The 56,322-nt window shown below is 44.1% G+C and overlaps 5 protein-coding genes, 3 long non-coding RNA genes and 2 other non-coding genes across 12 annotated transcripts; 8 read left to right on the top strand and 2 right to left on the bottom strand.

Annotated features, from left to right (window-relative positions):
• Positions 1-1,382: 1,382 nt before the first annotated feature.
• On the top strand, positions 1,383-16,365 carry NIPSNAP2 (nipsnap homolog 2). Its single transcript, XM_086762883.1, has 10 exons — positions 1,383-1,538; positions 5,890-6,029; positions 6,108-6,153; positions 8,977-9,071; positions 10,959-11,029; positions 11,432-11,572; positions 12,024-12,055; positions 13,326-13,420; positions 14,285-14,368; positions 15,160-16,365. Exons 1-10 carry the CDS (start codon positions 1,453-1,455, stop codon positions 15,222-15,224), a joined length of 855 nt encoding a protein of 284 aa, XP_086619009.1. The 5' UTR covers positions 1,383-1,452; the 3' UTR covers positions 15,225-16,365.
• A 4,041-nt stretch (positions 16,366-20,406) lies between these two features.
• On the bottom strand, positions 20,407-31,688 carry PSPH (phosphoserine phosphatase). Of its 2 annotated transcripts, XM_010120789.2 has the most exons (6): positions 31,539-31,688; positions 25,392-25,550; positions 24,575-24,709; positions 22,844-22,989; positions 21,913-22,061; positions 20,407-20,594 (listed from the first exon to the last, which is right to left on the bottom strand). In XM_010120789.2, the coding sequence occupies exons 2-6, from the start codon at positions 25,529-25,531 to the stop codon at positions 20,484-20,486; spliced, it is 681 nt and encodes a 226-aa protein (XP_010119091.1). In that variant the 5' UTR covers positions 25,532-25,550; positions 31,539-31,688; the 3' UTR covers positions 20,407-20,483. The 2 variants fall into 2 exon arrangements, with proteins under 2 accessions (XP_010119091.1, XP_010119075.1); XM_010120773.2 differs by lacking the exon at positions 31,539-31,688 and having other exon boundaries at positions 25,392-25,616.
• Positions 22,902-25,507, top strand: LOC147598360 (uncharacterized). Its single transcript, XR_015260663.1, has 3 exons — positions 22,902-23,015; positions 23,488-23,548; positions 25,372-25,507. It is a non-coding gene; the product is annotated as an uncharacterized LOC147598360 (long non-coding RNA).
• On the top strand, positions 25,844-31,078 carry LOC147598359 (uncharacterized). Its single transcript, XR_015260662.1, has 2 exons — positions 25,844-26,909; positions 29,768-31,078. It is a non-coding gene; the product is annotated as an uncharacterized LOC147598359 (long non-coding RNA).
• Positions 31,689-34,525: 2,837 nt separating the features above from the next.
• Positions 34,526-35,244, top strand: LOC147598358 (uncharacterized). Its single transcript, XR_015260673.1, has 2 exons — positions 34,526-34,906; positions 35,030-35,244. It is a non-coding gene; the product is annotated as an uncharacterized LOC147598358 (long non-coding RNA).
• Positions 35,245-35,677: 433 nt separating this feature from the next.
• On the top strand, positions 35,678-43,269 carry CCT6A (chaperonin containing TCP1 subunit 6A). The gene is made up of 14 exons (XM_086763162.1): positions 35,678-35,878; positions 36,178-36,241; positions 37,604-37,738; positions 38,358-38,531; positions 38,719-38,822; positions 39,515-39,625; positions 40,148-40,307; positions 40,560-40,642; positions 41,050-41,146; positions 41,547-41,694; positions 42,014-42,147; positions 42,261-42,363; positions 42,689-42,761; positions 42,945-43,269. The coding sequence occupies exons 1-14, from the start codon at positions 35,745-35,747 to the stop codon at positions 43,015-43,017; spliced, it is 1,593 nt and encodes a 530-aa protein (XP_086619288.1). The 5' UTR covers positions 35,678-35,744; the 3' UTR covers positions 43,018-43,269.
• LOC147598357 (small nucleolar RNA SNORA22) lies at positions 38,095-38,225 on the top strand. Its single transcript, XR_015260685.1, has one exon. It is a non-coding gene; the product is annotated as a small nucleolar RNA SNORA22 (small nucleolar RNA).
• Positions 39,255-39,386, top strand: LOC147598356 (small nucleolar RNA SNORA15). Its single transcript, XR_015260686.1, has one exon. It is a non-coding gene; the product is annotated as a small nucleolar RNA SNORA15 (small nucleolar RNA).
• Positions 43,270-43,795: 526 nt separating the features above from the next.
• Positions 43,796-48,878, top strand: SUMF2 (sulfatase modifying factor 2). 2 transcript variants are annotated; one of them, XM_086763163.1, is made up of 9 exons: positions 43,796-43,857; positions 44,216-44,372; positions 45,403-45,517; positions 46,101-46,145; positions 46,357-46,507; positions 47,069-47,124; positions 47,533-47,617; positions 48,159-48,324; positions 48,652-48,878. In XM_086763163.1, exons 1-9 carry the CDS (start codon positions 43,806-43,808, stop codon positions 48,755-48,757), a joined length of 933 nt encoding a protein of 310 aa, XP_086619289.1. In that variant the 5' UTR covers positions 43,796-43,805; the 3' UTR covers positions 48,758-48,878. The 2 variants fall into 2 exon arrangements, with proteins under 2 accessions (XP_086619289.1, XP_086619290.1); XM_086763164.1 differs by lacking the exon at positions 43,796-43,857 and adding an exon at positions 43,889-44,028.
• An 807-nt stretch (positions 48,879-49,685) lies between these two features.
• Positions 49,686-54,445, bottom strand: PHKG1 (phosphorylase kinase catalytic subunit gamma 1). Its single transcript, XM_010129139.2, has 9 exons — positions 54,291-54,445; positions 53,827-54,002; positions 53,494-53,548; positions 52,841-52,906; positions 52,520-52,683; positions 51,821-51,911; positions 50,824-50,977; positions 50,609-50,734; positions 49,686-50,000 (listed from the first exon to the last, which is right to left on the bottom strand). Exons 1-9 carry the CDS (start codon positions 54,371-54,373, stop codon positions 49,749-49,751), a joined length of 1,167 nt encoding a protein of 388 aa, XP_010127441.2. The 5' UTR covers positions 54,374-54,445; the 3' UTR covers positions 49,686-49,748.
• Between the last annotated feature and the right edge of the window lie 1,877 nt (positions 54,446-56,322).

Below are 56,322 nucleotides of genomic sequence, written 5' to 3'. Positions count from 1 at the left end.
ACAAAGTCTGATTGAACTCAGCAAATTATTTGGGCCAGGAAGAATGAGAAACTTAAATTTTCTTCAGTCCTTCAAATAAAAAATACTGCTGTTTGAATGCCAGTCCTCAAGTACTGTCCTGTGTGTCAGATCAATAGATACCTTGATTCAAAAGTCTCTGTGTAAATCAGTAATATGAATGTGGTCTGACTGTGAGGAAGTGTCTTAAACACATGGCTAGAGGTTATTCATGTTGATATGTTTAAGTGGTTTAGGTTTATGTAAATAACTTGTAATGGTAGCTGCCTGATTACGGCTCTTATTGAAGTGGAAGGAAACCTGGGCTCTGACTCCTGCTCGAGTGAATGTAAAATGTGAAACTTCATCCCTAGCAGAGATTGAGAGAAATTCAAACCCGGGCTAGAACATGGCCCTGGTCTGTAGGAAATGCACTGAAGTTGTATCCAAGCAGGCAGTAGAGGAATTTCACCCTCAGTAGTTGGGATATGAGTATTCTCATAACTAGACATACAATATTTATAAGAATTAGAGGAAGTTAACTGTTTGGTTAGTGAATTGCATCTACATCTAATTGTGGGAGGAAATAATCTTTCCCCATATCTCCTGTGATTTTTCTTGAGTAACTGTGAAAATGTCCTATTTTTTTTTTTCTAAGATTGATTCATCACAATGTTAAATTTTTTCACTGTACAGGTTGGCTCTGGGAGGCTTGCTGAAGAACTCACGCAATCAGATCAAAGTGTGATTAAATGTACATAGTCTGTAGTGTAACATTTATAAAAATGATGGCAAATGTTGGTTAAACTGTTTTTTAACGAGGCACCACAAACATTGTACTTTACTGATGCTAAAGCACACTGCATTTGCAAGCCTCCAACTTACTCTGAGTGCCAATATAAAAATCATAAACTGGCAGCGGACATGATATAAAATGTGTATGTGCTATGTAGGAGGACAAGGTTTGCTTGTTAACTTGTTTTCTGTGTTTATTGGCTAGTTGTTTTTAGAACTGTCCTTTAACTGTTAGGCTAATTCTAAGTTTATTCTTAATTAAGGATTTGATGCTAGCACACACCACCAGTTTAGCCAAATTAGATGCTACTGTGGCTGGGCAGGGTGTGAAAAAAAAAAAATTCAGCTACAAGAGGGTGAAAAATGTACTTGGAGAATAAGAAACAAGATTTTACATATGATTTAAAGAACGCTTGGGCTATTTCTTAACGTTTTTCAAACCAGAGCCTAAACCAGGCCTGGCCTCGCCAGGAAGGCCGAGCAGCCGCGGTCGGGAGGGGGTCCTGGCTGGGGCACCCCGCGCATGCGCACCTCTGGCTGCCCCCGTCGTGGGGGGGGCGTGGCCGGAGTGCCACCGGCTGTGCGCCCCTCGCGTCCGCTGGCGGCGCTGCAGGGCTGAGCGCCCCCGCCCCGGCCCAGGAGGGAGGCGGCCGGAGCAAGATGGCGGCGCGAGTGCTGCTGCGGCGGAGCCTGGCGGGAGCCAGCGCCCTGCCGCGCCTCCCGCCCAGCGGCGGCCTGGCCCTCAGGTGAGCCCTGAGGGGGTGAGGCGGGCGGGAGAGGGCCGCCGAGGGAGGCTGCAGACGGACCTGACGCTGCCCGCGCCTCCCCTCGCCCCGCCGCTTAGATTTCCCCCCCGCTTCCCCTCTCCTGGCTGGAAATGGCGCCCCGCTCGTCGGGGCAGCTGACGGGCCGGGCCCGCGGCCCTCCCGTGGGGCGGGGAGTGCGATCCTCTCGGGGTGTCCTTCAAGGTCATGGGCCCCAAGGCCAGCCCCTTCCCCTCCCTCCCCCGAGGCTGCTTCTGGGTGGGGATGATGGCCGCGCTTCTGGCGCCGTGCCGCACCCCGGCTCTGTCCCGCCGCGGACGGGGTGCCCGCCTCCCCCTGCTCCTCTCCCCCGGGCTCTGGCTGCAGGGACACCCCGCCCCTTCGGGCAACAGGTGCGCAGGCCCCTCTCGGCCACTTCTCGCCGGGTTTCGGGGTGCACTGCCACCCTGCGCACATATATTCCTGGTGTTTGGGTATGTGGATGCTGTGCACCCAGATATCCCTCCAGGTTCAAGGTGTACAGCTGCTCCGCCTCCCAACTCCGCCGAGCAACAGGGCGCATGGCCATGCTGCCGCTCGTGTCCTCTGGTACTGGGGTGCATGTCTCCACACACACCACCCCCCCTTGGTGTCAGGACACAGCTGCTCCACACTCACGGTGCTGGGTTGCACCTCTGCCCAACAGCCATGGTGTGCATGACTGCGCACACCAGCACCTTCCTGCCTTCACGATGCACGGCTACACATGGACCCCAGCATGTGTGTGAACCCCTTGGGTGTCTGGGCACATGTATTCACACTTCCCTTATCAACTGGGATGCGTCTGCACTGCATACAACCCCCAGATGTCAGGGCACGCACGCAGACAACATCCATCAAGCTTTGGGGTGCAGACATTTGCGTGCCCAGACGTCTGATATGTCAAGGGTCAGACACATGCAAGGTGTCAAGGGTGCACACACACATATGCAGCTCTCATGACAGATGTGCACACATGTGTCTTGGGTATTGGAAGCAGACACATGTGCTCCCTGGGTGCTGGAGACACAGAAGCCGCCACGCTGGGATGGATCTGCAAACATTTTTGCCTTCCTTTCTTTGAAACAGGGAAAGCTGCTGTCTCAAGCCTCAGAATAGGCAGCAGCCCCTGCGCGAGACTAAAAGCATCGCTGCAAACAGCTGTTTAAAACAGGAACGGGGAGAGTTGTGGAGATGTGTTGTGAGATTTTATGTGCATGTTTTGGGTTTTTGGTTTCTTTTTTTTAGTTTCAAATAAACTTTGTTTAGACCACAGATCAGAAACTGTCAATTATAGACAAGTTGTTTTTTTTCTCTTCCAGGCTGACATGAGTTACTACAAAATCTAAATATTTGACCTGATACCTCCCACCCATTTTATATTTTGTGCTAAAGCAGAAGCTAAGTGGGATAAAAGTGTTTTCACCATAATTTTTAATATAATATGAGCAAGGTATTCAGTGTTATCCTTTTATGTTCACAGCCTGATCTTTGTAGGAAGAAAGTGAAGCCCATAGGTAACACTTGTAAGATAAGAACTTGCTAGCAAAGTCAAGCAGTGCTTTAAAAGATTGCATGAAAACTGTCTTTAATAAGTATTGTTCCCAGAAAATAAAAAATTGTGAAGGGTGATGGTAATTCCGTATAGTGTGTCTGTATTAATTCTGTGTATATATTCATGTTTTTATTAGTGGTATTTGGGTTTTGGATCAGTTTGGATCCGATATCTGTTTTGCTTGGAACAGATATTATTGTGGGGCATAATGTTAAGAAGTTAGTTAAAGGTAGATCTTTTGGATGGTGGGTTTGTTTTGAACTAATTTGTGGTTGCTGTTCACAACTGGCAGTCCAAAGACATGAGCTTATTCTGTACTCTTCTAGAAATAATCTTGTGTAGGTATTGCCCACACAAGTGAACCAGTAATCAGTTCAGGGCTTGCTGATTTGTGGGTGTCTAGAATGACACCAGTAGCGTAGGACTTCTCTAAGGACATGGATTAAAAATGAGGCCCTTGCATCTCAGATTGGGTGCACTGTCTGTTTTAATAAACTTCAGCTGTTACCATTCTTTATTATACGTAAAGTGTATATTTAGATGGATAGTACTGATTTGTTAGTCATTGTTCTTTACAATTTCAACTTTACAGTTGCTGGGTAAAAGATATTACATAAATGTAAAGTATTACTCATTTCATTGTATTGAAAATTAAATATACTTCCAGTTTTAGGTGCAGTTTAACATTCAAGTCACGAGACTCCTAATAGCAAAGAAATTTGTTTTTCAGTACTGTCTGCATAACTCCAGCTTACTCTTGCTGCTGATAACACTGGTTCACACAAAAAGCATCACTATTGTTTGTCTCTTTAATCTTCAAAGTTTGCTACTAACAATAATCCTCATAGAAGAGTGTTCTAAATATTAGTTTGCTAACTCTGTTTAATAAAGTAGAGGAAATGACAACAGTTTACAGAACTGAGCTGAAACAAATGAGCACTGCAGGACTAGAATTGAGTTCTGTCTCCCAGAACCCCAGCGAGCATTAATGCTTACTTTAAGGGAGTTTTTTAAACAACTTGGATTTATTAGGTGGGGTTTACCTCCTGTCATCTGGGATAGCTTGTGTTCCTGTGGCACCTGATGTAGATGTGACAACACAACTGCAGTCACCTGTGCCTTGCTTCCTCCAGCTGAGATGAGAAATAGGTCTGCTCCAGGCAGCTGCGTGCCCTCTACTCTAGCAACAGCCTTATTGTGGAATGCCTTTTTAAATGCTTGTATTCAAGAGCAGCTGCTTAGCTTTCAGCTCAGTAACATGTTTGTGTGTTTGCCAAGGGACAAAGAAGGCACCATTTTCAATAAACACCCCGGTAAGGTATTTGCCACTTACTTCTTAACATTAAAGGTCATCTCAGCTGCGGTTATTCTTCTGGTGGTTATTGTTTCTCTGCTATGAAATACTTTTCCTTTCCTCCATCCTGCTTCCACAGGGTAAACCGGTTCATTGTATTTTCAGACATTGTGGCTAACAGGTTGATTGTTGAAAAACTAGTAGTGTGAACTACTTCTGTGTAATATATTAATATATTTTTCCGAAAGGAAGTTGAAATTTTCTTTCCTTATTTTTTTTTCCTTGAATTATTGTCACAAACTTTTGATATCTGGAAGACAGCTGTATAGCTGAAGATTGATAACTATCTTTTGGATCTTCTGGTCAGTAATTAGGGGTGAAAAAGTGACTTCTGAGGTAGGAAAAGGTTTAAATTTCCAGCTGTAGTGCCACATTTTACTATGTGAGAGAAATATTTTAGTATTTCAGCAGAAACCCTATGCCAAAAAGAGGCAAATTGAAGGAAGTGCTTCTTATAAGAAAGAAGAAAAAACATTTGAGCTTGGCATCCCCTGTCATACATTGTAGAGAATCAGTTAAATAAATCCGCTTTCCTGTGCAATTTTTGGTGATTGAATGGTTTTCTGTCAGCTGGAAAAGAGAATAATAATTCCTTTAACACATCATTTTAAAAAAGCACAGTTAGCAATTGTGATATTTTGTGTGCTCTGTGGTGTAAAGGGGAGTGGCATTGTTTTGGAAGTGTACTTGCAGAAGCTGCATAAAAATTAGGTTTTGAAAGACAGTGAAATTCTTCTGTTTCAAAGAAAGGAAAATTATTAATGTTGTACAAAGAATGTGGATCTGTACCCCTACATGGTACAGTTGTCAGAATTTGGAATTGGAATATTTGCAGGCTGTTTGTTTCCTGCCACTCGTATTTTTTTTCCCAAATTAGACTTTCATTATGTTTTTTGATTGAAAGATGCGCTATTTAGCTTTTCCTTTTTTAGGGCTATGTTTAAGCAACGTAGGAACATATGGCAGTTACTTTCCTATTTACACTGTACAAATTTTTCCTTATACACACTATCTTTTTGCTCTTTTTCACTTTTGTCTGTGTGCATCAGGACAGACCTAGCCTTTTTGAGCCAAGACACTCGATTAAAAAGAAGATAAACAGGCAGCAAAAGCAGCCATCCGCCCATTCCCTGCAATATGCACGAAGCGTAGAAGTTGATAGTGTAGGGTGACCTGTTCAGCTCTGTATCTAGTAAAATAATTTGTCAGAGGGCAAATCTCTGTGGGGAAAGAACTGCCTTTACCGTGCTAGGAAGTGGCTCAGTGGAAGGTTTGAGTAACAGACATATATGTAACTGTATGTTATAATACTGTTTGCATTAAACTTGGTTGTGCCTATCTTCCCTGTGTTGTGGGCATTTTCAAGACCCACTCGGTGACAGTATGATGTACTTGTTAATACGTAGGGGGCTGGTATCTTCAGCTAGCAGACCTCGTGAAGACAGTTGGTTAAAATCGCTATTTGTTCGCAAAGTCGATCCAAGGAAAGATGCTCACTCCAACCTTCTAGCCAAAAGAGAGACCAGCAGTCTGTATAAACTACAGAGTGAGTGGTATTTTTATATTTAACATTACCATTTCTTTATTCTGTTCCTGCATTTCTCATGTAATGTTGTTGTTTCAGTTCACAATGTAAAACCAGAATGTCTAGAAGCCTACAACAAGCTTTGGTAAGTGTGCGTATTATGTTTTCACATTTTAGACATGTCGATTTGATCACAAGCTGTTCTGAAAATTGGCAAATATCATAATTATTTAGAGGGGAGGTGGGAAAATTCTGCTTGTACTTTCAGGGTATGGTGTTAAATAGCTCATATTCTTGGAGAGAGATGGCAAAAGATCCTTTACTCAGTTCACCCCCTGCCTTGCCTCTTGGAGGTGTAATTTTCCTAAGCTGCAATTTAGGATTATACCTTTTGTGAAAACATTGCTGACATCTGTTGGAACAGCTCTCCCCTTCCTTTAGTTGTCTTAAATTGCTAGTCCGTGTGGATAGATCCTGGTATGCTGGCATGTCCCGCTCCAGCTGCCATGTGGGAACTTGCTGAGGGTGGTTGTTGTTTGCATACAGGAAGGAAAGGGAGAGTCACCAGTAAGTAAAGCTACATGCAGTTTTAAATTGAAGTTTAGCTTTGAGGAGATTTTAAAAACCCAGGAGTTTACTCTTTCTCAGCTCATCTATATCTTTCTACAAAAGTAATGTTACTCAGATCTACGCTGAAAGCCATGCAAATCCTTGAATAGGATCTTTGCATTGGGATTAAATCCTCGAAAGGAGCAGTACTGTTAAGGGTTTTTAGAAAAAGTTACAGCTTTATAAAATGTATTAATCAGTAACATTTTAAATTTACTAATAAGGTCAAAATTGCAGCAATTTTAGTCCTGTTCTGCTTACATAATCACTGCTCCGGAGCCAGAACAACTGCCTTTTCAAGAACTGAATGTTTAAATTTGAAAACGTAGTGAGCCTCACACGTTTTGAAACAGCAGTGCTTTCTCACTGACAGCGATCATCTTGTCAGTTAGATAAAACATTCTTAGCATAATGATACCCTACTGCAGCCAGTTTTTAAAGTGTGGTGTGTTGGTGAGAACACCAGCTGGGCTGGAGGGTAGGGAAGAAGTTCACAACTTCCAGTTTACGTCCTCGACTCTGTTACTGGTTGGCTATACAGCCATGAGCAGGTCGTCTAACATCTCTGTGCCTTCTTGTGTTCAGCTTTGAAATGGGGCTAGATAACCCCAAACTGTTTTCTTTGCTATACAAACATAGAAATCCACTAGAATAACATTCACTCATAAGGTATTCTTAGCTTTTTGGTTTGGAAAAATAAATACCCAGTGAAGCACAATTAGCCTTCAGCCAGCTTAATATAAACATGTCCAATTATACAAGTCAGGGAACCACTTCTCCATGTTATCTCGTGAGTTACCTAAATGTTGAATGAAAACAGTCTTTTATTTTCAAGGGAGGAGACAATAGCAAAGAAAGAAACTGCTGAGAGCAATCAGATGAAGTATGTGTAGTTAGATTTATTCTTTCCAAACCAAAGCAAATTTAAGTATTCTAGGGAAGGAGAGAACTTAAGAATGGACTAATAAAAAAGCTAAGCCTCTCTGAACTTCCCTCCTTCTTCTCCCTAAATTAAAGATGAACAGGTTAATTCCTTATTCTGTATCGAATCAGAGTAAGGATTAGTCATAATGTATTAATAAAGAAATAAGATAATGAAAACAATTATGAGGGTACGTAATGAATCACTGTGGTTGATCTCTCCTGAAGAATTAGGAACAGCTATTTTTAAAAAAGAAAAAGATTATGTTCATAAGGTGTTCTGTGGGCACTTATTTCTAAAATTTGGAAAAAATATATTTTAGAGTTATTGTAATAATTTAACATTCCTATTTAAAGCTGCCTTCTAGGATCTCATTATGCTTTGCAAAAACGAACTGATGGTGAAACATCCTTGAAAACATCTTTGGAGAGTCATTCTGTCCTACTAGTTACACTACGCAGTGAGAAGTCTTGGGGTACAAACTGGTGATGAGATTTGCTCAAGGTTGTTTAGAAAGTCAGTGGCAGAATCAAGAGGAAAACGTATCTAATGACTCCAGGCCCAAGACCAGCTACTTCCTATTATTTGATATTGTGCAGAGATCCATTGCCTATGAGCCAAGCTGAGTAAGAGGAGTAACTATTAGGGAAAAAATATTAAAAGGCAAAGTTCAACCAGACTAATTGACTTATTCATCAAAGTACAGTGCAATGAAAGCTGTCTTAACCGGGTCAGCAATCGGTAAAACTTCATTTCCTAATGCTAATGTAGGCCACCTTTAAAGTTTGAAAAAATTTTAGAAATCCTGGAAATACTCAAATAGAGATTTTGTGTTGGAAGTATTTTTAAGGCGGTTTTACTGCATGCTTTAATAGGTAAGTTACCTGAAACTAAGACTGCTTTCTAAAATGGTAGAAAGCAATAAGGCTGCATAATATGAAGTAGAGTCATCGTTCGATCTATCAAAATACTTGTTTTTGTTCATTCAGCTCAACATAATTAATAGCGCTGCAACTGCTACAGAAGACTGTCCTTCCCTATTTTTGAGTATTCTCCTTCCCTTGATAAAGAAAAGCTTTTCCTAAAACAAGTCACCCATGTAGTTAGGCTGCATTTTCTGTAAGTGAGACATCCTGATGTTTATTTTCCTAATGTGTTGGATAACTTGCATCGAAATTCATTGCATCAAAAGAATTCTACCATGCCGTGTATTTGTCATACAGTCTAAGAAATGCTAACACTTACCTTAAGTGTTCGTAGTGTCGTAGCTATCTTTCCCCTTGTATAGCAGATTTTTGTATTTCAGCTTTCTCTTCTGAAAAGTAGAGCTTGTGAATTTTCATACCATAATGATAAACGTGTGGTGATTTGTTATACATATCAACTGTAGCCTCCCTGAGGAAATGCAACATAGTGTCTGTATTCCTTGTTTTCAAGTCAAGAGGTGCTGCCAAAGATTCATGAAGAAAAACACTACCCATGTGCACTGGTGGGGACTTGGAACACGTGGTACGGAGAGCAAGATCAGGCTGGTAGGAGATAGAAGTACAACAGAATGTAAAACCATACAAGTGAAACGTGTGCTTGGCAGGTTTCTTCTCTTTAAATCATCTTTGTTGACAGTAAACCTTTAGCAATGCGTACAGTGAGGGTGTGTGTGCATCAGTTATCAGTAGTCATATTAACATTTACAGTGCTTGCTTTTTGTCTTGTCGAGTTTGACAGTAAAGCATTAATTCCTAAAATTTGTCCTGTTGTTAATGCACTTTCATGTTTTCCAGGTAGTTTTGGGAAATGCTTGTAAAATGCGGTCCCGTAATATTTTACGGGCACAGATCCTGTTCCTGAATATTCAGGGTAAAGGCAAAGGCTTATAAAGCCTGGAAAAAGCTTATAAAAGCTTTATTCAGACTTCCGTACTGTAATTGCTGTATGATCATGAAATGCAAATTAGTCACACCATCTGAAAAAATGATTGCATTGTAAACACAACAGTAACCCAGGCCTTTACTGGAGGAAAGTAAAAATATTTCTGTTCATGTTCGTATAAGGATACTGCCTACCTGTGCAGATTGAAAATTTATTGGAACTAGAAATTACTGAAGAGCTGCTACAGAGGTAACTGCAAAGAGTGTAGTGTAGAGAGAAAACCTGAAAAATTTCCTAGAGTTTGAGAAATTGAAGGAATGGGAACCCACGAATACAGCGTGGTGTACTGATGTTCGTTAGGTAGTTTGTTCTGTAGCTCCATTATTAGAGCTATACTAGTATCAATGTAACTGCTTCGTTATTGAAAAATACATTCATGTACACATTAATTTTTCTGGCATTCACAGCATATTGCAATACTGACACTGAACAAATGTGAAGAAACAACAGTAGCTAAACCAAACGATGTCTGAGAAACAATTCTGAAAGTTGAAGGGAAATTGGGGAGTGAAGACAATTGAAATGAGAATATCTTAGCCAAGTCTCATTCATTGCTTTTGTAACGTATTAACACAGACTGTATTTGTAATTGCATCCGTTGCCTGCCTTGTAAATGTTATTGCAATGTTCTAGCAATGTAATAAAGTAGATTATGGGGTTTTGACTTGTTCAGTACTTGTGCTCAGGCTTTGTTAATATTAGGTGGATATATCAAGTATGCCCTGGAGATAGGACAGCAGAAGTTGGCACAGTGGATGAATCTGCTATCATAGTGAATTGCCTTGCCTTAGTCTCCGGTTCACTCTCCTGGAAAAAGCACAGGACTGCTTTAGAGGAGAGAAAATAGCTTTTGTGACTCCTTGAGGTGAAATATTGTTGCCTTGCTATATTGAGTGTTTGTAAATGAATCTTGTTATGATTTACTAAAGAAAGAATGCTTTGAAAAAATTCAAATGTAGATACCTGCTCTGAAATTGTTTTTATGGAGAAACCTAGCAAATGTAACAATTCTAGCATGTTCAGGTATCTTCTGCTTTTTTAAATACAATGTTTACCTCAAAAAAAAAAAAATTGCATCATTTTTCATGTCCTATGGAAAGTGTGTTGCTCTTTGTGCTTGAGTAACTTACTGAACTAAAAAGTCTCCCCTCTGTTGCTCTTGGATGAAATTGGTATAAAAGGCAATTTTGGAATTATCACATCTTACTAGCATGGCAACAAAAAGTCCTTTCAGAAATTTCACTGTTATCTTCAGAGTAGATTGCAAAGTTTTCCAAGAGAATCCTTGTCAAAAAGCAGATGATTCCATTATTCTTAAAATGCTCAAATATGTAGTGCTTTCTTTAATGAAAATCTATTTTTAAACTTGTTACCTGATTTCTGGTTTTGTATCATTCTGTAGTATGAAGAGCATTTTGTACTGTGATGCTCCATAAGATTTAGCACCGGTCTGTAACATCCCTGAGAAAGCTTCCTTTTTTCTGTTTCAGTTCATCTGTGGAGATATGAGGGAGGCTATCCAGCTCTCAATGAGGTCATGAGTAAACTCCGTCAAAATAAGGTAAAATGCATGGATTTTGTTAGAATTGGTTATTTTACTCAGAAGAGAACAAATAATAGAGCAAAAACCTGCAGATTTGGATACTCACTTTTACTTCAATATCTCGTAACTTCCTGTACAAACTTAGAAAACCCTTTGGAAAAGGGTTTATTCTCATATTCAGAAATACTGAGGTTTAGTACTGGAATACTCTATGTAACACACTTTGTGCTGTGTAAACATACCACTTCAAATTTTCACATATGCCAGGGGAATTTAGATGTCTTTACAATTTAAAGGATTTCAATGTCCCAAAACTCCAAGGTAGTATTAAAAAAAAAATGAAGCCACCATGGTATGATATATTGCTTTTTGTTCTTGAAACATGGTATGCAGTTTGACAGCGATCGCATTATTTCTTAGGAATTCACAGCATTTCGCAAAGAAAGAGGTAACATGCTTCTCTCACGCAAGAACCAGTTATTGTTGGAGTTCAGTTTCTGGAATGAACCTGTTCCCAGAGAGGGGCCTAATATTTATGAACTGAGATCCTATCAACTTAGAGTAAGTTTAATTTTTTTTTTCATTTTTTAAGCTCTGTACTGTCATAAAATGTTCAAAGCATGTTTATACAATGTAGATGAAAAACAGACCTCATGTTAAAAATCTGGTTCTTAATCAAAGCTGATGTCTGAGTCATTTTTACTCTCAAAGTGTGGGGTCCAAAATGATGGCAGGCTCCAACAAGATACTGATATCTGCAGGGCTGAAAACCCTGTGTTTTCATTTGAAGGAAACTTCAGGCAAATGACTAAGAAGTAATACAGTAAGTAAACAGAGTAATTACAGATTATTATAATACGCTTTTTACTTGAAGGAAATTATTTTGTTAATAAATAGTTTTCCATTTGTAATGGAAATTCACATTTTTTCACAACGTAAATGTTGTGAAAACTGTCCAAGTATTCTAACTTTCTTTAAACTACAGCTTTAACAGTCTGTTTTGTTTTTGTAGCCTGGAACAATGATTGAGTGGGGAAATTACTGGTAAGTGTTGCTTTAGCACTTCTGTTCTCCTGAGAGATGTATATTTAAAAGTCATGAAGTGGAGGTGGCAGAATGGTACGGTACCAAAGCACTTCAGTCACCTAGTTAATGGCCTGCTTCTGTACTTATGCAACTTGTAAGATAGTTCTTTGACCCCTAATTTATCCTTTGAGGAAGGAAAGAGGAATTCTGTGTGCAAAACAACTTTGTGGGCTCTGGTTTGGCTTAACATAACCCTTTTAGTTTGATGTAATACAGCAGAAACCATTTATTTTCAGAAGAGAACACTGCTCAGTGAAGGGTGGCAGTTAACTCCTTGGAACTATGCTGATCTTTTGCAACTTTTACAGCACCGCTAGAAGTTAACTTACTTTTAGTTCAAATGGGCTAAATCTTGTCTCTTTTAGTCTTTAAAAGTCAAGTTGCTTCTTGAAGACCTATAGAGCAGCACATTTGTATTTTAATATATAAATTTGAGAAAGTCTTCTCTTGAGTATATGCTTCTGATTTTGTCTTATTTGAAACCAATGTAAGTTTATTTTAATTTACGTTCACTAAGTCCTTGTAATTTTAATGGCTGATAGTTAAAAAAAACTGGAGTATTTTCAAGTATTTTGACAAAAGTGAGGGCTTGGATTTTTAGACGTGTAACTGTTATGATATAATTTATTTAATGACAGTAATTTGAATAAAGTAAATTGAATTTAGAATTTTTATAAAATATAAATGTCTATAGTGGTAGCCAATCTGTTTTAAAAGATGCAACAAATTTATAGTTAAAAGAAATACTGATCTTATTTACACAACAAATCATGGAGTGTTGCATAGGACAGCTGTATAGCAAAGGTCTATGTGAATAAAAAAGCATTCCACTACTACAAAATCTGTAGTGAGTGTGGTAAAGACAATATGACTGAAGCTGAAGGATTCCATTTTAGAAGAACCTGCTTATAAAAATGATCTGCCACTTTACGCTGTTCCAGCAAGTGTCATTATACTGAATGTAATGCTGAAGAATGATTAATGCAGTCTAGTGAAACTCTAGGCCTCCAATTTTAACTCATTTTATCGAGATATTATCGAGGTATATTTTAATAACTTAATGCTGAAAATCAGTGTATTGTGGGTTTTTTTCTTATTTTTAATTGCTGAAGTGTACTGCAGTTGCTGTTGAACATTTTGTCTTCCTTTCAACTCTGCTTTCCTTTAAGTTATCAATTGTTTCCTACTCAGATCTGCTGTTTTTAATTGTTACTTTGCTTTTTTGTAGGGCTCGTGCAATTCGTTTCCGACAGGATAGTAATGAAGCAGTTGGAGGCTTTTTCTCACAAATTGGACAGTTGTATATGGTTCATCACCTTTGGGGTAAATTTGTGTTCTCTGTTTTTTTTTTCTCGCTGAACCAGCTCGCTAACAGACTGTTGGCTTTGCCCAGGAGACAAGTTTTTTACAAAAGGCAAAGGAAGGTCTTAAAAGGGCTTTCTCGTTTTACATCAACAGTGTTGATATGCGTAATTTTTGTTTAGGTAACTATTCTTCAACCTAGCAAGCAGACATGAACATTTCATGTTTTTCTGTTTCCACTAACAGTTTCTCATGGCTGTTTCTTACTAGGGACTGCTTGTCTGCTTTCAGTAACATAAGCATGATAAGCCATGTCCTGCCACCTCTTTTCTCTGTCCCCATTCATGCTGAAGTCAGGTTTTGTAAAAACTAAACTGTAAGTTTAGTTTCAAGCACCACATATACCACACCTACAAAAAAAAAAAGTCAAACATTTATTCACATTGCTACATTATGAAGTTTTGGCTTTCTCTGTGTGTTAGTCTCCACAAGTGCTTAGCTGCTTTTCACATGTTAGGATTGTTTCACCGTGAAGAAACTCGTTGTCTAATATTTATTTTAGAAAGTATGCGGTGTTATCTTCCTGTCTTAACAATTCAGAATATTATATTCCAGAATTAGAAATCTGACACCACTCATGTAGAACTGTACTCTGGTGTTTTATCTGTCTTAGCTGGGTCTGAGACATTCTCTCTTTCCTCAGTTCCTTCTGTTTGCGTTGGTTTGGGAGCTTTTCCTTTTTGTGGAGAAGAATTTCTGACTTTTTTCTTTCCCAGTGTTTGCAGCCTTCTAATTATGCACTATAGTATTTTTAAGAGAGCTATTAATGTGTAGAAGGACAAGGAGTTACTTCTAAGCTTTGTGCTTGGTTTTTTCCCTCCCCAGCTTATAAAGATCTCCAAACCAGAGAAGATATAAGGAACGCTGCGTGGCATAAACCTGGCTGGGATGAACTAGTCTATTACACAGGTAACCTATTAACTTCGTTGGAATGCTGGAGGCAGACTTTTGGGAATGCCATCATTTGTGTTCTTGAATACATTGCACAATGATAAAAAGTTTTGCATCTCTGGCACGTGCATGTCTGTGTGTCAGTTTTTCTACTGTAAGGGAAAGGAGGGACATTTCACTAAGCTGTAAAGTGAATTTTGCAATTGATTGAACAAACTTGGAAAAGTTGCTTAACTGCTAAAAAGTTACTACATTAACAGTAAATTTTTACACAAGCATCTCTCCTGTACAAGAACAGATTTGTGTAAATGTTTAAGTTTGTGTCAAAAAATTTAGGGAGCTAATAGTAAAATTTATATTAAATTGTAACCTCTAATATTTCATGAAATATGGAAGCATTGTTAAATGCATTCCTTTGAAAAGGGAATTTAGATTTTGGAATTAGAAGCCAGGAGATCTTTGAGATCAAAGATAGCTTTCGTAACAAAACTCAACAAAGTATGCTAAGCATGTCAGATTTTGTTTCTATAGGGTACATTTCAAAGGAAGTATACTGGAAAAATGTAAGATAACTTTCATTATGGTGAAAAGGAATAGAAATCTTTGTCTTCAAAGAGGCAGATTATATTAAACAATCACTTGTTCTCAAAACTACTATGATTCAGTTACAGGAATGTCAGTGGTTACTGATGACTTGGCATGCACTAGCTAGGAGAGTAATTGGAAGACAATAGTATCTGTTCAAACAGTGTGCAGAATTGCTGGTGATCTCTGTTAGTGAAATTAAACCCTGTCTTAATTTTTTTCAGTGCCCCTCATTCAGGAAATGGAGTCCAGAATCATGATACCGTTGAAGATTTCTCCGCTTCAGTAAAGTCACTGATTTACTTGTGCCTACATAGTTAAAGTGACAAATATTTGTCTTAAATTAATTTATGGTATACATTGTATATCATAGTCTGAAGTATAAAAGTACTGTATTGAGCTTATAAAAGAGACCTCTTTTCTTCAGAACCTTTTGCTCTTAGGATTGTACCAGGGGAAAAAAAGAAATATAGGACTGTAATTAAAAGGTTGGTTAATTGAAAACAAGTACAAAGACATTTATCAGTTCCTCTGTGAGACAGCTCCTCAGGTTAAATGTGGTATACAATATTTAATATCTTCTGCTGCATAGACAATGCCCAGTGTCCAGTATCAGCAACAGAATGGAGCGTTACAGTTGCTGTGGCCTTTGTGTAGCATTATAATGACTGCAGATCTTAAGAACAAATGTGGGAGTTCTGAAATTAGAAGCTCTGAAGCCCTCAAGCAGCTCTGAAATGCACCTAGCTGTTCTAGCAGGCCTGATAGGGGTAAGTAGCTCCACATTTACAAATAGGCAGTCATTAATTGAGGATAATATTGTTTGTCAGGTGATAGCTTACAGATAGAGAATAGGGCATTCTGTTCTGTAAGGACTGAAGCCTGTTGAAGCTAATCGCACGTTTGTGTAGATATCTACACCTGAAATTAATTTTATGAGGCATGACCTATGGTTTTTAAAGGGATACTGACAAGACATGGTTGTCTGAACATTCTGCAGGGAATAAAGTTCAGTTAACTACATTTATCTCTACAAATAACTTGGAAGTCTAGGAAAAGGGGTTTAATTTAATAAGCAGTCATGACTTCAGACATACGCTTGGTCGGGTGTTTCACTAACTGTGCAGTAGGTACTTATGAGTTGATGTGTGAAACTGGCGCATGCTGAGTCAATAGGATTGGCATAAAGCGGTGTACCATTATGTCCAGTTCTATTTTGGTTTCACTTTTAGACTAGAGTGTATCAACACTTTTGGTGTCTGCAATGATGTGAACATCCTGTAAGTGAAAATAATATTCTCTCTTTAAAGTGGCTACAAGAATCAGTGTAACATACAGAATGTACAAATCAGTTACTGAATGTCCAGTTTGTACATTTCAATGAGTTTTCAGGAAGAACATATCAGTCAATAAAATACTTTTAATTTTCACATTTTACTGGCACCTTATGCGTATTATACCATCGGTATTTTCTCTCATCTTGCAGTGTTCATTATGGAAAATTTGAATTATTGCTTAGAATATTTCAGCTTGCTTAGGCAATATCACTTCTCTATGTCAAGGACAGCATTTCCCAGTATTATGCTCTCCTGCTCCAAAATGAATTTACAATATCTCCATTACATCCCATTTTGCTAAGTATTCTAGAGGTCATAAGTGCTGTGGTGATAAATACAAAGTATTTTTCCTTTCCATTTTTCTCCACAAATTACACTTAATTTTTCTGATTTCTTCTTTTCTTCCCATGTGAAATACACTGCACTCTTGCCTTCGCTTGAATTTCATCTCGAACAAAGTCAATATTTTATCTGATTCTCATCTGTTTTCATATTTTCCTCATCAACTGGTTATGGGATTTTACTGAGTAAAATTCTGTACTATATCAGCTTAAAGTTCTTAGCTTGGCTTACTCAGTGGGCCAAGTACATAATTTAAGCTGTTCCTTCTTGTAAATCAGTCATGAACAGTGCTATCATCTGGGGCTGTCATTTTTCCAGACTTTTGGGACTGCTGTTTAGCTGCAAAAGGAAAAAAAAAAAAAAAGGATGACAATAGCAGCTTCCAGTCCTTGTTATCTCTCCCAATATTCTCCCATGTTTCTTGTTCCTAGAGAATTGTCCAGATAACTTACCCCTCATAACCAGTAATCTGTCAGAGATAAAAGGCAAAAACCATCTTTTACCGTCTTTTGTGGGTTCTGATGTAATCCATGTTTCTTACCTTCAGCTGGGAGCACTAATAATTACATTCAGTCAGACAGAGCTCTTGTTTTTTAAGGACATAAAGTTTTGCGTGAATAAGAAATCTGAGGAATAAATGGATGCTCTGCAGGGTGACATCATATGGCACAAGTCTCTTCAGTGTTTATACACTACCTAAGATCTGAATTCCCACTCGTAGTGTTGTAATGTACTATGAATGTGCCTCCTGTCATTCTGAGCTTCAAATTCGCAGTCTGACTGTCATCAGAGAGAGGTTAGTTCCTGTTATTCTGGTTACAAATAACCGTGTAAACTCACCAAACAATCTTTTCTTGCTTCCCTTTGCCTGGGCCCTTTGTCAAGTTGTTTTTTGCTCTGTTGCAAACACTGTTGTGATTTTCCCTCTGAATTTTATGACCAAGTCTGCCTTCTTCCTTTGACTAGCAGTAGTTCAGCACTTCTTAGAGCAGAATTTGTAGAGCTGAGAACTGAAGTAACTTTCCCGCGGTTCGAAAGTGGGGGACAGTGCCTGGGAGGGTCTCTGATAATTACCAATTCTTGTTCCATTGTAATGAAGACACAATTAAACCTCAAGTTTAGTTGTCCTGTAGTCTTCCTAGAAAAGACTCCAGACTTTTATTTTAAGTCCCCTTGTGCAAATTGATCTGTAACTTAAAACAATTCTGCCTCACTGAATAATTGCATTAAAACAAAAGACCTTCTATGAAGCGGTGTGCCTCCCCATGCTCTTAGTCAGGAGACTCACCTGAAGACCAGGTACCACTTACCTGACGTGTGCTACTCTCCAGACTGCTCTACTGTGACGGGATATGTTCGGGTAAATGGGGAGTTTGGTTGTAACATTGAAACCTCCATCATGCTGCTTTATTCCTTCCTCTTTTTTTCTAGTATTTCACTGACAAAAGAGCTTAGCCACTCACTAAGCTAAGTAATCCTTTTGGTACCTCCAGGACTAGAGGTCAGGCTTCATAATTGCCCAGTGGAAGGGGGTGGTATTTTTCCTCAAACCAGTCAGACCTAAAGAGCTGTTGTGAAATCACTGGCACAGCGCCGTGTTTCCATAGCACTCAGACTGGCAGAAGATACTGCTGTGAATGTTAACATCTCTGCGGCACAGAGCCTCCTGCGTGGTCTTCTGACTGTGGCGTTAGTGAAATTACATATACTTGAAGTGAAGCATGTCACAGTGTTCGTAGGATCAGGGCCTGTAGCTATAGCTGATTAGCTGGATGTTAGATTTTTTTTTTTTTTTTTTTAAGTGGCTTTTCAGTTCAATAGGAAACTGCAGCCAACAGAAACACTTCTGCTTCATGACTGTAGAATTGCAGAGGAACACACTGAATAAGAGCTGAAAGAGTTTCTACTTGTTCTGCTCATGCAGTCTTGACTAAACAAAAGCATGATTGTACATGAGCTGCCCTTGGAGCTGGCTGGGATTTTTCTCAGGAAGAATTTAAAAGAGATCATGTTAATCTCCCAGAAGTGTTCTGGTGAGCAGCCTGCCAACTATTGTCTGTCCTGGCTTTTGTGAAGTTTTTTAAACTGTATACAGACATTCAGTCTAGCTGTTTATATGTCTGCCTTTCTCTAAAAAGCTATCAGAAGTTTGTTTCTGAATTTGTTTTCTTATAGCCCTTCTACTTCTCCAGTATTTAAATGCTGTTGTAACTTCAAGCAACTATTGCCTCAGTTGTTTTGCCAAAAACATCAGGTGGTATCACTGAGAGCTGCTATTCATCCCTTTCTGGGGCTTTGTTAACACCTCTTTCCCCTATATCCTTTCAGATGATGTTGCAGAATTAACAGAACCAGTGTTTGTTTTAATTGCTGGTGATGCTTAAATAATTGGACAGGAGCTCTCTCACTGCACCTTGATTTAATCTGATTAAATTCAGGAAATCTAGTGCAAGTTGTGAAAACCTATGATTATCTTGTGGAGACAGTGTGAGATTTTGGAAGGCACATCACTTGTTTCTTTTCCGATCTATGAAATAATGTGATGGCATAGAGGAGAATTAGCACACAGACTAATCTTCAGCTGTAAGCACCAGAAGGTAACAGCTTGTCCAGATTTTTTTTTTCCCCAGGACAAATCATGTCGTATCTCCTCATCTTTCTCCTGTGATGGTATTACATGGATGGAAGGAAGTGGAAGATGTGACATATATTTTAACATTAGTAAAGCTTTTCATATTATCAGAGGTGAGATTCTTACAAGTCAGGGAAATAAAAGTACCATGACGTGTCAGCAAAGCTGGTTAAAAAGACATACTCCGAAGAGTTGTCAGGAACTTGCTGACAAAAAGGCAGCACTTACCAAGATTTGTGAACTCAAGCTCAGAGAAGTACTTACTTAGAACAGGTTAGACTTCTAGCACAAACAGTTTAAGGGTGGTCGACCCACACTTGAGGCAGAGGAAGAGACTACTAGATAAGTTCCACAGTACTTTCTTTATCAGTAGACTTTTTTTTTAAAAAAAAAAAAAGATGAGCTTCCATCCAGTTATAGGTTGATGGGGGGACTTGTTAAATAAATAAAACAGTTAAGTAACTTTACAAAATTACCATTTTGGAGTTCAGTTTATAGTATTTTAATGAGGTCTGGGAACCACTGTGTCATTAGCCTTAAAATAACACTTCTTGGACACTGATGGATAGTGCATATATCTTGGTTTTGCATGTGTCTCATGTCTTTCAGACTACAGGTTGAGTAATAGTGATGTTGAGTAACAGTTGACATCTCAGGTTCTCCTGTAGCCATATTTTCATGAAATCAGGCATACTTAGTAATGTTTTCTACCTATCTGTTCACTGTTTAACCCAGTTCTGAGATTCTCTGGAATGGAAAGTACTTGCCATACCCTTTACGTTTTAGACTATATTATTGTTATTTTTATTATTATTATTATTGATTAGACAAACTTCTTGTTTGTGTCCCCCTTATTCTTCTTTTGCCACCCAAAATAAGTATAGGAATTAGCTTAAATGATTCTGAAACAATAGCTATGCAGTATTGACCAGGGGCCAATCCATTAAGGTATTTTTAACTTCTCGATAATTTCCTACCTTTGGTCTTCACTTGTGAGTAAATAATCAACTGACCTCTTCCACCTTGGAAAAGATGGTTAAAAAATCTTATCATTTTCATTACAAAATATATGACTAGAATGGTGCCATTTGCAACATGAGTTTCAGGCCAGAGATGAAGGTACCCAACACCCAGAATCATTAAAAAATCCAGAATGCAACTTTGCAAACAAATATATGTTTAATTGCATTGTATAATGGATTTATAGTTGTTAAATATATTATTTTTACTGTATAATTTATCGTTCTTCCAGTTCCTTTAGCAGTTCGTCAAAGTGAGTGATGTACCATTTAGCTTTCTCCTTCACTTGCTTTCTGACTACATTTCCTCCAAATCCAATGAAGCAGTCCTGGCAAAACAGAAAGAATGGGCACATGTATTATTGCAGTCTCATGTAAGGAATGGAGATTCTCAGCAATTAAATTTGGTTTTAAGATTGTTTTTTAAAATTACGATATTCCTCCCTGCCTCTTACCCTATTTTACTTTGCATGTTTGTTTTTCAAATCATTAACAAGAAGTTAATTAACATTTAATTTTGGCACCACTTCGGTTATTAAGAGTTTTGTTCCAATAGGAAAGTTGTGTCTCAGTGCCTCGTAACTTTAAGATTGTTCAGATCTGAGATTTTATGGAAAATCTGATGTAAATGTGATGCAACACAAAGCCTTACTATTCAAGAATGAGTTAACATCTGAACGTGCATGCAGCATCCCACAATTAGCCCTATACTGTTTATCTTAACTCTGTTTACCCCGTTTGATAGATACCAAAAGTAAACATTAACCATGCCTTCAATCATTAACCAGAAACAGTCCTCATTTCTACATCTTGGAGAACCATCTGCAGTGAAAGTGCAGTGTGTAAAATTTCCACTGCTTCTTTTTTCCCCTCAGGTAGAAAGCATTCAGCAAATACTAAGCTGCTTTGGTCATGCACATATTTAACAGTAAGGGACCTGCTGTCATAACTCGCACCAGCAGTAGCTCTTGGAGTTTGTTCTTGTGCGTTTCCATGCACTAGAATATCTGTCCTCCAGCACTGGCAAAGAAGAGGCATTGAGGCACTTTTATGTAGAGAAAGGCACTACAGGGGAGATAGAATTAAGATCTCTCCGTCTCTCCTCTGTGAAATGAGTATTTATAAAAGCTGTCTTTTTTTTTTTTTTTTTTTTTAATCATTTCACCCAGCCAGGGCTGGTACCTTCAAAGGTATCATCACTGTACAGTGAGGTGAACCCTCTTGCTAGGCCAATATCAGGTAAATGTGCACCAGATCTGTGCGGACCTGTATGCTAAGCACCGCTAATCTGTCCAGAACCGGTACTTCATGGGGTAAGACGTCTGCACAGAAGCAAGCACTTACTGTGGGGACATAGAGGGGAAAAGCAGATGGGATAATATCAGGTTGATTTGTGATGGGTCGCTAGGCTGTTACAGTGCTCATGGAGGCCTGGCTCAGAGGGTGAAACCCTTACAGAGATTGTCTGAACTGAGAGAAATCAACCATTGCATGGTGCACCCTTTCCACACAGATCTCTTTTAGGCTGTGGGATGTGCTAAAGGTCTTCCCTCAAGGCCTATAAAGAATTGAGACTGCACTTTTTTTTTTCTTCCCCCAAAGGATTTACTCAAAGGGAATTCAGAATTCCAATTCTTTAATACTTACAGCAGGGGGGCAAGCTTCCATGTCTGTAGCTCCATCTCCAATCATAACTACTTTCTTAAAGTGGAACTGTTCCTTCAGATGAGTAATAACCTTTCCTTTCCCCCCTGATTCAGCTGTTGGTTGTGTTTCATCAAATCCTGCATATTCTCCTAGAACACAGTGGAAGGACAAGTTTAGACACAGCATATTTTATTTTAAGTGAAGAAAGATACACACCTATGGTCTTTACTTCAGAAAACAGCTAATTACATGCAAGCCTCACAGTCTCAGCATCCCAAAGAAGTAATTGGAAGATAAGCATAAAAGCTAGGATTTCACCCAGGTCTTCAGTGGGGATATTTTCAAAGAGCTGAAATGCTAAGACAAAAGTAGAAACCCTGTATGGGTAGTGTGACAAATCCATTCTGAGTTACTCTGGTCCAGTCATTCTGCTGTAAACATTTCAAGAGCAGCATCCCATATGATGTATAAACAGTGTATGAAACACTGCCTAAGAAGCAACCTCAGCAACAATCAAGTTCCACTTGATGACACTACCTTAAACTCCAGAACAGGTCTACTGAAGTGCACTGGTCTCCATACATTCCTCAAAGTCACTGAAAGTGAATTTTTCCTCTGAAAGCAGGTAAGTGTAATAAACTCTTCTAACTTGAACGAGCAAGAGAAAATGAAACTCTGCTGTCAGCAACTGTAAGACATTTTACCTTTGGCACAGCTTGCAATTAAAAAGTAACTACAGCTCTATTTCATGTTTGGAAAATGACCTGAACTCATGTTTTTGGTAAGGTCTTGCAATTTTCATACTTGGAGGCAGCTGGATTGGTAACAAGGTCGTGTAGGCTGGACAGTATCTGTAACCCAATACCTGACAATTTGAACCAAAAAAAGTGGCATTAATTAGTAGAGAAAAGAGACTTTAAGGGAATCTCACCATTAAAGTAAAACTTCAGCCTGTTGGCAAAGACGTTTGCTGTCGGAATGTTCAGCTGCAAGGCCACATGCTCCACAATGCTTTGAAACCCCCCAGAGACCAAGAAGACCTGGACCCCTCGTTGATGAAGCCTGCTCACCAGCTCCCTGGGAAGAAAGAGCAGTCACCAAGTGTGAGTGCCTAGCAGCATCTAGGGATAGCAAGAAAGTTAAAATATGTCTTTCCTAAAAGAGGCTGCCCATACTTTGTGTTATTCCAGTTTAGTTAGAATGTGTGCTGCTTTCCAGCTCCATCCATCTCTGCTGCCCAAAGCTTTTCCTTCTTTCTTTTTTGTATGTTTGTACATACAGCTTGCATGAAAAGAGCTGAACAAAACCATCACATCTAGAGACAAAGAGGTATTCAGTTGTTCAGAAGCAAGCACTCCCTAGAAATGTTTTCCTTACTCTTTCATGTAGTTCATGTTAGTTCCCTTGAACAAATGAGAGCAGATCCAGTTCAGGTATTTTTCTGAAGTAAAGAAACAGCAAGAAAATAAATCTTGTTGGGAATGCGGGGAAGATAAAGCCACTACACCAAAATAGAAAAGTGGGCTGAAAGTGTGCAAAGTGCAAACATTTTCTAACTCAGAATTGGTTCCCCAGGCACTGGACATTGATACCACTTTAGAAGAGGGCACCAGCTACAGAAAAGGAATCAAAAAAGGTAAAAGTTCTCAGACTCAGTTAATGTCAATGGGGCTTGAAGGCAGTTAAAAGTTTTACGGGATTTGGCTCTAGAGGCAGGAACATCAGCATGCAGCAATGCTAAGCAGTAGACATGGGAGCAGTAACAGCAGAAATGCTAAATACTAAATAGCAAAGTGGAAGCTTAAAGCAGGCTACACAGAAAAGGAGGAAGGAATGAAAAGGAAAATCATGTGATTCTAAACAAGGAAACAACATTCTCTTTGTAGTTAAATCTAGCTATGCCTTCTACAGAAAAAGCTGAGCGTGTGCTTCATTTCAAGGAGAAAATACAAGCACAATATTGTCTGAAACTACTGTATATGCTAAATACATTTTAGACTTAGAGCTATGGCCAGATTTTTTGGTAAAGAAATTAATTTTAATTGTTTGAAACAATTTGAATAGGAAAAAAAAAAACAACAAACCTTCACAGTTTAACTAATATTTATACCAAACCCAAAGATGAATGAATACACACATATATATGTATTTCTCTTTAATGATTTTTAATACTTTTTTAGGGACTCCAGTACAGAATGGGTTGCTCTGAACAATGAATCCCCTAAGCTGAGTCCAGGAGTGTGACTGCACGCAGAAGTGTAAGAGAGAGGTAATACAGTTGCAGAATAGAGCAAGCCAGTAGTTCATACTGGGTATTAAATCTCCTCCCAGTTCCATCTATCTCCCATCAAAAACCAGATGTGATTGAACAGATTATTTTCCATGCCCACTTAATTCTTGAGTTAGAATTTGAGCTTGCCAGCCAAAATGCCAGTTAACACCTAAGACTGGTTTCTTTTTACATGGATGCTTAGCCACTTGACATGGACTCAGGCCATTCTAAGCTCCTGATATAAGCTTTGTACAGAAACAACATGGAAATGGAGTAGGGAGGCAATCTAAACCAGCTCTATGGTTTACAGCCTCAGTAATGTCACAGAATTTTGTTGATTTATGCCATGTGCAGAGGACTTTTCATTAGATCATCTGAAATTCTTCTTACCTTATTCCTGGTGTTAGCTGAGGTGGGTTGTCAGATATTAGTTTTTGCACTTGCTCATAGGAGGGACGTATGAGACCTAGTCGTGCCGTTAAAGCTGCTTTGAATGTCACAGTGCCACCCATAGCTCTGCGGGTCCTAAATTGTGATGCAAAGAAAACAATTCAGTGACACTTAACAAGTTGAGGCTTCTCCAAAGAACACTTACTTAAAGAAGAATGATGAGAAACAAGAGTCCATAGGTTCTATGTGGTAAAGAAGAAGATTGGTACACTGAGAAGATTCATAGCAACCTCTGGTAGAAGAGCTCCACAAATTGGAGCTCTTGTGAGAGCCAGTGAGGCAAAGGAAAATTGCTTCATTCCCTCTGTGAGTGCATCCCAGCTGCTGGGACCAGTATTCCTAAACTGCAGCCAGGTGCTGTTCTCTGAAAGTAACAACTTTTCCTACAAGTTCCAATGGAAGTATCAGCCTCAGAGGAGTGTTAAGAGTTGTCCCCTCTGCTCTGTCTCATAATAAGGTTTGCTAGTGCTTAGCCAAGTTTAATGATGAGGGCTGGTCTTAGTCTATTGAATAAATTTGCATTAGAGAATTTATGTAAGTACGGTTTTGTTGAGTGGCTTCACAGTTTCAAAAGAACACAGTTACTTCATTATGCATTAATTCCACTTATTATTCCTAAAATCCTTTTTAAACTGTAATAATCTCCTATGACAGAGTTGAATTAATCCCTATTATAAACTAATTGCCACAGATTAACCTTATTCATGCTTATTTTTTTTACTACTCTTCCTATGAAGTAAACAGCAAATATACATACATCTCTGCGACGGCATCTCCAACTCCACAGAACTTCGCAAGCTCATCAATGCCTTCTTCCCTGATGACTGTACTGTCCACATCAAAGCATACTGCATCAGCACTGCGGAAGATTTCTTTCATCTCCAAGAGGGACGCCATCCTTTTAGGAACCTTCTTACTGTGAGGGGACAAGATAAAGTCTTTCTCTGAGTGACAGTACTGCACTCCGTCTTGAGCCATTGGCGCGACTGCTCTGGTTCTTGCGGGTAGGAACGAGCACAGCCTGGTAGCTAGCTTTTATCAAAGAGCGTGAGCGGTGGTGGAGGTCTGGCTCGATTGCTGATTTGCTCTCCACTGTTGCTGCCTACTGATGTTCAATTTACGTTACAGGTGGGCCGTGGAGCCTTGGTCAATTGCTGATTTGCTCTCTGCAGGCTCGGCCCATTGATGTTCACATGGGGTTCAAGGTTGTCATACTTGGCGTTTGCTGAACCATCAGACTGCCAGCTGCTGTGTGGGACTTGCAATTCTCTGTCTCATCTTGCCCTCACCACTCAAACGGATCTTGACTTCTCATCAGACCCAGTCTAGTGTGTCAAATTAGTTGCTCCAGGAGATAATAAAGGACATCCAGCTGTTAGGGATTGGCTTGATCACAGTAGACACAAGTATCTTAAACCTATCAGTGAGTGGTTGTCCATAATCATGAAGGTTTGGAGCCTTTTCTATCTCCTGATCAATATAAACTTCATCATCTATGAATGCATAGAAGATTTGGCCATTAGCACTGGGAATTAGTCTTTTATAAAACCCAATAAACTATTGGGCTTTGGGAACTTCACTCAACACCTTAAGATATCACAACATCATGACACAACTTTTTCCATTACAATGCCTGACTAAGGTTTATTTTCTTCCCTTTTATACCTGTCCACTTAAAAGTGCTCTACTTCTCCAGCAGACCAGAAGCACAAGGTGTTAATTAGGTATTTTCTTCCTCTACCCGACTCACCTTGTGCTTCATAAGGGAATTCAACGTGGACTTCACTATTTGCCAATGTGTACATTTAGAGACAAATACAGCTTTCTATCTCTACCATTTCCCAGATTTTTGTAAAAGCTTTTGTTTGGTTGTTTATTCTGACCTCCTAGACTTCTCTCAGGACATGTCTTGTGTAATTGATCTGGGTAGCAGGTTCTCTTTTCTCTGGGATAGGGGGAAAAATACTGTCAAACAGCACATTATATACCTTCATTGTGTTATATACCTTCAACTTTTGTTTTCCTCTCACTAAGCTAATTTATTTTTCTCCTATATATCATGTGAATTTTGATGGTGAGAGGTCTTACACACACAAGTTCCCACAAAATATTTAATTTTTGCCCTTTTGGACAGACTTTGCACCCCCAGATACAAAAGACTTCCTGTGAAGATGGAGAAGATGATCACAATGTACCTTGCTGTGGAGAAGAACAGGAGCTGATCAGTACAGATGTAGCTCACTGCCAGGCAGGAGTCATCCAGGGATCACACATGGTAAGCACCAGTGCTGTTTCCTGAGGTGACTTCTGTGTGCTCACTGAGAGATCACAGCTTAACCGTTAACGGTCAAAGCAGGAACAGGAACCTTTGGTTTTATTCCCATGACTAGTAACCATATGGTGAATACTGGGATACAAAAGGCTTTATGAAAAGTTACCATAATCACTTAAAAAATTTATAGAACACACACACGCATCTTTTATCTGTTCATCGGTATAGAATAAAACAGAGTACTCCAGTTCTTCACTGAAATGTAAAAGTCTGTATAAATGAAGCCACCAAACCCAAGGGGTGAAGCTTGTTGTGACCAGCTAAGAACTGTATTTGTAAGACATAATCTCTGTTTAGCTGGTAGATATGAAACAGCAAGAAAAGAAACAGAGAGATCAAGTCACGTTAAAGGCAAAGCTATCTGAAGGCAGCCAAGAACAGGTACTGTTTGAGGGGGTTGTTCTAGCTATTCTTGAGTTTTTTGGTGTGAACACACTGCTATAGTAACCAAAGTGGGTTCATGGCTTCTGCGTAAGGCCGAGAAGGTGACACAGTAGCTTCCTCAGTGCTCATCTACCTGGCAGGTGTGAGCGAGAATGGTAGAGCAGGTATCATCCAGCCGTACGTCCCTCCTGTGCATTCGGTTTAGGTGTGGGGAAGTAGGACAGAGCCTGGGCTCAACCTCCCCCGTGTGCCAGAAAGCAAAGGTGAGCGGGTACGCAGTAAAGAGGAGATGTTCCAGAAAAGGGCTTTTACAAACTCCTCCTCTGGGAAAGGCAGAAATGAGGACTGAATAGTGTGACAGCTCTCTGCTCTTGGTGCATCAGAGCTGTTCCGTGCACGGACATGTTGTAAAACTCTGGAGTAGCTTTAAAAGCATCATTAAATAATTATTTGCTGCAGACAGCACATGTTTTGTTTTGTTTTTCTGTAAAGACTGCACTGCACATATAAGAAATACACTCATATACCATCAGCACAGCACATAAGAGAAACCTCTCTCTCTTAAGTGGCCATGGACATAAAAACTTCCCTCTGCCAGAGAGTGCTTCTGAGCTAAGACTTGGCACTGGGTGGGCAGGTAACACGTGAATTCCAAGTTTACTTTGTGTTAGCCTTGACTTGACCTTGGCTCCACAGCACCGTGTGTGTGTTTTCAGTGGAAGATTTTGATTTTCTGAGCAGGAGGGCTTTGACTTTAGGGCAGGCCTTGACAGCCATTTGCTAGAAATATCTGTGCAGTGGAATAAAAAAAAAATACATCTACTAACATTTTTTAAATGGCAGGGTGTAAACTTTTTCTAACCTACTGGAAATTATACAGTCCACCAAAAATTCAGCCATGGGTTTTGTGCCAATTTTAAGGATTTGCTCTACTGGATAAACTTGTTGCATCACTGTGGCGTGACATTTGCGTCACGGTGTTCCAACACCGATTCCTTATGCAAAGCTGTCACATTGCCTCATGCTAACCTGAGGCTGCACTGCAACGTTACCGCATTCTGATGCAATGTTACTGTGCAGGAACACCGCACTGTGATGGGATTTCTTGGTGAGAACCTGAAACATCTTTCTGGATATATGTCTTCAAAATTTTAATCTGAGAAAAATGTTATCACTAGAAACACACATTGGGAACAGGAAGGAAGAGATGTTAACTTTCCCTTTTCTCTGGTATCCACATTTCTCGTACTCCTTTCCCTTCTGGATACTCCCTACCTACAATGACGAGACCACTGCTGTGATGGACTTTGCGCTTTGATGGACAAGCCAGAGGAAAAATTATGGATACCAGTTGTGGAGCCATGGTTGGAATTAACCCTGTCCTCGATTCGTTCCATGCAATAACTCTTTTAAAAGAGTTTCAAGCTATGGTTTAGGCACTACAGTGCCTAAAAATGACAAGTTGGAAGGGAAAAAAAATTTGTTTTGAAATGCAGAATGCGTAAATAGTTCCTGATCTCCCTTGGCCAGTGACCTGCTAAAATCTTCCCATTTTCCACTACAGGTAGGCACTGAGTCCTGGAAAACACAGACCTGGGTTTGGCTAATGTATCATCACACGTGTGGGAGAACTTGTGATAAACTGTAAAGTAGGGAAGCTCATACAGGAGCAAAGGGGAGAACCTATGAAGGCAGCTTCAGCTATTGCAGGGAGTCTTGCTGGTGGGAAAAGCAAATTTCAGGAGTTAGAGGTTGTTCACCTGCCATGAAATAAGGTTCTTTTGCCCTTGTTGGCAGAGCTCCAGGGGTCACCATCAGCTCCAAAGGCTGACAAATGCCATCCAAATGGTGACATGCCAATTCCAGTAACTTGTGAAATTTTTTCCCAGCCCTAAATGTAGATTGGACCATAAGGCAAGGCTATTAGTGGTAACGGCAGAAGTAATGGGCAACAGAAGTGGGGGGAAATACAAGCAGGAGAAGAGGTTCTGCTCCCTCCTTTGTTTTCAAAATTGTCACTGGGCCATCCTGGAAGCTGCCTAGAATTCACCTCTGGGTAAGTGTGCATAGGAAATAAGGGCAGACACAGTAGCTTGCCCACAGGTGAGCAAAAGGAATTGAAGCTGTGTAAATCCTTTCTTTGGACAAATCTCTTAATAGCTGTAGTAAGGGAGCAGCAATTTTTTATTCCAGAATGGTACAGGCCTCTACAGTTGGGAGAGATTAATTACTCTGAAATACAGGGCATCTGATTGCTTAAATGTCTCAATGTTTTAATGAGATGGTAAGAAAAAATAAATTCCCACAACTAATGATAACGAGTCTTGTCTCCATATGAAAAACATGGATAGAAAATCTCTGATCCTTCTGCCATTGAATTTCAGACAGGTAATCTATTCCTATCCTATTATTTCCAGGCTGGAAAAGCATCCAAGCACCAAACATTTCTACAGGTCAGATAAAAAAATATTGTGGAGAAGAGGAGAAAATGGGGAAGAGAAGACACAAGGAGCAAAGAAGTGACTAGAGAAGATATAAGAAGAGTGACAGAGGGAGAGAGGTACAGTGAAACTTGAGATAAAGATGGAGAAAAAGGAAATCACAAGGGAAAAGTGGAATTCCCATGAGATCTCCTTGCCTCCAGACTATGAAGTACTTCATTAGGCCACTTGGAAAAAAACCTGGCATTTCCACAAGAAATAGTTCTGTTTCGTAACAGAGAGGGTGGAGTCACAGAGGCAGGCACAGGAATTATGTAAGACCACATGTCAAAGGAAAACAACTGAAATCTCTTCTGTTTGCTGACCCTTCGGAGAAGGGCACTTGCCACACCGTGAAAAACTGAAACATCTGCAGTATCTGCTACATGTCCTGAAAAGGAACAAGTAAATGGTACTGAGAACTCCAGGTGTTCTGGGGCTGCTATATTTTGATGAGATCTTGAGGAGATCTCTAAATCCTCATTGTGACTAAACTTCACTTGTTACTGCATTTCAGATTTCAGAGCTGCTGCCACGCTGCTACTTTGCATTATGTTCACAATTATTGCTGTGAAAAAAAATGAAGATTAAGTGAATCTTAATGAAGTATTACCTGAAATATCTTTTGAAACAGATCACTCGGGAATATGCTACAGTTGGTGACAGTTTCTGGTGTTTTTTATTCTGATTCACTTTCCCTTTTAACAAGGTGAGAGTGAGCACTTCACTGAGATACACTCTGAGATACATTCCCACAGCAGAATAACATTGCATTAAACATATGGCGAGATTAACAGAAATGTAAACACATTAAACTGTTGCATTGAAGGGAAACTGCTGCTTAGAGTATGGGATCTGGAGAAAATCGTTTTTTGAAACTTTTCGCGGGACCTGTTCCCACTACAGGAGTGGTTCTGCTCATAAGAATGTTCACAGGAGTGTTTCCACGGCATTAGTGCAAACAAACCAGTTAATCCTCATTGTTTCTAGTCCTACGTCTGTAAAATGTGAATAATATAGTAATACAGCTTTTCTATGTTGAGGTTTAATTCTCAGTATTAGCAAGATGTTTTGAAAGCTTAGGAGGAAAGGGGATATATTTAAGCAGATTAGTTATATTTAACCAAATTGTGACTGTTGTTTACATTCCTGCAAGTACTACTCTTTAAAAGTTCAACCCATCCATCCATAATTGTGTGTTTCTGTGATTTTCAGTGTAAGAATAGGAAGATTCAGTCCTCAACCTCACTAAGCTTGCTTCACACTTTCTGGTTCACTTTTTTAAAGGTAGTCATTCAAACTTGTATGCAAGTCAAGAGATTAATTGTTTGCACCTATACACTGATATCTGAACAGCAGTGCCTAACAGTGAATTTATTTAACCACCTTTTTAAAAGCAGTTGAAAAGTGGTAGAGGGAACCTGATGGATGCTGACATGCACCTCCCAGCTCTCCAATCCCCTCTTGCCTGTCCTGACAAAATGATGATGCTTCCCCCTTGCATGATTGCATCATTCATTCATGCTGCTCTTATAAAACAGGCACCACACTGTTGCTGCATCTTGCAGGGCAGCACAGTCACAGCCCCAGCAGAAGATACTCTTCATTTTCTATGCTAGAAAAATATGGTAAGTGTTATGGATCTGATACACCAAACGCAATCCCCTTCCAAACTGAGAGAAAAAAAAAAACGTTCCCAGTGACTTACAGTATTGTACTGGCCGTGGCTGTTGCTGCTGCTGCAAACCTCTTGGCTGCACAAGAAAAGGAGGGATCAGCTGAGACCTTCAGTCACATAAATACAACGGCACGGGCTGATCTGGAAGAAAGCCGCATTTTGCAAATCACTCTTTTATAATCTGCTGAGTAAGCCAGCCTGGATGTTTTTTTTAAATGGTTGCACACATGTAACCAGAGAAGTCCAGCTGTTCGCTGACAGGCGTAGGGAAGAGAGGTGTAACCTTCTCTACGTCGGGGGAGGAGCCGCTCGGGCCCAGTTTGGGTCGCTCCCAGCTTGGGTAGGCACGGCTTGGCAGGGAGCAGACCCTGCACAAGATGATGGGGAGCTCGCTCGCCCGTCAGCCAGCTTGTGCCACAGGCGTGAGGGAACGAGATGGCTCTTTGCAAACTCTCCTCGCTCCACGCAGAGCACCGGCACGGGACGACGAGAGCCAAGGAGGGGCTCTGATAAGCAGCAGTCAGGAGTTTCTCTTTCCTCTTGGTGTGAAATCAGAGGCGAGGCAGGGACAATCTTTTCTTTCACTGTGGATGAGTAAATGTTTTGTGAGTTAAGACTGCAATATCGTATTTTGGCTAAAGCTGTTACTCAGTGCGTTAGAGTGTGCAATGTTACACACAAAAAATCAAATCAAAATTCATCAAAAGCTTTGAAGGCAAAATTAAAATTTCTGCTTATGAGAAGGCTCTGCTTTGCTTCCCCAAATGCAATGTTGTCAAAAGCAACAGAAAAACTACAAAACTTGTCTGTGCTCGTGTTTTCGCATCCCACAGAAGAGCTTCCCTCAGACATCACTGTGGACATTTGTTAAGAACAGAGGGCTGCCAACCCAGAACTATGAAGCTGGCTGTTTGGTTCAAGGTCAAGAAAGCCTGGTTTAGCTGATTTAGCTTCTTTCATTCGCTTGTGATAGGAGTCTTATGACTGCTGCCTGTCTCAGAAGACTGTTCTGCACCCCTGGATGCACCAGCCACATTCTATGCATGATCTCTTCTGCCATTCTGGCAGTATTACCCCTCAAAATTACATGCATTATTTAAAATCAATAGCCTTGTGTGCCTCTCCTGCCATGTTTTCCTTTATGTTTTTTTCAGGAGTTCTCAGTACATGACCATTTCTCAACATCAGCATCTATTAGTAGCTTCTAGTGTCAGGAAAAGATGGTACCAAGCCCCTCTGCTGCAAAACTGGACATGGTTCACTGCTCAGCCTGGTCCTGTTTGTTAGTTTTATCGTGGCAGGACAGTATGTTTTTAAAACAGATTTAGAAATCATTTCTGTGAATAAGGTTAACAAAAAACAGATCTTGATAAACATGAAAGAAAACTGCTTTTACTGAGAATCTCAGAGGTGGGTTTTTTTTGCCAAGATAAGCAGTGTATGATTTGACTAAGAGAATTCCTGTTGAATATTTCATGAAGGATATTCCCTTTATTTGGTTTAGTTTCACAGACACGCTGGTTGTAATTCAGTTAAATATTTTGATTCTAATGTGCTGTAATTTGTTGTAAATCCATTGATTTCAACGGACAATTCAGACCTAGTAAGCATCACTCTGTATTTTTACTGTGCACTAAAAACAATTATGCAGAACAGTTCAACAACTACAGCTAAAAGACTGAAAAATGAAGACAAGTTTGTTCTGATGTCTAAAAAATGCTGCAAAATGAGGATTTAATGTGAAAATGGGAAATGCTACTATACCGTAAAATAACTATCAAATTACTATCCACAGATGTGATCCGGGAAAGAAACACAGAGAGGTCTGCCTCTCCACAAGAAGTGGAGACCACCTACATGAAGGACTAGAATATCTTTGAAAATGGCTTTTCTTTTTTTTTTTTTTTCAGCAGCCAGCCCCACAGGTCACAGGTGTTTAGGATGGATAATTCCTGCACATCACCCACGTGGGTCACAGAACAACAGCAAGGAAAATATAAAACACAACGTGCCCACTGGTATGCGTATAGATTTGACAAGGCTGCCCTCTACTGAGAACAGCCCTGAGAGACGATCAAGGCAAAAGAATTACAAACCAGAGAAGCAAGGTTAGAAAAATATTTGTGTGTGACCCGGGGGCTACAGAATCCAGGGCAGAGCTGGGGATTCAGGTATTTTAACTCAGCATTGCACCTACGAACCTCAAATATCAGCACTGCAGCCTCTCAGGGCTGGGTTTGCGTGTTTTGTTTTGTTATGGTTTCAGCAGGCCAGTAGCATCCCAACAAAAGTGAAGACTAAACATTAACAGAGTTCCAGAGACAATTATGAAATGCCAAGTGTAATTTCCTGTATTTTGCAATGTTTACTGTTTATTTCTAATCATTACAGTAACAGAACAGAAAGCCCAGCCACCCTACTAAAGAGTCAGCATTAAAATATTTCACAAGACACAGGCACTGCTCAGCTAAACAAAAGGGCGCCAAACTTGTGTTGTATTACCTTCAAACACCAACTCCATCTAAAACATTTAAAAACCAGAAACCCAAGCATATTAGCAGCTGTCCCCTCCAGACCTGCCAAGTCAAGACTGACAGGCCAGGCTTGGGAATCCTCTGGCACAGCGTGGCGTTTTGCCCAGAAACCTGAGATCCTCGCCCAAAGCAGTAGAGCAGATTTCCAGCAGGTGCCACAGCCTACTGCCAAAACTGGGGAGGCTGGCGAGTCTGCCCTGGCACTTGACGCTCACTGTTTCAGGTAAGCTCCCCCAAAATGCCTTTGCAGCAAAATGGTACCAAAGAGCAGGCTTAGAGTTTACTACTGGAAGTGGCGCGATAACATTGCATTGCTGCTCAGCACCAGTGGGTTGCTGGAGCCCAGCGTCCAGGGCTGCATCCAGGGCTTGCTGCTGCAGAAACTGGGACAGAGTGGGGGAGATGTACCCTGCGCCATCCTCACGCCTGGTGGATGAGCGTTGAGGAAGGCGGTCTTTCTTCTCTGTACCAAATACTGAGGAAATCCCGGCCTCGCGGCCAGTTGTCTCTGTTTGCTGGCAGTTAGCACCCTCCAGAGCAGATGGGCAGCAGGAAGACCAAAAACCGCTTGGCCTGGATCTCCCTGGCACACCTCTGCAGCCACGGGCCATGATTATTCTGGAGGCGGGCACCTTCCTTACGAAACACCTGAAATAACAAGAGTGTTGTGTCACGCCTTGTATTGCCAGTTACCCAGAAGTAGCAGAGGAGTGTTTGGGGGTACAAGCCCGGACGGGGCAATGCGGGAGCCAAATTGGGTGCAATCTGTGCCCGTGGTGCGCGTGAGGAACCACGGCAGGAACTCTTCTGAAGGTGCTCTCAAGGGAACCTGTCAATGCTCCTCCATTCGGGAGCGCAAAGCCGGTAAGATGCAAACATTGTGCCGCCGCAAGGACTGGACCCTGAGAGGCCACAGAGGCCGAACACTTCCAGCATCCCATCAAGGTGGCCTTAACTTCAGCAGTCTTTTGTGTTTTTCTTCCACAGGCCTCACGGGAAACCTCTGCATGGCCTTGGCGAGATTGTCCCCCATGCTTAGAAAACCTCGCGGAGGGTCCAGGCCCGGAACAGCCTGGGCGTGCGGGGCTGTGCTGCGGTGGCTGTGCAGGCCCCAGCGGCCGAGGCAGCGGGTGTATTAAGAGAATTACAGTTTTGATTAACCTCAGCTCTGAATTTTTACCAAGAATTACTTTGATTATTAATCCTGCCCGCTTAACTATTAATTCTATCGATCTAATGTTAAATCTCACGGTTTAATTATTTATTCTCACAGTTCTGCAAACTGGCCGGGGGTGAGGGTCACATGAGTGGGTGGGATTAATGACCGAGCGACCCTGCCCGTTCAAAGGCCCGGTTCACACACGAACCGCCCGACCGCGCTGGCTACCGGCCCCGCCGGCCGCACCACCCCCCCGCCTCGGCCCCCGCTCCGGGGGCGCGCTCCCCGCTAACCACCGCGCCGGCGCGTCCCCGCGGCGCCTCAGAGGCGGGGCGGGAGCGAGCAGGCGGAGCGACAGGCTCGGCAGCCAATGGAAAGGCGGTTGGCGCGACGGCGGGCCAATGGGCCCGCGCGCGCGCCTCGGAGTGTTCTAGAAGGGGCGGGCGGGGAGGCGCGGCCTGTCCCCCGTTCCCGCCCCTCGCCGCGGAGCGCGGCTCCTCCCGCCCGGCGCGGCCTGGCCCAACGCGGAGCGGAGCGGCGGCCATGGCGGTGAAGGCCCTCAACCCCAAGGCGGAGGTGGCCCGTGCCCAGGCCGCGCTGGCGGTGAACATCAGCGCGGCCCGCGGGCTCCAGGACGTGCTGAGGACCAACCTGGGCCCCAAGGGCACCATGAAGATGTGAGGGAACCCCCCCACCACCACCAGCACCTCCCGTCGGGTTTGGGGGGGCGGGCAGGCCTCTCAGGGTGCGGGCGGCCTTTACAGCCTGAGGGGAAGCGTGAGGAGAAAGGCGGAGAGAGGCTCGTGTGAGGTTCCACGCCGTTCCTGCCGCCGCCGTAGCGCGGGGAACAAAGGCGGAGGCCGCCCGGCCGGGTGGGGCTGAATGAATGGGGAGGGAGCGGTGCGGGCCGTCGGCCGGGAACGCGTGGCGGGGCCGGGGAGACGGGGCCTGCTCACCCGCCTCGTGTCGTCCGCAGGCTGGTGTCGGGGGCCGGAGACATCAAGCTGACCAAAGATGGCAACGTGCTGCTGCAGGAAATGGTGAGCTGGTTCTTGGCCCTGGGCGGGGGTGGGAACCTTGGCGAGCCGTGAGGGGGGCTTAGGGAGGCAGGAGCCTGCTCCTGTGCTGCCAAGACTGCCTGTGGCTGAGGGGGGACCACGTCCCCCACTTCCACCGGGCTGTATTTCTGTGCTATCTGGCCCTGTGCGTTGAGGGGGAAACGTCCCTTGGGAGGAAAGTAATTAAGTGCAGCTTGGTAGATGTCGAATAACGTTTGTGTGCTAATCTGTCAATTAAAAAGGAAACATAAACTGTTTAAATAATTACACTGGGGTTTTTGTTGCCCCGGCGGGGCCCGGCGGCGTGGCTGGGCCCCGGGGCTGTCTGGTTGCAGTGTGCCCCCGTCCCCCAGACGAACACGACCTGTTAGTGCACGTGGAGTATTTCACTCAATCTGTTGTAACTCAGCGTAAAGTATTGAAGTTAATATACACGGTGATCTGGCAGACAGGAAAACTTCATTGTGTTGATTCTTTCACAATAGGAGTAATGCTTGGGGCAGGGGCAGAGATAAAAAGCTAAACAACAGTATAAATGGTCCCATTTGGTTTTTGCCTCGCTGTATTACAGTTACCAGGCACCAGCCTCTTGAAACATGGATGCTGCTCTGTAGGTTCATAGGCTTCAACCTATGTTAAAATACTCTCCAGTCAGCCAGTGGAGATGCTAATTGATGTCTGTGTTCCTTAAATTAAAAGACTGACTTCTGTAAGTAACAGAAGGTCACCTGTGGTAACTGTGAAGTTTGGCCAAACAGGAATGATGACCATAGCTGGAACAGCAAATGTGCCACTTAGCAGAGGATTTGACAAGCAACAAACTAGTTGCATGTTCTTTAATTTCATAAGAATGAGTAAAATAAACTGCTGAAGGAATAGCAAACCAGTCAGGTCGTGCAGATTTCTAAATTAGCTCTAAACGTGCTGGTTTTGGTGGCAGGAACAGCCTAGGCAAAGGATGAACCATCACAACTAAAGGTGAAAAGGGCTCTGTCAAGCTTATAATGAGTTGAGGACTAGTTTGGCTCTTAGCAGTCAACGTTTTTGTGTATAGATGCATAATCTGAGGGGGGAAATAGCGTTACATGGATTAATTCAGTCAACTTATTGTCAGTGTGGTTGTTGTTAGTTGATGTTACTTGTTGAAACCTGCTCAATTCTCATAATGATTAAAACATCAACTAGTCCTTAAATATTTTGTTTAGGTGATTTCAGATTTTTTGCTTCCTGTACCAGTGCAGTAAGACTTAATGCTCAACTTTTTTTCTTCTTTTTTTTTTTTCTTTCTTTTTTTTTTTTCTTTCTTTTTTTTTTTTTCTTTCTTTTTTTTTTTTTTTTTGGTAGCAAATACAACACCCCACAGCCTCCTTGATAGCAAAAGTAGCAACAGCGCAAGATGACATCACTGGAGATGGTACCACTTCGAATGTCTTGATCATTGGAGAACTCCTGAAGCAGGCAGATCTCTATATTTCTGAGGTATATGTGTAGTATTTCTTTTGTGGGTGGACAAGTTAAAAGCTTTGTCTGAGGCCATTCAACTTGTTTTGTGTTTAATGCTTAATACTTTTAAGTCAAACATGAAAATAAATACGTGTTTCTGCTTAAAATGAGCGCATCACAGAACTTGTAAAATGGGGAAAAGCTGGAGTTAAGACTTGTTTGAAATCAAATCCACTTACTGTAGGTACTGTAGTTTCAGTACGATTTTGTCTGGTACCTTCTGTCTGTTTTGTGTGAGTTAAATCACTTCTTTTACTTACTTGTTCACAGGGAGAAATACCTCCCTGATAGGAGGTATTTTGAATATTGTAAGTTACAGAATAGGATTCATATTGCACAGTGAACACCCAAGTGTGCTTCGTAGTTCCCTTGGTTTCAATTCTGTGCTAGAATAATCTGTACTTTTCCTCTGCATTGGAAGGATTTCATTCCTTTTATATGTATTCAGAAGGACAGTACATTTGATTGTCTTTGTAGGATGCATGTTCGCTATGTTTTGGAGTTACATGGAATGTTGAAACTACAGGTTTTATTTGTGAAAAAGTACCATTTTGTCTTCTATTGTCTAATGATTTCCCTTCTTTCCTTGCATTAGGGTTTGCACCCTAGAATAGTAGCAGAAGGATTTGAGATTGCGAAGGAAAAAGCACTTGAAGTTTTGGAGCAAGTCAAAGTAACCAAGGAGATGGACAGGGAGACCCTTATAGATGTTGCCAGAACATCCCTCCGTACCAAAGTTCACACCGAGCTTGCTGACATCCTGACAGAAGTAAGTGTACATGTCTTTCCTGCCTCTTTTTTTTTTTTTTCTTTTTTTTTTTTTTTTGGGAAGAGGTCCAGGTTTTAAAGTACTGTGATTATTACTTGAGTGAAGGGTGGATGGAAAGATGTGAACTTGCACTTTAGAAGACTAATGGTTGTTCTGGGGCTTTTTTTTCCCCTGCCCTTTATTCCAGGCTGTAGTAGATTCTGTTTTGACAGTCAGAAAACCAGATGAGCCTATTGACCTCCACATGGTAGAGATTATGGAGATGAAGCACAAATCAGAAACTGACACAACGTAAGTAATGAGTATCCTTGAGCTTCAGTTTAATGATGCCCTGATATTTGGGTAGTCTGGGTTTCTGTCTTCTTTTTAGAAGAACTTGGGTGTCCTAAAGCTACTGCTGGAAAAGTTATTAGGGAAGGGGTGAAAGAAAGGCAGAAATACAGATTTCAGCTGTACAGATTCTGTCTATACAGCCGAAGTTCCCCAGCCACTGACCTTGATTCCTTGACAAGATATTTGAATAGCGAAGAGTAAATACTGGCTTAGGCTTTTACAGAACAATGCTGAATAAATACTTTTTTCCTTAGTGACAGTGTCTGTGGCTCGATTTATGCTTTAGGCTTGTATCTGTTAATTACAAGTACAACACAGAATTCAGTAAATGGAAACTGGACTGTAGTCATCTAGTTGGATATTCCGTATGCCCTTACATTTACCTTAGTGGCATGGACGAATTCTGCACTAGCTTTCCTCTGTAGCTAATGCAGTCAGACACTATGCCAGAATAAATTCCTTTTTCACACTCTGGTATGCTTTTTACATGAGAATGAGCGTGCCCTTGGAAGTGGGATACATGACCGTTGTTTACTCCCGACACAAGCACACAGACAGTTTGTGTTTGACCAGTTGCACTGTCGGTTCCATCAAGTACGTATCTTCTGTTACGCTTATGTTGACACACAAAACGCTTTTTAATCTTTCAGGCTGATTAGGGGGCTGGTTTTGGATCATGGTGCTCGTCATCCTGACATGAAGAAAAGAGTGGAAGATGCTTATGTTCTTACTTGCAATGTATCTCTAGAATATGAGAAAACGTAAGTATACAGTGACAAGGCAAGGAGCAGAATGGTCCTGTCTTAAAAGACTTTTACTTAAGGTGTGCTTTAGGAACCAAAAGGACTGCATAGACTCTTCGGCAGCGAGGCAGGTTGTGTAGGTGGAGTGAAAGAGGTGATGCTCCTTCTGCAGTCCTTTTTTGGAAAAGGGAAGCTGGTGGCTAAGAAAATGCCTCTCAGAGGCAGAGCTTCGTAGTGGTTTTTATTTTCTTGTTTCGTTGAAGGCTGGAAGTCCTTCCTTTCTTGGCTGTAATTTTATCTTGTAGAGCAAACATCTAAATACACTTCAGAGTTTGCTCAGTTTCAAATGGAAAAGCTCTGAACTAGAGAGCAGGAGCCAGCTGCATGTTGCATGCTGGGTTTTGAGGGGCATTTCTTTTTTGTTTTGTTTTGATTTAATTTTCTTTAGGATTGATTCCTTATGGTCAAGTCCATTTCTTCAGCATAGAGAATACTTATCTTACTGCCTTTTTGGTGTTTTGTTTTTTTTTTCTGCCTCAGAGAGGTGAGCTCTGGATTCTTCTATAAAAGTGCTGAAGAGAGAGAGAAGCTAGTGAAAGCAGAAAGGAAGTTTATTGAAGACAGAGTGAACAAAATCATAGACTTGAAAAGAAGAGTCTGTGGCGATTCAGATAAAGGATTTGTTGTGATCAACCAGAAGGTGAGATGAGGGGTATAACTAACTAGAAAAATTAATTTGGAATGCTAGCTTTCTTGGCAAGCCGTGTGCTGTTTGACTCACTTTGTACATTTCTTTGGACAGAAATAGCTAAATTCAGGCTGATGGAGTTTTGAATATATGTATACGGTTCCTACTGGAGATCTTCTCTGAGCCCTGACATATTAGTGTCAGACTGAGAGAGCGTGTTTTTAGCTTTTTCTTTATCCTGATGGTCACTTTCTTTGTTTCTAGGGAATAGATCCGTTTTCCTTGGATGCGCTTGCAAAAGAAGGAATAGTCGCTTTGCGGAGAGCTAAAAGGAGGAACATGGAAAGGTCAGTTCCTGGGAAGACAATGGGGTAAATAACTTGGTCTTCCAAACTTGAACAGTGAATAAAGTCTGCTTGAATCCACCTTCAAGGACTTGCACTGAAAAGTCCACCTCAGTCTATCCAGCTCTTAACTGGTGTAACTCGGGGTAGTTTGTACGAACCATGCACATGTCAGTTCAGCACAGTGGGTGATGCAGGAATTTGAGCTCTCAATATGGTTCAAATCTGGACGCCTATAGAGGAGACCTAATTCTACTTATTCTAGCTTATTTTTGTGAAGAGCTCTTTTCATGAACAGAAGCAACTGTTCCAAGCGTAGGAAGTGTGTTCTGCGTGCTGAAATACTTTTGTTAGTGACTTCAGATTTTACTTATATAAAGCAGTGCTCAGCTGTATGTGTTCCCTCTCAGACTGACCCTTGCGTGCGGCGGTACGGCTATGAACTCTGTGGAGGACCTCACTCCTGACTGTCTGGGGCACGCTGGGCTTGTCTATGAGTATACACTGGTAAGCATGACTGGGCTTTCGGCTGGAGCTGGGTTAAATACGCTTCTACTGATCTCACTTGATGCAAGATTTTCTTTTGGTATATTTGTGCGTGGATTTTAAAGTGTTCTAAGAGCTATACTGGGGCGTGAATAAAGGCTGGTGGCATGTCACATGCCATTATCCACTTGTATGTGAACATCTACCTGGATATTTGCTCTGCTCATAGTGTGCTTTCATAGTGTTATTTCTATGTTATACTTGAATATCTGTAAAAATGAGAAAACTGAAACAAGGTTCTACTGCTTCTCATCACTTCTTGAAGTGCTGTTAGTGCAGAACTGAATGTGAAAGTGTGTTCCATTTTTTTATTAAGTGTATACATTGATGAAACAAATGAACACATAACCCTGTTTTGCAGGGTGAAGAGAAGTACACCTTTATTGAGAAATGTGACAACCCCCGCTCTGTCACCCTGTTGATCAGGGGACCAAACAAGCATACGCTCACACAAATCAAGGATGCAGTGAGAGACGGTCTGCGTGCTGTTAAAAACGCTATTGAGGATGGTAAGTCTCTGCTCTCCTTAGCAGTGTTAAGGATCTCCTATTGAAATTCACCTCAGAATTACCGAATTTTGTATCGGCTTCCTTGGTATCCGATGCAGTCAGACACCAGGTGGAGTCTAGTTCAGTATGAAGTGCTTTTAGTTTCTGTTCTTATGCCTTGTATTTTGTAAGTAGTTGATAACTGTACAAGTACTTACCTGATCAGATACAAGCTGTCTTTTTAAGGATGGGGGAAGAGCTCAAACTACAGTAAAAATTAACAGTTTATAATTGAATGGATGCTTACTGTGAAGTGTCAGTATCGCGTTTTCCCTTGCAGGATGTGTGGTTCCAGGAGCAGGTGCGCTAGAAGTGGCAGTAGCTAATGCTCTTGTTAAGCATAAACCTAATGTAAAAGGAAGAGCCCAGCTTGGAGTTCAAGCTTTCGCCGATGCGCTGCTCATCATCCCTAAGGTATGAGGAACTCCTGAATAAAGTGGCTTTAAAGCACTCTAAGACCCATCGCTTTTTCTGCTGGAGGTCTCTCTTAATGAACAACATGAAATAATGTTTCTGTTTTCTTAAAGGTTCTTGCTCAGAACTCTGGTTACGATCCCCAGGAAACACTGGTGAAGGTTCAGACAGAGCATGCGGAATCGGGGCAACTCACTGGAGTTGATCTGAGCACTGGTGAGAACTTCATAAAATAACAGGATGATGCTCTCGTAAGAAACTGTCACGGCTCAGCTCCGTGAAGCATAACACTGCTCTGGATGCAGAAAGTTACACCTCATTTCATGAAAAGCGGTGCAGAGTGCCTTGGCAGGGGTGCTGCTGCTGCAGTCAGTCTCGGCATGCCGTAGTGCTTAAGCGCATTCTGGTGAAGTTTTGGTGAAGGTAAAGCACGCAGCAACGCTGTTGGATGTAGCGAGCAGTATCAGATATTAGACAGCGGGAAGTCTTGCTTTGAATTGCATGAGCTGGTGATTTAAAGACCGTTTTGCCTCTTTTGTAGGTGAGCCAATGGTAGCTGCAGCAGCTGGAATCTGGGATAACTATAATGTCAAAAAGCAACTGCTTCATTCATGGTAAGTGTTACAGTATTTTAATTTCAAATGGCACTGGGTGTTTGATTGTTAAAATTGACAGAGTAATACGGAATTGAGGGATCCCTTGTAGAGGAAGCTGTCTTGAAAGGCAGAAACAAAGCTGAGTCATCTTTGAACTGTGTCAAAACAGATCTTCTAACAATGTTTATTTCATATTTCTAGCACGGTGATCGCCAGCAACATTCTCTTGGTGGATGAAATTATGCGAGCTGGAATGTCCTCCCTTAAAGGCTGAGTCAATGGTGGTCAGCTCCGGCAGCGCCCCACGGAACCCCTCAGAAACCCACCCAAAGGCATGCTTTCCTTAGCTGCGGTGGATGTCCCGGCTGCTGTAACGAGCAGCCCCTCTTTGGTAAACACGGCCACTCAAAATGGTAGCAACTCTTCAACTATTTGGCTCTAAAAATCAGTTATTTATTTTTAATTTCACTGAAGTGTACAACTGAAGTTGCTTTTCTTTTTACCCAATAAACTGTTATGTTCTGTGCTTTGTGTGTCAGTTATTTAAAACCTTCCTTTTCCTCGGGCCAAGCTCTTGAATATTCTGCTTACAGCCTTCGCGCGCGGTGCTGGCCTGCAGACCTTGATTTGCAGTTCCTGCTCCCACCTCTGGGTGCTGGACTTGGTTACCCGTTCCAGTACGTGCCGTGGCACTGCAGTCCTCCGCTCAGGGGGCTGTGAAAATACCCTTCAATGGTTTGAAGTGGGATTGCACAAACAGGAGAAAAAAAAAAAACAAAAAACCCACTCCTTTTGCCTGCGAAACACTGAAATGCCTCAGGGGTGGTGGTTTTCTTGCTGGCCCTGGTAGCAGGAAGCTTCTCAACCTTTACATGCAACTGCCGTGTTATAGAAGTATCTCTTTTCTTAAAAAACCAACCCAAACCATCTGCTCCCCGACCCTAAACCCACGCCGCTGTGGTCCCGCAGTGCGCGGGGGCGTGCCCGGCGCGGGGCAGGGCCCGGAACCACTTCCCGCGGCCCCGCCGCTTTCCGGGGGCGCGCCCCGCGGTTCCGGCGGGGATGGCTGCGCGGGGAGCGGGGCTGGCGCTGCTGGCCTGCTGCTGCCTGCGGGGTGAGCGCCCCGGCCCCCGCCGCTGCCTTGCCCCGCCGCGGGGAAGCCCTAAAACCGCTTTGTGTGTCCCTGCCGAGGTTCCTTTTCTCCTAGTTGTAGCAAGCCGTTGATTTAAAGGAGCTGGCTTTACCTGGATGGAGCCATTCCTTTCCCAAGAAAGACGCTGAAAATGTGAATTTAAAATATTTTAAGCTTGTTACTTAAAAAACGCAGAGCTATGTAAATGCTAATCGTAGTAATTTACTAAATTGCACCCTACCTCTTGTACGTAAAGTGGCTTTTTGGCAAATAGCACATGCTGTGCTCTGCAGCAGTGTTTAAAAATGCAAGCTCTCACACTGAATTCCTTCACTTTTAGCCTTTGCCAAGGATGAAAGCATGGTGCAGCTGCCTGGAGGGAAGTTCCAGATGGGATCCGGTTCCCTGGAGAGGAGGAACGAAGAGGGGCCCGTCAGGGAGGTGACGGTGAAACCGTTTGCTATCGACAAATATCCCGTCACGAACAGGGATTTCAGGTAAGAGCGAGGGCCTGGGTCTGCTTGGCTCGCAGGGAATGGGTACCTCGGGCAGCCGCGGGGAGGGCGTGGGGGTTGGTGCCAGGTCTTTCGGGGCTGGTTGGGTCTGAAAGCCAACGCTTGGATGCTCCCAGCACTTTCCTGAGAAAAAAAAATGTGTCAGTTCAATAAATCACTGCTGCAGCTGCAGCCTGAAGCATCTTACCAGTGTAGCTTGCAAACATGCTTTCTTTTTCTCTTTTTCTTTTCTCTTTTTCTTTTCTCTTTTTCTTTTCTCTTTTTCTTTTCTCTTTTTCTTTTCTCTTTTTCTTTTCTCTTTTTCTTTTCTTTCTCTCCTCCTTTCCTCCCTGCATACATGCTTTTTTTGTGTGTCTTTTCCTTACTAATAGGGCTGTACTCTTCCAGACTTCGGGTTCCTATAGGTTGCATTTCCGTTTGTAAATACAACACTACCCCTTCGTGTATTTTACAGAAGGCCTTGTACAGAGCGCTAATGGACGTACTGGGGGAAATGTTTTTATCTGCCATGTTGGTTAAAAAGAGCCAACGCTTCCAGGCGCCAGTAGCTGCTCAGCAGTGCACAGTAACAGCAGTTACTGCAGCTTAGGCACTGGGGAAGCAAACGGGACAGAAGCAGGGTGAGATTATTCAGCGGCATGTGATGGGTTTTTCCACGTCGGGGACGTTTAACTAACAGCAGCTCTTGGTTTTGGTGACTTTAAGGGATTTTTGATTTGTGCAATTGTTGTATTTTATGGAAGATCAGTGTGCAGGGTGAGTTTACCTACATGGGTAACGTAAAAACTATCATCTGTGAATAGATACAAATCAGACTGGTTTATTTGTTAAATCCGTATCAAGCGGACTGGAACTGTGCCGGCGAGGAGCCGGGATGCTCCGCAGGTGGGGTGACTGTAGGTCGTGTACATTTTGCCTTGCTCTGAACCTGTTGCGTGTGCAGATCGCAGTATTTGTGGTGGCTCTTGAAGAACTCTTACCCAGACGCCTGAGCGTGTTGTATTTATGCCAGGGAGTTTGTCAGAGAAAAGAAATACAAAACAGAAGCAGAAGCGTTTGGCTGGAGCTTTGTCTTTGAGGATTTTGTATCCGAAGAGCTGAAAAAAAAAGTCACCCAAAAACTGGAGGTAAATCTAAATGGGGATAAGTTTCAGTGATGATGATGGAGATGGTGTTTCTGATCACCTCTCTGTTTTAAGTAAAAAAAAAAAACCCAGGAGGGGAGACCCTTGCCGGTATTGCTGTTCCACTGAGTAGCAGCTGCCTCTCAGTGCAGAGCCTGCCCATTCTCAGTGGTTTTTTTTTCAGTCTCGGGTTGTTTTGCTTTTGAAACTAACAGCAAGGCTGAGCCTGCATTGATTTATGGGGCTCCTCTGTTTACATCCTCTCCAAACGCTGTCAGACTGGACTCATGAGATGCTCCAGTGAGCTGAGACAGAGCAAAAGTACTTTATTAATCAAATCTTAAAAAAGAAAAACTGAACAGCATGGGCTGCTTGGTCTGTTTTCGCTTTTAAAAGCAGAGGGCTCTACTCTGTCGGAAAGCCCTATGGAAATGGCTGTGGTAACCCAGACCAAACTGCAGCATTTAACCATTTCCAGACTAACAAGCACTCTTCTTTATGCACACTGCTGTAGAATGGTTTTGGCAGGGGTTGGGGGGAGGGTGTTGTCAGTTCAGCTTTAATCTGGTGTCGTTTCTTTTCCCAGTCTGCCCCATGGTGGCTGCCCATCGAGAAAGCTTTTTGGCGACAGGTGAGTAAAATCCCGGTGCAGTGAGTCCTTTCCGTGCTGGGGGCGTGCACGTGTTAGTGTGTGCTGAACCTTATCAGCTGAAAATGGGGGCAGAAAATAGCATCTCTGGTTGCTGCACGTTCCCTGCCTTGGTCTGCTCTGTCCTTTATTCCCTTTCGAATTGAAAAATTTATAAAATAAATTAATATCTGTTTGGTGCAATTCCTCCCAGCCCTCAGGTCCCGGCTCCAGCATAAAGGACAGGTTGGATTACCCGGTGCTGCACGTGAGCTGGAACGACGCGCAGGCGTTCTGCGCCTGGAAAGGGAAGAGGCTCCCAGCAGAGGAGGAGTGGGAATTTGCTGCCAGGGGAGGACTGGAGCGTACGTGCCACAAGCTCTGACCTTTTTCCAAACCGAGGCATTGGGTAATGTTAGTTCTACCAGAACTAAACCTCCATCCAGGGATGGTTTCAGAGGTTGGTCTGGGGAGACTGAACCATCTCCTTTGGCCTGGGAGTCAAATTAGTGGTGATATTAATAATATAGGAAGAAGAAATGGCTTATCTGTAGTCTTAACGTATCTTCCTAAACAAAGCACTTCTGCCAGCTAAAATTACCATTTCATGGGTTTGGGGCAAGGAGCGACACCCCTGCCCCTCAGTGTTGGGGCTGGCGTAAAGCAGCTGCTGGGATCGCTGCGGGGACCACAGGACTCCCTGGTGCGAGCGATGGTTTGTAAATGGGAAGCTGTTGCTGATTCCTGTCTCTCCTGCCCTCCGTGGCAGTGTCTGTAGGGGTTAGACCGCCAGGCCCCATTCATGGAACCCCTGTCAGCGTCCTGAGCTGAGCAGAAAAGGACAGTCATAAAAAGCCGGTTAAAAATAGGCAAATGCAGAGGCTGGAGTGACACAGGGGTAACGGGTGTCTCTTCCTCCTTGGCAGAAAGGATGTATCCCTGGGGAAACAAGTTTCAGCTGAACCGTACAAATCTGTGGCAGGTAAGATCATCACAATCATCCCATCTACACTCAGCTCTGCTGAGGGTGGTGTTTAACTCACCCACAGAGCGTGCGTGGCTGCCTGCGCGTGGTCCTGGGAAGCAATGCAGGCAATGCAGTGTACCCAAATTCAGCTCCTGGTGGGTTATCTGAAATACCCTTGGAGGGAGCAGACTGAGCCCAGCTTCCCTGGAAAACCAAGATATCAATGCTTCCAAAAAATCATACATAAATTTGTTTGAAAAGGAGGTTGCCTTGGGAGATCTTTAGATGGCCAGAAATGCTGTGTAGAGTTCATTTGCAATGGAGAGTGATTTCCATTATTTAAGGGTAACACGGTGCTGTGAAGAGCAGGACCTCATGGTCTCCGTGATGGATCTTTGCTTGGAGTGATCTTTCTTCCCGCAGGGCAAGTTCCCAGGGGTCGACACGGCTGAAGACGGTTATCACGGCGTCTCGCCGGTGGCAGCGTTCCCTCCTCAGAACAACTACGGTATGGAGCAGACATCCCCGCTCTGGTTTTGGGGATGGCATCTGCCTCCTAAATTAACACTAATTATAAAATCCCGTAGTTATAGCAGGGTTTCTAATACAACATGGGATCACATCAGGATCTTGATAGAGTCACTGAGCCCAGCAAAAGCACTGATGGCTGTTACTGAGGTTGGCTGACACGCCCCTGGTGCACCAAACTGTCCCCCGCTTTTAATTAGCAGTCAGTTATTTTGCATTTCCATGTCATTTACCTGAAAATCCCAAGCATGTTGTTTTGTGGATAGCAGATGCTGTGCCTTCATGCAGGTGGGAAACAATGAGATGCATTTCAATGAGAGATTTGTGGAAGGCTGGGTTATAAGTGGGCCAGTTTGAAATACAGCGAAGAGCTGCTGGTTCCCAGTCTCACCAGTAAACCACGCTCTTGCTGTGATGCTGTGAATGTTGCACTCCCTTTCCCGTACACCAAAGTGCTTTTGCAGCCCTTGCAAATGTGCTGTCAGAATCCTGATGGAAAATCCTGATAATCCATGTCTCAGGGCTCTACGACCTGCTGGGAAACACCTGGGAGTGGACCGCCTCAGATTACCCGGCTCCAGGGCTCTCATCGAGGCAGCGCGCTCAGAAGATGCAGGTCCTGAGAGGCGCCTCCTGGATTGACACTGCAGATGGGTCTGCAAATCATAAAGCTCGTGTTACTACCAGGTAGGTCTCGGCACTGTTTTGCGGTGATTTCTTCTGGCTTGGTTTAATTTGGAAGGGGTTTTAAGACCTGTGTTCCTACTCAGTTTTTCTGAGAAGCCGTAAGGAAAACATGCTACAAATAGTGCTAAAAATTTTCCTGCTATAAATACATTCTTCATTCCTTCTCAAATCGTGTATTTTCCATCAAGTATTTAGATTTAAATGCTTTTCTTGAAGTTACTCAACAGAAGCGGAAGATGTTTCCAGGCTGTTAGAGAGGGTCATGTTAAATGATGTCAGCGTGGACAAGGAAGCCTCTCTAACTTTGGGTCTTTTTTCCCCCATGAGAATGGGGAACACGCCAGACTCTGCCTCTGACAACCTCAGCTTCCGCTGCGCTGCCGACATCCCGCCTGTCACGGCCGAGAAAAGCTGGACCAAGCCTGAGCTCTGAGGAGGTCACTCAGGAAGACCTGAAAGCATTTTCTCCTGTGGAGACAAACGGTATCCTCCAGCAGTCACTTTAATCGAGACAGTTTTAAAAATTAAGAATAAATACTTTCAGCTAAAACTCCTTTCTGCACTGGGATGTCTGGGCATGAGCAGTGACTGGGAATGGCAGGGAGGATGGTTTATCTTTAATGTCTTTCTTCTGCTGTGGTAGAGATGAGAGCTCTCCTTTTGGTGTCCGTTTTAAATAAGCAGAGGGGTGCGTGTGTGTGGGAGCGGGACAGAGCTGCTGTGACTCCAGCCCCAGACGGAGTGAACAAACACCCGCAGCCCCCCAGGGCCTCTGGCACAGAGCTGCCGTGATGAGCGGCTGCAGCGGGAGAGCGATGGGGACAGATCCCTGGGAGGGAGACTCATACATCCGTCCCCGTCTCCTCAGGAAGTCCCAGCTTCATCCCATCTGCTGAGCCTTCCCAGGAATAAATCAGGGTGCCTTTATTGACCCTTCAACAGTGACAACACGACATGTGTGCTCGTTTCTAAGTGCACAGATGATACAAACCAGCAACCCACCTCTCCCAGGTGTTACAACCAGTATGAAGGCTACAAACTGGCCGTGCACAAGCTCTGCCACCAGATCTGACGAGACCAGGAGCCCTGAGCATGTGGGTGGGTGAGGACACCCACTGGGGAACCCCTCGTCCCTCCTCCACCTGCGACTGCCCCAAAAGTGTCCCGCTCCAGGGCTGAGCTGAGCCTTCCCTGAGCAGCTCTGCTGCTCCAGGAACACTGGGAGCTGTGGCTGGTTACAGTTTCTCCAAACCCATCCCTTGCAGGGGGACGTACCCCTGGGGCAAATCGCTGCCGTCTGCTGGGTTTGCATCTGCACCTGACCTGAAGCCCACGAAAGAAAAGGCAAAAGAAATCACTGGTTGGTTTTCAAAGGTTTTACTCGCCTCAGCTCTGAGCAAACTCATCGGCTTACGCAGCGGCGATCAGAACAGCCCTTCCTCGGCTGCCAGGGTCAGCAAAATGGCCTTGCAGGTGTTCTCGAAGAGGGCGGCTCTGTTCTGCGCCTCCCCCTTCTTCACCCAGTGCCGGTAGGTCCTGAAGGCGCAGGCGTCGATCAGCTTGCGGATGGGTTTCAGGGCGTAGGGGTCCCGCACCACCAGCTCCCTGGTGATGGCCTTGGCCAGCCGGTATTGGTAGTAGATGCGGACGGACGCCAGGACGGTCAGGCAAATCACCTGCAGCACAATGGGGAACAGGCTGCAATTTGTGGCCGGTCCTTCCACCGATCGGGCCCCACTGCATCCCGCGTGCCATGTGGCTGCTATCTGTGCGGAGTCGGGAGGGAGCCCGGCTCCTGGCACGTGTATTTAGCCCTGTGTGAGCTGTACGGGCTTTTTTCAAGTGTGCCCTGAATGTCAAGACTGCAGGGTGGTCCTAAATGTGTCACCTAATGCCACTTTGGGTTCCTTTATGCTGCCTTAATGTCCAGCTATAGGGAAAGGATTCCTCTGTTCCAAAACTTTCGCATTGTTTGGTGCACCCACGGGATGTCAGGCTCACCGATTTCCCCTTAGAAGTGATTTTTTTTTTTCCTTTTTAATGATTTGCCATGGAGACAGGCTTTTCCTTTTTCTTATTTAATTCCCTTCTGTGAAAAAGCCCTTAGGAAGTGCCAGAAAGTAAGCAAAACAGTGCTCGGAGAAGGATCTGCTGCAGCAGGTCCATCAGCCTTGCTGAACTCCCAGTTTCTCCCAGCTCAGCTGCAAACCTATCCCACCACTTGGTTCCTGCAGCTCCCGGGCTCAGGGTCGAGGTGTTGACACACCTCCGTACCCAACCTCACCTTGAATTTCCGGAAGGGGCTGAAGTGCCGAACCTCCTCCACGTCGTACTGCTGGAAGAAGGGGTGGGCCAGCGCCTCGCCGGCCGTGTACCGCTGCCGCGGGTCCACCACCAGGAACCGGGAGATCTGCAGGAGGGAATCAGATCCACCTGGGGTGTCCCAGATGTCTGCCAAACTCACTCCCCGCAAAGGTTTTCCCATCCCCAAGCACCTACCAGGTCCTTGACGGTGTCCGAGCGGTCATCCCACTCCGGGGAGCCGAACTGGTAGTCGCCGTTCATGATCATCCGCAGCATCAGCATCTGCTTGCGGTGCCAGAAGGGAGGCGAGCCGGCCAGCAAGGTGTACATGATCACCCCGGTGCTCCACCTGCGGGCAGCCCAACCGGACCCTCCAGCCCCAACCGGCACCCTGGGGGCACCCGGCCGGATCCGTGCCCCCCAAGCAGGACATGCTGGGCTTTGCCTCTCTGGAAAACCAGGAGGATGCTGCCCTGCGTGGTGTGTGATGAGGAAGGCTGAGCTCGCTGCTGGGGCTCGTTAGCCCCGATGGGTGATAAGGAGCAGCCCTGCTGTTGTGGAGAGGTTTGGGGTTTTTGAGTTGGGCTGCTCTCCTCTCCTGGATGCTGCAGGAGGAAGCTGTGAGTTGGAGGTGTTTGCTTTTCTTGGTTTTCCTTGGGGTTTTTTGGGGAAGGTGGGACCTGGTGGTGGGAGTTAATGGAGGTATTTGAACTGAAAAGGGGCTGAAGTGCCCTGGTGTGTCTCAGGTGGTTGGTTACAGCTCTGACTGCTGCAGACCTGAGCCCAAAGCCACCAGAGATGGTGGCAGTGTCCCCGCAGGGCTCAGACTGGGCTCTGGTGGGCTTTCCCGAGCTCGCTGCTGTCTCAGGGGCTGCCTCGGGCTGGTGTCTCGCTATGAGGTGTCTTTAAAAAGCCTCGTGCCTTGGCGGCCAGCCCGAGTTGATTTTTATGAGCAGAAAGTGCTGCTTTCCCTCCTCCCTGACCAGGCAAAGCGGGGACGTGGGCTCATCCCCAGGCTGCTTCTGTCCCAGAGCCCCCTGGTCACCAGGACAGCCCCCCAGGGTGTTTTTCGGCACATCATTTAATTCCTTCCCAATCAATTCCCATCTGCAGAGCTCTCGCTGTGTCTCATGCCGCGCGCGTTTCGGGAGCAGCCCAAGGGGTGAAGGGGGAAGGCCGGCGTCTCACTCACATATCGACCTCCTTCCCGTAGCCTTGGTGCTCGTCGTCCATGGAGCACTGCAGGATCTCGGGGGCCAGGTAGCCGGGCGTGCCGCAGATCTCTGCAAAGATGGGGTAGAGCATCCTCCTGAGCGACCTGGGAGGGGTTGTGCCATCCCCACCCTCCCCTGAGCAGTCAATGGTGGGGGGGGGTCTGAATCCCAGGTGGGATCTTTGCAGGGATGGTGCTCGCAGGGAGCAACCGCAGCTCGCGTGCATCTTGCTGGTGACTTTTCTTGGTGGATTATTGTGGCTAAAATGTGAGTGAGGAGAGCAATGGGGATGCTGGTGTGGGGGGATGCTCGTTGTTGGATAGGTGGCTCTATGCAGGGTAGGAGTTGGAGGGAAAAAAACCTTAATTTTGGGCAGTAAGTGGATGGAATAACGAGGATCAACCAGATCAAAAAAGAAGCAGAAAGAAGAGGATGATTTTCCTAATGGGCAGCAACTTCTTCAGAGCGAGGAGTGAGGTGTGGAGGCTGTGCCGCAGCCAGAGCCGGGCTCGTGCGCGAGCAGGAGGGCACCTCACGCCAACAGGCACTGGTTTGCACCCGTGGCAGCAAGACTGGTCCCAAGGAGACAGCGGGGCTGGAGAGACCCCACCAACTCCCCATGGGCACCGCAGCAACAGGGTGGCCATGGCCCAGCCCGGCATCGCCGTCCCTCCTACCTTTGAGCTTCTCGTTCTCACGCAGCTGGCAGGAGAAGCCGAAGTCCGTCAGCTTAATGTTCATGTCGTCGTCCAGAAGGATGTTCTCTGGCTTCAGGTCCCGGTGGACGATGTCGATGGAGTGGAGGTACTGGATCACTTCCAGCAGCGCCCGCATGATCTTTCTGGGGACGGGAGACAACTCAGCCCTGACGTCTGAGTGTAGGGACGCAGCCCGCGGTGCTGTTTTGCCCGTGGGTGCCGTGCTGGCCGCAAGGTCGTCCTGCGAACCCGCGCTCTGCTTTCCCAACCTGATTTTTGGCCATCTGCATCTGGCCTTACCTGGTTTCCTTCTCGCTCAAGGTGACTTTCTCAGTGAGGTAGTCAAAGAGCTCCCCTTTCTTCATCCTGCGCACAGAAGGGAAAACGGAGGCGGGCAGCGGCTGAGCTGCACCGGCAAACCGGCCCCAGACCCTTGGGGAGGATCACTCGGGGGTCGCTGCCCCTTAACAGCCCCAGGGCACCCATCGCACCAAACGACAAGCCAACTTGTTAATAAAAAGGGGTAAAAATCCCTAAATATTGCTGCAAAACATCAGGCAAGAGGAGGAAAGGCTGTTTTGGATGGGGCTCTCCTAGTGCCATCCCCCTTCGCTGACGTCCATCGCGCTGCCCCGGCGTCAGGAGTCGCGGTGTCACGCGCGCCCTGGTCCCGCTGGGCATATAAATAACCCGCAGGGACGCCCGATGGCTCCCACCAAAGGTTACGGGGAAACCTGAGCAGCGCTGACGGAGGGGAAACGCTGGCGGTGGTGAGGCTGCAGTGAGCTGTCTCGCAGCAATCGAGGCTTGTTTCTACCTTAAGCTGGTCATCCCCCCCACTTTCCCCAGTTTGGGCCGTAAAAAGCTGGGGCGGGCGTTGGTTGGTGGCCGCCTGCAGAGTGGGGACGGGCTTGGGGACGTGGTGCTGGGGTGATGGGCGAGCTGGTACTTACAGGTCAAAAACCAAGAAGAAGAAGGTGCTGGATTCATAGCTGTCCTTCAGCTGGACTGCAACAGAACACGGGGGCTGTGAGCACAGTGCATAGCGTGGTCCTGTTTGCTAACGGACTAAAAATTGCTCATGAGGAGTTGATCTCCGTTAGCGTTTTAGTTGGGCACCACTGGCATGTGTGCAAAGGTAAAGCAAACGATGCCCCGAGTCACCTTAGGACCAGTGGAGGTCTGACCCTCCAGGGATTTCACCCTAAAAATCCCTTCCTGGGGACAAGCTGAAGAATAAATGGGGCAGAAAACCCCTTTGCCCTGCTGCTCAGAGCCTGACTTACTGACGTTGGGGTGGCCCGAGACTTTCCGGAGAATGTCGATCTCTTTAGCGGTGGCTTCTCGCAGTTCCTGCACCTCCTTGGGGGATATGTTCCCCGCCGTGATGTCAATAATCTTCACGGCATACTCCTGCCGGCTGCTTTTGTGAATGCACCGACGGACGACGCTGCTCACCCCCCTGCCAGGGAACAGCACAGACAAGGTGGGGGTCTCCGTTCCTCCCCGTCCAGCCCGACTCCACGGCCACGCCGCTGGGGCTGGGGCTGGTTGGTATTTTCACGCGTGTGTGGGTTTTGCGCTGTTACCCTCTCTTGGTGGGACGCAAGATTTGAGCTGATGGAAAGCGCTGCTTCATGCTATTTTTAACCCCAAGCTGCCATGGGCCCTGTTCATATCAGATTCCCGGGGGATGTTGTTCCCAGCACTGGAGTGAGTGAAACCACAGTTTGCCGAAAAGAAGCTTTACCTGCCCAAAACCTCCTTCGGCTCGTATTTTTCATAAAACTCCTTGGATGTGTTCCAGTCCGGTAGGTCTTCCTCCTTGGTCATCTCTGGCTCCTGTTTGGTGCCACCTTGGGCTCGTCTGCCGGCAGAAAGGGGCTGCAAGGAGAAAAGAGCAAGGATGGGTGCTCGCTGCACCCGGGGCAGGGACCCTGAATCCCTCCCGGAGGAGAAAACATTGAGGAGGAAGGACGATGATCCTGGACCACCATCCAAAGGGAATATTTTGTTGGTTGGAAAAGCAAAGCTTTGCCCTCAAGACCCCACAGGGATCCCTTTGAGAACAGGAGAAATCCCACCGGATCCCCCGTAGCGTGGATGTGCCCTTGGCTGGGGCTGAGGCTTTGGGAAGAGCTGCAGCCCCTCAAAACCTCATCCCTTCCCGGAGAGCACCCGCACCCAGCTTGCAGGGCATCGTCCTCCAGCTCCTACCACGTGCTGAGGGCTACGCCACACTTCTCCCAGTTCCTTCCACCTGGGAAAGCAATTTCACTAATTCCTTGAGACTCGTGCGGGGCGAGCGCTGGCAGGGGAGGCAGCGGCTCAGTTGCACCTTAAGCTTGCAAAGGTGCACAGTAGCGGGTGCAAAGGTCCCCAGCAGCGACCTCCAGAAATGTCACCCCGTGCCAACGCCACCCACAGACCCCTGCGAAGCGCTGAAATCTGCCTTACCTTTTTTTTTTTTTTTCCTTCTTCTTCTTCTTTTTTTCCTGGTTATTTTTAAGATGACAAAGTTGTCTGGAACAATTTGTCTGAGAACAAGGAGGAAAAAAATATTGTTTAAAGAGAACGGAAAAGGACTAAGGATGGAAAACGGGTGGCGAGGGTCGGTGAAGCGGCGCGGGGAGCTCGGCGAGTCAGGGTGCAGGTGGGGGCCCGGTGCTCGGGGACAGCCAGCGCTGCGGGGTCAGCCGGGGCCGAGCCAGCCCGAGGCCAACAGCTGAGCGAGCTTCCTCAGCCGTACGCGTACAGCTGCCAGCAGCCTCCAAAACTCCTGAGAGGCTTTTGTCCCTCCTCTTTTTTCCTCTTTTTGGGGGAGTTTGGGGTTTTTTTGATATGTGCTGCCATTGCTGGAGTAGGAGCCGGTGTGACAGTATTTTGATAGAGAGGTGGGAAAAATATCCAGCAGTCCTGATCCCTAATTTTCACTGGTGTTTCTCTTTAAGCGCTGGGAACGGGATGTCCTCAGCTTGTTCCTGCGCCCTGCGTTGCTGAAATCCTGACAGTCTGTGTCCAGCTGCTCCGCAAACACACACGCAGAGCAAGCAGCTAGTGTGGAAAGCGGCTCTTTATAAGCTTGAGCAGCAAAATTGTCACCTCGGGGCGAGAGTTTATCACGGGGAGAGGGACAGTATGTGGGCAGGAGAGCCCCAATACTGCGGGTTTTCCTTCCTCCTCCTCTCCCGGGTGGCAGTAACTCTGCCAGGCAGGTTTGCATCTCTAAGTACACGTAAATCGTATTATCGAAGCGTATCTGTCCTGACCTGCTTAGAAGGGCTGATGTGTCGATGCCTGGTGCTGCTGGGAGGGATGTCTAACAAGGGCTGGAGCATTTCTGAACAGACACGGGTTTGATTTAACTTAGAAAATTTTAGCTGTTGGGAATATTGCAAGCATTGCTGAAATTATAAATGAGAGGTAGGATCAGGGAGCAGAGAAAAGAAAATATCTCGGGGGGGGGTGTGGAACGGCTTGGATTTATTTTTTTTTTTTAAGCTGAAAATCAAAGTCCTGGGAGTTGGCGTTGTGGGGAAGGATGTGGGGAGCACCTGCGGAGCGGTGCCGGGGGAAGCCCGGGGTCGGTGGGCCTTCTTTTGGGAGGGAAGAGCCCAGGGGTTCGTTTAAAACATCCCGGTACCACAGGAGCAGCTGGTCCAGGGCACCCGCAGGATAAGCTGGGTTTATTATCGGAGCTGTGCGGGCTCCATGGGAGCGCAAGGGGGGGTAAAGGAGCCTGGGAAGGGGGGGAGAGGTTTCTGTCCTGGGTTGGAGATGGG

The sequence above is a fragment of the Chlamydotis macqueenii genome, chromosome 19, assembly GCF_036417535.1.
Source record: "Chlamydotis macqueenii isolate bChlMac1 chromosome 19, bChlMac1.mat, whole genome shotgun sequence".
In the NCBI taxonomy this organism is placed as follows: domain Eukaryota; kingdom Metazoa; phylum Chordata; class Aves; order Otidiformes; family Otididae; genus Chlamydotis; species Chlamydotis macqueenii.
Note: the sequence above shows the minus strand (reverse complement) of the source record. Positions and strands in the feature narration are given on the sequence as shown.

Coding starts and splice junctions, on each gene's coding strand:
- NIPSNAP2 (XM_086762883.1), top strand. CDS start 1,453: ATGGCGGCGCGAGTGCTGCTGCGGCGGAGCCTGGCGGGAGCCAGCGCC. Junction 12,056..13,325: donor ATTGAGTGGGGAAATTACTG/GTAAGTGTTGCT, acceptor GCTTTTTTGTAG/GGCTCGTGCAATTCGTTTCC. Junction 14,369..15,159: donor TGAACTAGTCTATTACACAG/GTAACCTATTAA, acceptor AATTTTTTTCAG/TGCCCCTCATTCAGGAAATG.
- PHKG1 (XM_010129139.2), bottom strand. CDS start 54,373: ATGACCAAGGAGGAAGACCTACCGGACTGGAACACATCCAAGGAGTTT. Junction 54,003..54,290: donor CCGAAGGAGGTTTTGGGCAG/GTAAAGCTTCTT, acceptor GTTCCCTGGCAG/GGGGGTGAGCAGCGTCGTCC. Junction 53,549..53,826: donor CTCGGGCCACCCCAACGTCA/GTAAGTCAGGCT, acceptor GTTCTGTTGCAG/TCCAGCTGAAGGACAGCTAT.
- SUMF2 (XM_086763163.1), top strand. CDS start 43,806: ATGGCTGCGCGGGGAGCGGGGCTGGCGCTGCTGGCCTGCTGCTGCCTG. Junction 43,858..44,215: donor GGCCTGCTGCTGCCTGCGGG/GTGAGCGCCCCG, acceptor CTTCACTTTTAG/CCTTTGCCAAGGATGAAAGC. Junction 44,373..45,402: donor GTCACGAACAGGGATTTCAG/GTAAGAGCGAGG, acceptor TATTTATGCCAG/GGAGTTTGTCAGAGAAAAGA.
- PSPH (XM_010120773.2), bottom strand. CDS start 25,612: ATGGCTCAAGACGGAGTGCAGTACTGTCACTCAGAGAAAGACTTTATC. Junction 24,710..25,391: donor GGAGATGCCGTCGCAGAGAT/GTATGTATATTT, acceptor ATCACAATTTAG/GACCCGCAGAGCTATGGGTG. Junction 22,990..24,574: donor CAGCTAACACCAGGAATAAG/GTAAGAAGAATT, acceptor CTTTCTTCCCAG/GGAGCTGGTGAGCAGGCTTC.
- CCT6A (XM_086763162.1), top strand. CDS start 35,745: ATGGCGGTGAAGGCCCTCAACCCCAAGGCGGAGGTGGCCCGTGCCCAG. Junction 38,823..39,514: donor AAATCAGAAACTGACACAAC/GTAAGTAATGAG, acceptor TTAATCTTTCAG/GCTGATTAGGGGGCTGGTTT. Junction 40,308..40,559: donor TTGTTGTGATCAACCAGAAG/GTGAGATGAGGG, acceptor CTTTGTTTCTAG/GGAATAGATCCGTTTTCCTT.